Below are 72,089 nucleotides of genomic sequence, written 5' to 3' on the forward strand. Positions count from 1 at the left end.
ATTTTGAAAGGCATCTTCTTCTCTGAATGGCAGGTCTCAATAGTGTGCTTAAAGCATTCAGTAAACCATATTGTAAAAAGGTGTATTGTCATCCGGGCTGTGTTTTTCCATTTATAGAGTACAGGCAGAGCAAATTTAGTGTAATGCTTAAGGGCCCCAGCATTTTCAGAATGGTAAATGAGCATTGGCTTCAACTTCAGGTCACCAGCTGCATTAGCTCCTAACAAGAGAGTCAAAGCCTGTCCTTTGTAGCTTTGAAGCCAGATATTGACTTCTCCTCTCCAACTATGAAAGTCCTAGATGGCATCTTCTTCCAATAGAAGGCTACTTCCTTCATCTATATTGAAAATCTAAAATCTGTTCTTTAGTGTAGCCACCTTTATTAATGATCTTTGCTAGATCTTCTGGATAACCTGCTGCAGCTTCTACATCAGCATTTACTGCTTCCCCTGATTCTTTTATGTTATGGAGACAGCTTCTTTCCTAAAACTTTATGAACCAACCTCTCCTAGCTTCAAACTTTTTTTCTGCAACTTCCTCACATCTCTCAGTATTCATAGAATTGAAGAGAATTAGGGCCTTGCTCTGGATTAGTCTTTGGCTTAAGAGAATGTTGTGGCTGGTTTGATCTTCTATCCAGATTGCTGAAAATTTCTCCGTATCAGCAATAAAGCTGTTTCACTTTCTTATCATTCGTGTGTTCACTGAAGTAGCACTTTTAATTTCCTTCAAGAACTTTTTCTTTGCATCCACAACTTGGCTAACTGTTTGGCACGAGAGGCCTGGCTTTCGGCCTATCTTGGCTTTCAACATGCCTTCCTCAACTAAGCTTAATCATTCCTAACTTTTGATTTAAAGTGAGAGATGTGTGGCTCTTTCTTTCACTTAAACACTTAGAGGCCATTGTAAGGTTATTAATTGGCCTAATTTCAATACTGTTGTGTCTCAGGGAATAGAAAGGCCTGAGGGGAGGGAGAGAGATGGGGGAATGACCCGTCGGTGGAGCAGTCAGAACACACACATTTAGTAAGTTCACTCCCTTATATGAGTGCAGTTCATGGCACCCCAAAACAATTACAATAGTAACATCAAAGATCACTGATTTCAGACCACCATAACAAATCTACGAATAATGAAAAGTTTGAAGTATTGCAAGAATTACAAGAGCACCAATAGGCTTGCTCGACACAGGGTTGCCACAAACCTTCAATTTGTAAAAAACACAATATCTGTGACTTGCAAGAAAGCAAAGTGCAATAAAATGAGTTACGCCCGTATATTAAGAAAGATTCTGAGACTGTGTGTGTCTATATTCATTGGTATGTGTTTATCATTCTGAGTTTAGACCTAAGTGCCCTTGGTTTCTGAATCTGTTTAAACCTCAGAACACAAGAAAGGCTGTAAAGGATTACAAGGCAGTTGACTTTGTTGGGAAATATAGATGTTAATTTCATATTAGGCACCTAGAGCTCTCTGGAGAGAAGTCCTCTGCCAATCTAATGAATAAATAAAATACGAATAAAGCTTCACACTCAAGTCTGTATGCCCCAGGGAGATAGTCTCTTGGAATTCAGTAATCAAGATGCCTGGAATTCTGTGCTGGACCAGTCAGGGAGACCGGGCTGCATCAGTGCCCAGATTCTCAGGGCCTAACAGTAGCAAAGCTGGCCCCAAAGAAAGCAAATAATTAAGCAGGTCATTAGGAAGCCTATAAAAGTACGGATGTGCAGCTACGCCCTGCCGTTAACTTCAAAAGGTGACCAAAAGGCAGAGATTCTTTGCAGCAGAGGAAAAAGCAATGGAAAAAGTGAAGTCTCATGACACCTAAGGGCTTACTCGGGTAGGAGTTCATTCCATAAAAATCCAGTTGAGCCCAAGCAGACCAGTGGCTTCTTCATTTGCTTGGTCTGTGCTCTCAGAATCCACCCAGGGTTAGGCTGTGCTTGAGGTCTGCTCTGCTCCATAACTATAGTGGGGCTAGAGGTGGACAGGGCTCCCCCAACGAGGCCAGCAGACCTGGGAGTCCCAGAGCTTGCCCTTCGGCCTTGGCTGGGACAAAGCTGTGAAGTGTGCCTCTCTGTTTCCTTCCTTTAGGGCCCTTCCCACTTACATGCTTAGTGACCTCTGATTGCCCAGGGTCTGTCTTGTTTGGGCAGGGGTTGAGATAGGATTAAACTCACTCATACTCAAATGTAAATGACCTAACTATCCTATTTAGGCTCACTCAAAATTTCAACAGTCCTCCAGAAAGAGGACAATATTTAGTGATGGAATTTTAGGCACTGTGACCCTTATGTGGAGGACAATGTTTTAGACTTCTGCTTCTTCTGGTTCCCAAATCATATTTCCCATTCAAGAAAGGTGAGGCCATGCCTCTTTGCCCTAATGGAATGCAGACCCATAGCTCCAGATCAGTGCCACAGTCTCTGGGCTCCTATGTTCTGAGCTTAAAATGGACTCCTGTGGTTGGACCGGAGCATACTGGTCCCAGGACATCCTCTAGTTCCTCCCAATTCTAATCTGACCCCAAATAGTTTGGAGATGCCGAAAAAGAGTGTGAAATGCCAATAATAGCGAATGAATTTGGTTGGGGTAAGGCTACTCTTAAGTGTTCATTTGGGAAAGTAGCCAGAATATTTTCATTAATTCTTCCTTCCCCTCTGTCCGCCCTCCTGCCATCCACTGGAAATAACATTTCACTGGGTAGTTTTTCATTTTTAGAAGACCTGCGTTCCTTTACTAAATTTGTTTATCTAGTGGAGCCCTGATGTGATGTAATTTTGGGAAAGGACAACACTGATTTGGTGTAATTATTTCTTAATATTTAAAAGCTCCCTTGGTTAATGTGTTTTTGGGAACAAGCTGTTAAATCATTAGGGATGGAGTTTTGCAGCCTTTTTCTAAGCAGCAGCTACTGCTGACTTGAGCTGTTGGGCTTAAAGACCACCCCGGCCTGAGCTCCCCATTAGCGTGTTGGTAATGGAAAGATCAGCACCTAACAGGCCTATTTACTAAAACTCTACTTGATGGATGTGATCATAATTGAAAATTTTTATTTGAAAAAGAAAACTAAGGGAAGTTTTCTTGTCAAACTTTATGGTGTTCCCTAGGAACCGAAGGAAAGAGAAGAAACTTCTGGAAGCTGGAATCCACAGGTGACTTAAGAACTCCTTCAGCTGTGCTTATTTATTGCAAAGAAGTAAGTGATGGCGCTGAGAGCAGCTTGAGATAGAACAGGATAAAAATGATCTGTTGTGGTGCCAGAGAAGAGAAACAGGACTAAAGTATGATAGACACAGTGAGGGAAGCTTCAGCTCCATTTGAGGATGAATTTTCCTATGGACACGATTCCCAACTGACAGAGAGGTGCCCTTGCGATAAGGAATTCCACGTCATGGGTGGTGCTCCAGAAGAGTCAGGAAGAATACAGCCCTGGTAGAAGAAATTTACATATGGAACAGGAAGCTGGAGTGGTTTACCTCCAATTTCCTTTCCGAGGCTGATGTTCCCTTAACTATTCTCTGATTCAGTATGGAAATGGGGAAAATGGGAGCCAAGGATTCAGGTTGAGTTACTGGTGGAGGGATCGCTATCATGGATAACACGCATGGTCAAGAATACTAGCTTGGGCAAATCTGTTGATGGAAATAGGAATCATAATCTCACTGTGCTGTCCATATGTGCATCATCTGGTTACTGCAAACAAAGAATAGTTCTCCTGATGGATTAGATGGGTGAAAAAGAGAGGAGCCGCAAGTCCAGAAATAACACCAACCTGATCATGTCATCAGTCTTTCTTAACAGACACTAAAACATTTCATGGTCTTTTTCTTTTCTTCTTTTAATCTGGGAGCAGCAAAACTACTTCAAAAATTCAGTACGTGTGATGGTGTGAGGTGATTTCAACTTTTACTAAAGTTTTACTTGTTCAGCATCTTGTTATGATTAGAAATGAACTAATGTTTTTCCAGACCAGTGATGGTGGACCTCAGCTGATGGGACGGCGTGGCTTTGTGAAACTCACACTGAAAGTCTTCTGAGAGAAGGCTCAGCCTGACCATTATTGCCCAAGACACTTCTTCACAGCTCTGAAGTCCGGCAGGCTCAGCCTCCATTCCCTTGTCCTGAGGAGCTGACGTGGAGCTCAGAGAGACTTCTGCTGACCTGAATCTCTCTTCATCACCTGGTTTCTCCCTTGAAATTGCTGTCATTTTGTCATCTTAGTGACATCTTAATGCAGTCCCATCTTCATGGACTGGTGACAATGACATGCTTATGATATTCTTTCAAGAGTTCAAATCATATCCAAGGGCGAAAGAAGGCAGCCTTATTCTTAAAGAAATATACACATCCTCACACATATGAAGCAAGTTTTTAAAATTTCACTTTATTTTCCTTTTACTGCATTTCCAAGACATAATTGTGATTGTTTCCTCTTCCATGTAATACTGTAAATAAAACTTTGATTAAATTTGTCGTGTGTATATGTCATACATAGGATGGTATATATGTTACAAATTAAATATACATAAATACACAGGCAGAAAGTAAAAAGAAAGGATGAAACTCACTAGAAATAACTTGCTTTATTAAGGAGAAGGAAACGGCACAGGCAGGTGGATTAATGATGTCCTTAGGGTTTTTGGAGCCCGTCATTACGTAGGACAGTCTTCTTTGAGCTATGCTTTGGGAAGAGAATGGATAACACAGAGAAAGGAAGTGACTTGTTAAAGGTTAACTGGCTAAGACACTGTGTTAGAAAACATGTATGGAAGACAACTGCCCACTAGATTAGATTACGTATCCCCAATTCGGTTTTCAAACAAGGGCAAGATATGTGAATGTATGAATACGCTACTTGTGTTCAACCTCTTTTGTGATATTGGCAGCCCCGGTTATTTTATCAGTTGGCACCATGCCACAAACTGGGAATTTGAATTCAGAATAAGTAAAGGCACTGTTTCCACCTATGATGATTCTTAAACTATAAAGAAGGAGTTATGCCTCTCTAACACATTCTAAGAAATATATAAAAACAAATGATTGGGAAAGATGAGCTGTGTACCAACTGTAGTGGGGATGGCTCTAATGGAATTGAGTACACCAGCCACGGGGCAAAGAACCACCAAATGAATTTAACGGCTGCCACTGTAAGTATTTTTAAGTCATCTCCTACTGGAAAAAGCAAATCCAATGAACTCAGAAAAGGGGTGCTCAGAAATCCAATCTGCTATTGCTCCTTTGTAAAGCTAAACATAAATGATTTTTAGACTGGTTACTGCTTAAGATTTTCTGTACCAGTAAGACCTCCAATAGATGGATCATAGAAAATGAACTTGACCTCCTTTGTAGAGATACAACTTTCGCTATCAGGGAGAATGTGGACACGCACCTTCCTGGCTGGCAGATCTGTATCTCATTTTTATGGCATAGATTTTTGTGTTTAGGGAGTACCATTAGACATCTGTTAGGTGCAACTCTTTATACTAGTGTTAAAGGCAGCAACTGGGATTTTTCCAGGACATTAAGTTGGATTCTCTTTGCCCTTCTTCATCTAGACTCTTCTCATTTCCAAAGGCATTGGGAAATCGTAACAAATGCTTTGTTTTTTTAAATTGGGTAGAGTTGATTTACAATGTTGTGTTATTTTCAGGTGTATAGCAAAGTGATTCAGCTATATATATATATATTCTTCCTCAGATTCTTTTTCATTATAGTTTATTATAAGATACTGAATATAGTTCCCTGTGCTATACAGTAAATCCTAGTTGTTTATCTATTTTATATATAGTAGTGTATACCTGTTAATCCCAAACTCTTAATTTATCCCTCCCCCCCTTCTCCTTTTGTAACCATAGGTTTGTTTTCTAAGTCTGTGAGCCTGTTGCTATTTTGTAAATAAGTTTATTTGTATCATTTTTTAGATTCCATATATAAGTGATATCATATGATATTTGTCTTTCTTTGTCTGTCTTACCTCACTTAGTATGATAATCTCTGGGTCCACCCATGTTCCTGCAAATGGCAGTATTTCATTCTTTTTTATGGCTGAGTAATATTCCATTATATATCTATATATATCACATTATATATCTATATATATCACATCTTCTTTATCCGTTCATCTGTCTATGGGCATTTAGGTTCCTTGGCTACTGTAAATGGTGTTGCTATGAGCACTGGGGTACATGTATCTTTTAAAATTAGAGTTTTATCTGGATATATGCCCAGGAACCATTTTAAGGAACCTTCATACTGTTTTCCATAGTGGCTGCACCAATTTACATTCCCACAAACAGTGTAGGAGGGTTCCCTTTTCTCCACACCCTTTTATTATTGTAACAAACCCTTTCTTAAAGACTTCTCTCATGGAATATAGACTTGGCCGGACTCTACTTTGGATGTTCAGACTATAGACAGAATCAGTAGACAAAGAGCGCAATAAAGTTAATTCTGTGAATAAGTTTCTTGGCCTTCCTTTTAAGAGGGCCTTATGTTTCTTATGTTTGCATGGAAAACTCTTATGTTTCTTATGTTTGCATGGAAAACTCTTATGTTTCTTATGTTTGCATGGAAAACTCTTATGTTTCTTATGTTTGCATGGAAAACTCCTAGTGCAGTGTCTGACATAATAGGCACTAATAAAGTAGGTATAACTTAGCTGGGATGAGCCTGGGGTTCATTCATTAACTTTTTTTTTCCTTGTTGATGCCCACCTACATTCTTTATTATAAGTAGGTCCTCCTTGCCATTGATATCTAGATCTACATAAAAACAGAACTTCCCTGGAATCTTGACTGCTGAGTTCTCACTTTTTTTTTTAAGTCTTTATTGAACTTGTTACAATATTGCTTCTGTTTTTTATGTTTTGGTTTTTTGGCCGCGAGGCATGTGGGTTCTTAGCTCTCCCAACAGGGATTGAATCCACACACCCCTGCATTGGAAGGCGAAGTCTTAACCACTGCACCACCAGTGAAGTACCGAGTTCTTATTTTATCAGGAACTCTGGGAGAGTAATTCTTATGGAATGTGGTATTTTATGTCATATTGTCTCCCCCCAACCCCAGCAACCTTTTTCCTCTTTCTGTGCATTGCTGTGAATTCTGTGGACTAATTTCTGGTTGAATTTGACACCTAATAGTCATCAATTGATTGCATTCAATTAACAGCCATTATATTCTTCAGTTACTCTCTGTTTAGACATGAGTTTATTGATCTGGTAAGATTTTATTCTTCAGAAACATAAACAACATGCCATTTAATTTGGCCTCACTACTGTCTCTAAGCACCACGAGAGAGGCATTTAAAGAGGCAGTGTATGGGAGGGGGGAAAGGCTATCTTTCTTTCTAAGAAGAGGGGGAAGAAATCAGGTTAAATTTTGATCACTATAATCTCACCTTTGGACTTTTATTAAAACTGTTTGACACAGCTGTGCTGGCAGATAGAGTAGGAAGATAAATGGACCTGTGTGAATAGGTTTAATATCAAACGTGGATATGAGACGTGGCAGGTTATCTCATCCAGGAAATGTTCACGTCCTACAAGATTTACAGGTTACTGTTAGTGATCCTTTCGGGCTCAGGGGGCCAAAAGGTGAACATGACTGGGGTACCTTTTGGCATGAATATTTCACAGCCTGAGTATCCCTTTCTCATTTGGGGCTGTGCTGACTGAGGCCTTCTTCAGGATGAGTCCTCAGTTGACTGATGAATACAAAACGCCTCTCTGAACAAAAGGCATTCAAGATTCGCTGAAGACAAGACAACCTACTTTGGTTTCTGTGTCTGGTACCGGGGTATCAACGGAGATAAAACACTGAGCGACAGGGAAGCGAAATACAGAATAACACAATCTATTGTTCTTCCATTGACTGTAAGTATAATGGGAAAGTTAGCGAGTCACCGTAATGTCATGGACCGCTGTGAACTTGGGAGAACTCAAGGATCAGAAAGTAACATGAAACAAGGAGGGAAATGAAGATAATATTGGGTTACTGAACATTCTCAAATTGTACTGAAACGCATCCCATCCCTTTGGCGGGGGCATGTTTTTGACAAGGAAGACAATGGGAAGAAACTGGTGGCTGTAACAATATCACCATTTTCTTTTACTACGGGCCGTAATGTGAACTTCTTAGAAGACACCTTCTTTCACCACGGCTTTGTTGTTTGGTCTATTGAGGAGTCCAGAGACCAAAGTCGTTGCCTTGTTCTGAGGCTGTCTAAAACCAAGGAGCCTGGTTCTCCCAGCCAACGACAGCTGCTCTGTTGTGAGTTACAGAGCCGGTTTGCAGCCAAGGGCAGAGGAAAGGAACTGAGAGGGAACGAGAGAAGCAAAGACAGGGAACAGGCAGGGTGAAAAATTTGGAGCATACAAGAGAAAGAGTAGGAAGGAAAAAATTAAGGCAGTGAAGGAAAGAAATGAGAAAACGAGCTTTCATGGCAGGGGGTGGGGGAAGGGAGTATGGCTGCTTTACCATTCCAGGGTCTGAACGAGGTTCCCCTTAAACGAAATAAAACAAAACAAAAACAGCAAGAACAGAATCGCTTTTGGAGTGATTTTGTTGGAACCAGAAATCTACCCTTGGATTAACTATTTTCTGAGAGAAATTTAGCGAAGGCATGGTAACTTTTTGTTTTTTTAATCTGTGACATTCTTGCACTAAAGCATCCTTTGCCAAGCACATACCATGGAGAAAATACCTATTTATCCCATGTCTTGACGTAAAGTCTACTTACAACTAACAACGGTGCTGATGAAAGATATGGGGTCTCTTTTCTTGTGGGAAAATGAACATAAATATACAGATACAAAATTTTGCACACAAACTTTTGTGTGTGTGAGTTCACACACTCCTGAAGTCCATTCATAAACCTCTCAGAATTCTACAGAAATAAGTTAAGAATGGCTACTCCAGAATGTCTAACAAAGAGCTTGCATAGAGTAGATTATCAATAAACTCTTACAGCCTCAAAGTATGCAAGTGTTCTGGTTAACTGAATATTCTAGTTGGCCAAAGTTTACCATATATGCTTTCACAAATAACTGGTTTTCAAGGAATTAGAGATAAGTACAATAATTTCAATGTCAAAAGTATACTCATTGCACTCTAACCTCTTGTGTTTTTTATTTTTTGATGGTTAATGCTATACGTAGAAAGGATGAATAAGATGGGTCTGGATCCATGGTCATCCTAATACATTCTCTAGAAGTAATTTTTCATTAACCCATTCTGATTATCAGAATGGTAATTGCGTTTTCATCTCCCTTAGTAAAAGTGGAGTTGAGAGCAGTTTTGAATATTAGCTGCTAGCTTATGTGGAATATAGTTGCATTACGAGGATTGGTGTGAGAGGGGTGTAAATATACCACAGCCAGCCTCTCTCCTCTCTGCCATGAATACCAACCCTTCCATCCTCTACCCTCACCATTTGGTTTCTTATCATTGAAGCTGAGAGACCTTGGGGGGCCTGGCTGCTTAATGTTCAAGATAACTTGGAAGATGGCAGGTTGCTTCCTGGAGCAGTTAACTGAGGCACAGAATGAGTATGAAGCATGCCTGAGAAGGAGGAAGTCTGAACTAGCAAAACAATAGTGGAAGCTGATCTCAAGGAATCAGTAAGAAGATGTGGTCAGTAATCCAGGGAGGAGAACTAGTTCCTGGGGACACCAGGAGCATGTAGAAAAAGATACATTCGATAGAATGGGGAGAGAAGTGTCAAAATTACTCATATCATAAGAGCATAGCCCCTGTTCCTCACTGCATGCTTCACCCTGCAGAGGGTCACCGGGTTTGAAGACACAGAACTGGCTTGAATAGGAAAAAGGAGACCCAGAAAAACACGATGAAATGAAATTCTTCCTGACTTACCAAAATGCTACAAGGGGTTGGGTGATAAGTATGGAATCAGGAAGCCCAGAAGCTAAAAGGGAAGACACCTCCCAAATTATGAAGGAACCAAATTAACAGAAGGCGTCTTCGGGACACAAGCACCATTAGCAGAAAGTTCATTCTAACTTGCAGGTGGGTTTGAATCATAACATTTATTCCCACCTCCATCACCTCCGCTACCAGCACTTCCCAGGGGACAGGGGTTGGACTCATTTTCTTTTTGTCTATTAACCCAGTTCATGTATGAATGTAATCTTCATTATGATCCGTGAAATAAATAGTACCATCCTCATTTTACAGATGAGGAGAATGAAGCCTAGAGGTCATTAAGTGTCTCATCTCAAGGGATCCATCCAGTAAGGGGCTGTTGTAGAATCCAAATCCAGGTTCTACTGAGGCCAGAAAGTGGCCCCTCATAAGAAATGGTGTTTATTTCCATGGGCAAAAATGGACTTCTTGGGACCAAGAGAAGCTCTGGATTTTAGAGAAACAAACAAACAGACAAAAACCAGTCCCCATGCCCGATCCTCCCAGCTGGACTCTTCCCAGTTTGTTTTGTGGTTACTTCCAGCACTCTTATAACTCTGGAGTCGCTGGTGATCTTGGCCACGTTATTTAAACTGTTCAAGCCTTAATTTCCTCTTATGCTAGATGAGGCAATGACATTTAACACTCCGATCTTTTTCACCTCCAACATTCTTTGATTTTATTAGCATCTATAATATAGCCAGCGTGCACAGAAATTGTAGACACCGTTGGAGATATAGCATCGTGCACGGTGGGGCTTGCCACCTCAAGACTCCCCGTCAGATCCTGAGCTCTTCCAGATCAAACACCATGTCACTCATCTCTGTACCTCTGCCCAGCCCCTCCCCATGCCTTGCTCTCTGTTCACGTATTAGAGATGCTTAATGAATGTTTATCAAAATTATATGAAAAAAGGGAGCTAGTCATGATCAGTAGTTAATACAAAACAGAATGTGGCAAATTCCTTAGAAGCAATACAGCATAATGAGATAGGCCATAGGAAAGGAAATAAAGGAAATAAATACCAGCTGGAGTGATCAGGAGACCTCCATGGAAGAGTTGGCTTCCGACTTCGAAGGATAGGCAAGGCCTTGATAGGTGGACATGGGGCATCATGACGAATCTGAGAGACAGGAAAGTTTCCTGTCGTCTACTTTTGTCTGTTAAATGGTGTGTATAAGAGGTGGTAGTAGCAGATAACACTAGAAAGGAAAATGGGGTTGAATTATTAATCACCTTAAAGTTTTAGCCTTAGATTTTAAATTGTTCTGTAGGAAATTAGGAGCCAGTGAAGGTTTTTAAATAAAAAAGTGGCATCAGTGGTTACGTCATATTTATAATCCAATCAACATTTGAACATTGTATGGGGACTTTCACATGCTTTTGGATTTTTTTTTTAATCTTTTAAAAAATTTAATTTAATTTAATTTTTTAACATCTTTATTGAAGTATAATTGCTTTATAATAGTGTGTTAGTTTCTGCTTTATAGCAAAATGAATCAGCTATACATATACATATATCCCATATCCCCTCCCTCTTGCGTCTCCCTCCTACCCTCCCTATCCCACCCCTCTAGGTGGTCACAAAGCACCGAGCTGATCTCCTTGTGCCATGCGGCTGCTTCCCACTAGCTATCTATTTTACATTTGGTAGTGTATATATGTCCATGCCTCTCTCTCACTTTGTCCCAGCTTCCCCTTCCCCTTCCCCGAGTCCTCAAGTCCATTCTCTATGTCAGTGTCCTGATTCCTGTCCTGCCTGTAGGTTCTTCAGAACCATTTCTTTTTCTTTTGTTTTAGATTCCATGTATATGTGTTAGCATATGGTATTTGCTTTTCTCTTTCTGACTTACTTCACTCTGTATGACAGTCTCTAGGTCCACCCACCTCACTACAAATAACTCAATTTTGTTTCTTTTTATGGCTAAGTAACATTCCATTGTATATATGTGCCACATCTTCTTTATCCATTCATCTGTTGACAGACATTTAGGTTGCATCCAAGTCTGGCTATTGTAAATAGAACTGCAACGAACATTGTTGTACATGACTCTTAGAATTATGGGGTTTTCAGGGTATATGCCCAGTAGTGGGATTGCTGTGTTGTATGGAGTTCTATTTTTAGTTTTTTAAGGGACCTCCATACTGTTCTCCATAGTGGCTGTATCAATTTACATTCCCACCAACAGTGCAAGAGGGTTCCTTTTTCTCCACACTCTCTCCAGCATTTCTTGTTTGTAGATTTTTGGATGATGGCCATTCTGACCAGTGTGAGGAGATACCCCATTGTAGTTTTGATTTGCATTTCTCTAATGATTAGTGATGTTGAGCATCCTTTCTTCTGTTTGTTGGCAATCTGTATATCTTCATTGGACAAATGTCTATTTAGGATTTCTATCCATTTTTGGATTGGGTTGTTTGTTTTTTGATATTGAGCTGCATGAGCTGCTTATAAATTTTGGAGATTAATCCTTTGTCAGTTGCTTCATTTGAAAATATTTGCTCCCATTCTGAGGGTTGCCTTTGCGTCTTGGTTATGGTTTCCTTTGATGTGCAAAAGCTTTTAAGTTTCATTAGTTCTCATTTGTTTATTTTTGTTTTTATTTCCATTTCTCTAGGAGGTGGGTCAAAAAGGCTCTTGCTGTGATTTATGTCATAGAGTGTTCTGCCTATGTTTTCCTCTAAGAGTTTGATAGTGTCTGGCCTTACATTTAGGTCTTTAATCCATTTTGAGTTTATTTTGTGTGTGGTGTTAGGGAGTGTTCTAACTTCATTCTTTTACATGTAGCTGTCCAGTTTTCCTAGCACCACTTACTGAAGAGGCTGTCTTTTCTCCATTGTATATTCTTGCCTCCTTTATCAAAAATAAGGTGACCATATGTGCATGGGTTTATCTCTGGGCTTTCTAACCTGTTCCATTGATTTGTATTTCTGTTTTTGTGCCAGTACCATACTGTATTGATTACTGTAGCTTTGTAGTAGAGTCTGAAGTCAGGGAGCCTGATTCCTCCAGCTCCGTTTTTCTTTCTCAAGATTGCTTTGGCTATTCGGTGTCTTTTGTGTTTCCATACAAATGGTGAAATTTTTTGTTCTAGTTCTGTGAAAAATACCATTGGTAGTTTGATAGGGATTGCATTGAATCTGTAGATTGCTTTGGGTAGTATAGTCATTTTCACAATTTGATTTTTCCAATCCAAGAATATGGTATATGTCTCCATCTGTTTGTATCATCTTTAATCTTCCTCAATGTCTTATAGTTTTCTGCATACAAGTGTTTTGGTTCCTTAGATAGGTTTATTCCTAAGCATTTTATTCTTTTTGTTGCAATGGTAAGTGAAAGTGTTTCCTTAATTTCTCTTTCAGATATTTCATCATTAGTTTATAGGAATGCAAGAGATTTCTGTGCATTAATTTTGTATCCTGCTACTCTACCAAATTCATTGATTAGCTCTAGTAGTTTTCTGGTAGCATCTTTAGGATTCTCTATGTATAGTATCATGTCATCTGCAGACAGTGACAGTTATACTTCTTCTTTTCCATTTTGATTCTTTTTATTTCTTTTTCCTCTCTGATTGCTGTGGCTAAAACTTCCAAAACTATGTTGAATAATAGTGGTGAGAGTGGGCAACCTTGTCTTGTTCCTGATCTTAGTGGAAACGGTTTCAGTTTTTCACCATTGAGAACGATGTTGGTTGTGGGTTTGTCATATATGGCCTTTATTATGTTGAGGCAAGTTCCCTCTATGCCTACTTTCTGGAGGGTTTTTATCATAAATGGGTGTTGAATTTTGTCAAAAGCTTTTTCTGTGTCTATTGACATGATCATATGGATTTTCTCCTTCAATTTGTTAATATGGTTTATCACATTGATTGATTTGCGTATATTGAAGAATCCTTGCATTCCTGGGATAAACCCCACTTGATCATGGTGTATGATCCTTTTAATGTGGTGTTGGATTCTGTTTGCTAGTATTTTTTTTTTTTTTTTTTTTTTTTTTTTTTTTGCGGTACATGGGCCTCTCACTGTTGTGGCCTCTCCCGTTGCGGAGCACAGGCTCTGGACGCTCAGGCTCAGCAGCCATGCCTCACTGGCCTAGCCGCTCTGCAGCATGTGGGATCTTCCCAGACTGGGGCAGGAACCTGTGTCCCCTGCATCGGCAGGCGGACTCTCAACCACTGCACCACCAGGGAAGCCCTGTTTGCTAGTATTTTATTGAGCATTTTTGCATTCATATTCCTCAGGGATATTGGCCTGTAGTTTTCTTTCTTCGTGACATCTTTGTCTGGTTTTGGTATCAGGGTGATGGTGGCCTCGTAGAAGGAGTTTGGGAGTGTTCCTCCCTCTGCTATATTTTGGAAGAGTTTGAGAAAGATAGGTGTTAGCTGTTCTCTAAATATTTGATAGAGTTCGCCTGTGAAGCCATCTGGTCCTGGGCTTTTGTTTGTTGGAAGATTTTTAATTACAATTTCAATTTCAGTGTTTTGATTGGTCTGTTTATATTTTCTATTCCTTTCTGGTTGAGTCTTGGAAGGTTGTGCTTTTCTAAGAATTTGTCCATTTCTTCCAGGTTGTCCATTTTACTGGCATATAGTTGCTTGTAGTAATCTCTCATGATCTTTTGTATTTCTGCAGTGTCAGCTGTTACTTCTCCTTTCTCATTTCTAATTCTGATGATTTGAGTCTTCTCCCTTTTTTTCTTGATGAGTCTGGCTAATGGTTTATCAATTTTGTTTACCTTCTCAAAGATCCAGCTTTTAGTTTTATTGATCTCTGCTACTGTTTTCTTCATTTCTATTTCATTTATTTCTGTTGTGATCTTTGTGATTTCTTTCCTTCTACTGAGTTTACGTTTTCTTTGTTCTTCTTTCTCTAGTTTCTTTAGGTGTAGGGTTAGACTGTTTATTTGAGATTTTCCTTGTTTCTTGAGGTGAGATTGAATTGCTATAAACGTCCCTCTTAGAACTGCTTTTGCTGCATTGTATAGGTTTTGGGTTGTTGTGTTTTAGTTGTCATTTGTTTCTATGTATCTTTTTATTTCTTCTTGGATTTCTTTATGATATCTTGATTATTTAGTAGTACACTGTTTAGCCTTCATGTATTTTGTTTTTTACAGCTTTTTTCCTGTAATTGATATCTAGTCTCATAGCACTGTGGTGGGAAAAGATGCTTGATGTGATTTCAATTTTCTTAAATTTACCAAGGCTTGATTTGTGACCCAAGATATGATCTATCCTGAAGAATGTTCCATGAGCACTTGAGAAGTGTATTTTGTTGTTTTTGGATGTAATTTCTTGTTTCAGTTGTCATTTAAAGCTTGTGTTTCCTTATGTATTTTCTTTTTGGATGATCTGTCCATTGGTGAAAGTGGGTTGTTAAAGTCCCATACTATGATTGTGTTACTGTTGATTTCCCCTTTTATGGCTGTTAGCATTTGCTTTATGTATTGAGGTGCTACTATGTTGGGTGCATGCATATTTACAATTGTTATAACTTCTTCTTGGATTGATCCCTTGATCATTATGTAGTGTCCTTCTTTGTCTCTTGTAATTGTCTTTATATTAAAGTCTATTTTGTCTGATACGAGAATTGCTACTCCAGCTTTCTTTTGATTTCCATTTGCATGGAATATCTTTTTCCATCTCTTCACTTTCAGTCTGTATGTGTCCCTAGGTCTGAAGTGGGTCTCTTGTAGACAGCATGTACATAGGTCTTATTTTTGTATCCATTCAGCCAGTCTATGGCTTTTGGTTGGAGCATTTAATTCATTTACACTTAAGGTAATTATCGATATGTATGTTCCTATTACCATTTTCTTAATTGTTTTGGGTTTGTATTTGTAGGCCTTTTCCTTCTCTTGTGTTTCCCTCCTAGAGAAGTTCCTTCAGCATTTGTTGTAGTGCTGGTTTTGTGGTGCTGAATTCTCTTAACTTTTGTTTGTCTGTAAAGGTTTTAATTTCTCTGTCAAATTTGAATGAGATGTTTGCTGGGTAGAGTAATCTTGGTTGTAGGTTTTCCCTTTCATCACTTTAAATATGTCCTGCCATTCCCTTCTGGCTTTCAGACATTCTGCTGAAAGATCAGCTATTAACCTTATGGGGATTCCCTTGTATGTTATTTGTTGTTTTTCCCTTGCTGCTTTTAATATTTTTTCTTTGTATTTAATTTTTGATAGTTTGATTAATATGTGTCTTGGTGTGTTCTCCTTGGATTTATCCTGTATGGGACTCTCTGTGCTTCTTGGACTTGATTATTTCCTTTCCCATATTAGGGAAGTTTTCAACTCTAATCTCTTCAAATATTTTCTCCAACCCTTTCTTTTTCTCTTTGTCTTCTGGGACCCCTATAATTCGAATGTTGGTATGTTTAATGTTGTCCCAGAGGTCTCTGAGACTGTCCTCAATTCTTTTCATTCTTTTTTCTTTATTCTGCTCTGTGGTAGTTATTTCCACTATTTTATCTTCCAGGTCACTTATCCATTCTTCTACCTCAGTTATTCTGCGATTGATTCCTTCTAGAGAATTTTTAATTTCATTTATTGTGTTGTTCATCATTGTTTGTTTGCTCTTTAGTTCTTCTAGGTCCTTGTTAAACGTTTCTTGTATTTTATCTATTCTATTTCCAAGATTTTGGATCATCTTTATTATCATTACCCTGAATTATTTTTCAGGTAGACTGCCTATTTCCTCTTCATTTGTTAGGTCTGGTAGGTTTTTACCTTGCTCCTTCATCTGATGTGTATTTCTCTGTCTTCTCCTTTTGCTTAACTTACTGTGTTTGGGGTCTTCTTTTCACAGGCTGCACGTTCGTAGTTCCCGTTATTTTTAGTGTCTTCCCCCAGTGGGTAAGGTTGCTTCAGTGGGTTGCGTAGTCTTCCTGATGGAGGGGACCAGTGCCTGTGCTCTGGTGGATGAGGCTGCATCTTGCCTTTATGGTGGACAGGACTGCATCCGATGGTGTGTTTTGGGGTGTCTGTGAACTTATTATGATTTTAGGCAGCCTCTCTGCTAGTGGGTGGAGTTGTGATCCTGTCTTGCTAGTTGTTTGGCATAAGGTGTCCAGCTGTGTAGCTTGCTGGTTATTGAGTGGAGCTGGGTCTTAGCATTGAGTTGAAGATCTCTGGGAGAAGTTTTGCTGGTTGATATTATGTGGAGCTGGGAGGTCTCTGGTGGACCAATGTCCTGAACTCAGCTCTCCCACATCAGAGGCTCAGGCCTGACACAAGGCCAGAGCACTAAGACCCTGTCAGCCACATGGCTCAGAAGCAAAGGGAGAAAAAAAGAGAAAGAAAGAAAAAAGTGACAAATAAAATAAAATAAAGCTATTAAAAATATTATTAAAAACAAAAAAATAAAATAATAATTTTTAAAAAAAGAAAGAAAGAAGAGAGCAACTAAACCAAAAAAAAAAATAAAAAAACAAACCCAAAAACCCCAAATCCACCAGGGATAAAAAGTGCTAAAAACTATACTAAAAACAAAACCAAAACAAAACAAAACAAAAGACAGTCAGAACCCTAGGACAAATGGCAAAAGCAAGGCTGTACAGACAAAATCACACAAAGAAGCATATACATACCCACTCACAGAAAGAGAAAAAAGAAAAAATTATATATATGAAGGAAAAAAAAGGAAGAGAGCAGCCAAATCAATAAATCTAACAATGATAATAAGCTCTAAATATACTAAATTAAGATAAACATAAAACCAGAAACAAATTAGATGCAGAAAGTCTACATTTGCTCCCATAGTCCACTGCCTCAATTTTGGGATGATTTATTGTCTATTCAGGTATGCCACAGATTCAGGGTACATCAAGCTGATTGTGGAGATTTAATCTGCTGCTCCTGAGGCTGCTGGGAAAATTTTCCCTTTCTCTTCTTTGTTTGCACAGCTCCTGGGGTTCAACTTTGGATATGGCCCCGCTTCTGTGTGTAGGTCACCTGAGAGCGTCTGTTCCCTGTCCAGACAGGACGGGGTTAAAGGAGCAGCTGAGGAGCAGCTGATTTGGGGGCTCTGGCTCACTCAGGCCGGGGGGAGGGAGGGTTACAGCATGTGGGGAGAGTCGCGGTGGCAGAGGCTGGTGTGACGTTGCAACAGCCTGAGGTGCACCATGTGTTCTCCCACGGAAGTTGTCCCTGGATCACGGGGCACTGGCAGTGGCGGGCTGCACAGGCTCCCGGGAGGGGAGGTGTGGAGAGTGACCTGTGCTCGCACACAGGCTTCTTCTTGGTGGCTGCAGCAGCAGCCTTAGCATCTCATGCCTGTCTCAGGTGTCCGCGTTGATAGCCGCGGCTCGCCCCTGTCTCTGGAGCTCATTTAGGCGATGCTCTGAATCGCCTCTCCTCGTGCACCCCAAAACAATTGTCTCTTGCCTCTTAGGCAGTTCCAGACTTTTTCCCAGACTCCCTCCCAGCTAGCTCTGGTGCACTAGCCCCTTTCAGCCTGTGTTCACGCAGCCAACCCCAGTTCTCTCTCTGGGATCTGACCTCCAAACCCGGAGCCTCAGCTCCCATCCCCCGCCCACCCTGGCAGGTGAGCAGACAAGCCTCTCAGGCTGGTGAGCGCTGGTCAGCACTGATCCTCTGTGCAGGAATCTCTCCTCTTTGTCCTCTGCATCCTGTTGCTGCGCTCTCCTTCATGGATCCAAAGCTTCCCCTCCTCCACCCCTGTCTCCGCCAGTGAAGGGGCTTCCTAGTGTGTGGAAACTTTTCCCCCTTCACAGCTCCCTCCCTGAGGTGCAGATCCCATCCCTATTCTTTTGTCTCTGTTTTTTCTTTTTTCTTTTGCCCTACCCAGGTACGTGGGGAGTTTCTTGCCTTTTGGGAAGTCTGAGGTCTTCTGCCAGCATTCAATAGGTGTTCTGTAGGAGTTGTTCCACATGTAGATAGATGTATTTCTGATGTATTTGTGGGGAGGAAGGTGATCTCCATGTCTTACTCTTCCGCCATCTTGAAGGTCCCCCTTGCATGGTTTTTTTTGATTTAATCTTATTTAACTTATGACTCGAAACAACTTTGTAAATTAGATAGCTTTATTGTATGTTAGTTATATCTCAATAAAAATATGTAATAAAAAAAATCTCCATTTTTGAGGTGAGAGTGTACAAGCTCCCTCCCAAGAAACAAACAACCAAAATCAAGAAAGCTGTCATCTCCTAAAACTTCATTTTAACTTTTGTGGGGTATTCTTTTTTACCCTAGAAGAGAAAGAAAGAAAGAAGAAAGAAAGAAAGAAAGAAAGAAAGAAAGAAAGAAAGAAAGAAAGAAAGAAAGAAAGAAAGAAAGAAAGAAAAGAAAGAAAGAAAGAAAGAAAGAAAGAAAGAAAGAAAGAAAGAAAGAAAGAAAGAAAGAAAGAAAGAAAGAAAGAAAGAAAAGAAAAAGGAAGGAAGGAAAGAAGGAAGGAAGGAAGGAAGTGCAAATGGAGGGGGGGAGGGAGGGAGAGAAGAAAATCTCAAGATTGCAGCCCCAGTTTTCTGGCTGGATGGGAGGAAATTGTGATGGACAATAAACCCAACCTGTCCAGATTACCAGATTAGCTCAGGTCAAATGAACCATTACTGAGCTTCAGGCTTGTACAAGAAATCTGTTTCTTCCACTGCCAACTCCATAACCAGATATATGATGATTTTTTTTAAGCATCTGAATTCAATTTGGCAGTTTTTAAACTCTGCATATTCTATGTCTCCAAACAGTCTATCCCTGATATATATATATATATATATATATATATATATATATATATAATTTTTTTCCCTGAAGGTAAAATTTCCAGGACTGACAATGTTGCTGCTAAAACCTTTCTTGAGACAGTTCATTTAAGAAGATTGTTTCCCATGGGACACGCCTCTTGGAGTTAGTTGAGTGTGTTAAAGAGATTTATTTCTAGACAAATTGGTTTATAAATATGAACCAGTCTGTGAGAGGGAGTCCATAGGGCAAGTCTTGAGGGAACTATTCTTTCTACTTTAGGGACGGGTTTTATGAAAGATCTAATAGGTGGCTCCTTTTCCTACTACCAGCCTTGTGTATTTTAGCTCACACAGAATATAACCATTCCTCTCAATGTACTTAAGACAGCCATCCCCAAAGGCCTGTAAACTCGTAATTGGACAGTTGAGATTAGGAGGTTAAGAAACTGACACAGAGAGAAGGCTTATACGTGTGTAAGCAACTTTCTACTGGCTGAGGATTTCTTAAAACACTATTGTAATTGTCTCTTGAGAGAAGCTTCCCTTGTCCCGTCATCCACCAAGAGAAAACTGACCAGATGGAGCCGGCAAGCCTGTCCCACGTTCAGAAAGCGTCGGCTTCAGCCTTCAACTCTTCATTATAGAAGGACTTCTTGGAAGTGAATGGAGAAGATAAAGTTGTACTCAGGTTAACATTTAAGAAAAAATACAAAAAGCCACTGAAGGACTTTAATTTAGATCGTAATGCAAGCCTCTTATTTCAAGTGCCTCATTTAAAGTGTCCTGAAACATTGCAAGTTTCTCTTTATTTCTGGACATTTTACTTACTGTTAGCTTCTGACTGCTGTTTATACTAAAAACCCTTAGAAAATCCCCAAAGGCTATGTCCTTCTGAGGCAGGCAGGCAGGGAATCTGTTCTGTGGTGTTAATGGGGAGATAGAGCCATAGATGGTTCTGGAAGCAGGGAAGCAGGAGGCCAGTGTCTAGGGCAGTGCCTGAGTTGGCTCACGACCAGCAAGTTTGCTTCTAGGAGTCTATAGCGAAGAATGCTCCAGCCCACCACTGTTTCCTACTCCCTCTACCTCGAAGCTTTGGATCTGAAACTCTTTACAGATGGGATGAACCTCAGACTCACCCAGCAGCTGCTGTCAGGGAAAAGGCTGGGGTTAGAGCAATCTGAGGTGCCTATTAAGTTGATATAACCTTCCAAAAGGGTTCAAGGTCTCTAGAGCAATGATACATTGCTCCTAGATTTTGTACAGGATTTGAACACGTGGGTGTCATTCTCAAGGGCTGTCAGGACCCCCAGAGGGAAGAGGCACGGCTGTGAGGTCCAGCCCAGGTCCTTCTGCCCAGACATCTTTCCCAGTGTGCCCAGTGGAAGCGCACCCTTTGCTGCTGGAGTCCTTTGCAGCATCTTCCTTTCTGAAATACTCCTGCTTGTCTGATTTGCATTCCAGAAGGTTCTAGAATCGGTCCTTGGAGCAAAGACACCATGAGGAATTTGGGGGAGTTCTGGAGGGCCATAGGGAGTTGGAGTAGCACACCCGTAGGGGTTGATGGCAGTGAGTCCCAACTTGCGGGACTACTTCCAACTAGAGGGAAATGCACTGTTGTCCTTCCTCTGTGCTGGCCGGGGACATGGCAAGGGCAGGTGCAGAGAGGAGGATGACAATCACAGAATCTTAGAAGCAGAAGCAGATATATCTTCTGATCTGTTTGTTGGTAAGGACTTAGAATATTTTCCATTGTGGGTCCCAATACAAGTGCTTTGGAATCCGCCAGGCCTGAGCTGGAATGCCAGCTCCTCCACTCACCTCCATGAATCCTCATTTCCTTCTCTTTCCTTATCCCACCTTGCTGACTTAACGTATATGAATAGCTATTCTAGGTCAAGCACTGTTAGAAGCTCTTTACATGCATTAACTCATCTAATCTTTATAGCTACCCTATGATGTAGACTAGAGTCTGTGAGCTCCCATCCAACAGATAAAGACCCTGAGGCACAGAAAGGCTGAGTAACTTACCCCAAGTCACACAGCCAACAGACAATTGAGCAGGGATTTGAATCCAAGTAGTCCAGCTCCAGCGTTCATGCTCTGGACACCACTTTACCTTGCTTCTGCAGGGTTAAATGAGGGAGCAAAGCCATAGATATTCCATGAGTAATAATTATTACCACTCCAAGCCATCAGCAAAGTAAATGAGCAATTACCCCTTGAGCATTGTTTTTTTAAAGCTAGAAATCCAAGTAAGCATGTTAGCATCTAGCCCAGTAGACTTTAAACTTTTTGATCATACATCCCAAGTTGTAAAATATTATTGAACTTGGAAGCATGCATCCTGTAAATATACATATACTTATTTGTGTATAAATTAGATAAATGTCATATTATACATATATCCATTATAAAACACATGGAAATCAGAAATTAAAAAGAAGAATTGAGGGGCTTCCTTGGCGGCGCAGTGGTTGAGAGTCCGCCTGCCAATGCAGGGGACACGGGTTCCTACCCCGGTCCGGGAAGATCCCACATGCCGCGGAGCGGCTGGGCCCGTGAGCCATGGCCGCTGAGCCTGTGCGTCCGGAGCCTGTGCTCCGCAATGGGAGAGGCCACAACAGTGAGAGGCCTGCGTACTGCAAAAAAAAAAAAAAAAAGAAGAAGAAGAATTGATAAAATATAGAAGTTTGAATAATTATCCACGTTCTTCAGGAGATTATCTTGCTCACTCTACTCTGAAGACCACTGAGAAGCTCACACTTTCCATCTTGCCCACAAAGACTGAAGAGGGAGCCCAGACCATCAGATTACCCTACCTCACCACACTGGCTCACTCCTGATCCTTTCAGTCTGGGTTCTAAACCCAATCGTCTCCTTGTGGGGCACCAGGGCCAGTCATGGGCAAATCTGTGAGCTCAGCAAAGCAGTGTCTTCAGCCTCTCTTGTTTCTGTGTCCTCTTCCCCTCATCAGCACCCTGCTCCTGGGCCCTCTCAGTGCCTGGTGGTGACGTACTCGTCCTACGTGAACAAAAATATCTAATTTCCATCAACCTACCTGAACTTGTCTCACACAGGGTTATTTGCATTTCAAGCCTTATCTCTGATTAAATTCAAAAGCTCATTTTCCTCAACAGCCAAATGGGGATGTTAATTCCTCATGTATACAGTGCTGTGAAGTTTAAATGAGGAATCACTTATGACCATGCCAGCACAGAACCTAGAGAGAGCTGGGCACTCCATAGGGCCCCATGCATGGCCATGGAGTCTGAATCTAGAAGGGAAGACTCTCTTCTTCCTTACAGAGAAGTAAATGAGAAGAGCTTTCACCCTAAAATGACACTATACCCTGCTAAACCCTATCCAAGCCAAATGGCACTACGCTGGCTGCTCACTTCTGGGGTCTTCTACCCACCGAGAGACTCTAGGTGAGTGGTACCAAGATGGGGATGCTGCCTTTGGCCTCCTCACTTGGGATGGGGTCGTGACAGCGACTCCCTGTAGCTTAGTCTCCCCAACCCCACAGCATACGCAGACTTTAGTTCCCCTCCTCCCCAAAGCCCCTTTCTGCTCCTAGACCTCCCTGACCACTCATGAGAGAGGCACTGGGCTGAGGCCAGAGAAGGAAGGGGGTGGTGAAGCTTGCCCCACAGGGCTGAAGGGCAGCTGTTTATATTATAATTAAGGTTTTACAGCATAAGCTGAAATGTAGCTTGACTATTCCAACAAGGCCCTGGAAGTAATTACCACTGCTAGAGGCGTTCTCCACTGCCAATTATTTCCCTCCTTAATTGAATAACTCAGGCCGCATTGTAGAGGGACAGGGAAAGACAGAGGTTGCTTTCAAATATGGCTGTTCCTTCCGAGGCCTCAGAACAGCTCAAAGCTTAACACACCTTTCTCCTAACATCCTTTCCTGGGAGTGTGGTATACAACATGGGTCCTGGAGTCCTACTACCTACTGGCTTGGGCAGATTACTTAAACTCCCTAAGTCTGTTCCCTCATCCATAAAATGGGTCGCATTGAAGTGGGAACTTCATAGCACTTTTGTGAGGATTAAATAAGTGATAATTATCCTGGTACACAGAGAACATTGAATAATTCTGGCTACTGGAAATGGTGCCAACAGAGGGTGTGGCCGTGGAGGGGGAGGTATTTTGTCTTCTCTGACCAGAAGGGGGAAATTGAGGCAGAAAGCACACCTCAGTCCCATGTGAAAGAGCTTGGTAGGTGAGGCCCAGTACCAACAGAAAGTGTGCCTCCTTGACTTACAGGGAGTGAATTCCTGTGAGTTGTAGAGGAAATAGCCTCTCCTAAGGAGGTTAGATAGATCCCAAGATATGCAGTCCTTGGGAGGGTCCACCGCTGCCTCCGTCTTCTCCGTAGCCACACAAAGTGCCCAGCACTATGCGTAGTACCCTGGTCACCTCCCCAGACTCTGGGCAAATCTGTGATTAATGTCACATACATTTATAGAGCACTTTCTTCTATTTAAATGTTATTTTACTTTCACATACGTTATCTCCTTCGATCCTCACAACCACCTTGAAAAGAAAAGTATCATTCTTGGTTTACAACTAAGGAAATGGAGGCCAAGAGAGATTAAACAAATAGCATAAGCTCAAACAAGGACTAAAACACAGGTCTTCTGCCTCCAACTTCTCCACTGCTCCATGGGGTGGGGAGGGCCAATTCTGCTCCTAGGGTTAACCACACCCTTCCCAATGTCCAGTTCCTTGGCCATTGAGATCATAGAGTGTGTTTCAAATATCTCAAAAGTCAGAGATGATAGTGAGTCTCAAAATTTGGTGTGTGTAGGAGTCTCTTGGGGAATGCGTTTACAAATACATGGTCCAAGGCCACCCTCCAAGGGATTCTGATTACCTGGGTGTAAGAGGGGCCCAGGAATCTGAAGTTTAACTAAGTCCCCGAATCTTTCTGGTTTCAGTGGTTTAAGAGCCACACGCTGAGAAACACTGGACTGAGGGAACTTAGTGGGGGCCTAAGAGGGGGTCTCTGCAGTACCACCTATTTGACCTCAGTTAGTTGACTTAAACTTTCTGAACATTAGTTTCCTTAAATGCAAATGAAGATAATAATATTTACCTTTGGGGATTTTGTGAGAATTATATGAGGTAACACAGGTAAGGTGCTGAGCGTGATGCCCAGCACATATAAAGTACTCAGCTATGTTAGTAATTATTAACATTACTGCTGCTGTTGTTATTAACGCTGAAATATAGCCAAGTCTGGTGCTGCTACTCAAGGGATAAGTTACTATAGCTTAAAACCTTATCATTTGGAGTCACTAATTCTATAGCAAATTGGGATATAGAAGAGATAAATAGGATTTGATAAACTTAAATCATTTTAAAATGAGTGACTCATTTATACTCATTTAGCTGCTTTGGGGTGGGACGCAGGTAGATTAGCAACTATTTGGACAAACAAGAGTTTGTTCTCTAATTTGCAGATGCTGATGAACAGTAGGAATGGGAGGCAATTTGTGGATAAGCCAAGAAGGGCTTCTTTTTTTTTGTGGTATGTGGGCCTCTCACTGTTGTGGCCTCTCCCGTTGCGGAGCACAGGCTCCGGACGCGCAGGCTCAGCGGCCATGGCTCACAGGCCCAGCCGCTCCGCGGCATGTGGGATCTTCCTGGATCAGGGCACGATCCCGCGTCCCCTGCATCGGCAGGCGGACTCTCAACCACTGCGCCACCAGGGAAGCCCAAGAAGGGCTACTTGAGAACTGGATTTAAATCGATGTGCTTGGCACATTCAGTCAACAGCAGACAGCACTGGTGTGGGCAAGAACGTTGGCACCCAGCCCTCGTCATGCCAGATTCCTCCTAATTATCCCTCATTCTCCTGGGACCTTAGCAAGTGCATCTGGGGACCTCAGGTGTCTTCAAACGGGTCTGATGTTGGAGCAGAGGAGGACTCTGCCTTCCTCCCGGAAAAAGCTTCATCTAAGACTGCCCTAGGACTGCTCTCCACTGGAGGAAAGAAGAAGAAATAGCAGAAGAAAGTAAAATAAATGGAACTAAGAGATGGCCTACAGACAGTCTGCAGTGCAACCTCTGTCTGTCTCTTCCCATCTGTCTTGCTCCCCTTAGGTGTGAAGTGGCTTTGTCAGCAAGGAGTACAAGGCTCCCTCACCAGGGTCTGGGGGCCTGAACTTTGTCAGAGAGCCTCCTAGAAATCTATCATTTTTTCTGGGCCCCCTCCCTCCCACACTTTATTGTGGCCAACACATGAAACCAAATTTCTGATTAGAGAAGGTCCAGAGACCTACGCCAGTGGATTTTGGCATCTTGGGGAATATGTCCCAAGAGAGGAACCTTAGCATTTGCACGACCCAGTAGGATGGGGGCAGGTGTCCATCACCGCTGAGCGAGAGGCATCAGCCTCTGCCCTCCCTTTGTGAACCTGAATCTCACAGGACATTTTTGGGTGAGAGCGAATTACTGTAGAGAGTTGCCTTATATTTAAGCTAGGCAGGCAGCTAACTGCAGAGTGGGAATTGAGAGTCCCTGGAAATCCTGCCCCCAAGAAACCCTTCCCACAAGGGCAAGTATTTCTGTCTCCAAATGGTCTTTTTCTGGCCCAACATAGTCAGTCTCTAACCTTCGTCTTAGATCCAAGCCCCTGAGATGACCCAGGAGCAGAAGGGGTCCTGCAGAGGGTAAACCCTACAGAAATAGGAGACTCAAGTCAGTCTCATTCTAAGTTTTTCTCTAGATTGCTACCCCCTTTTTATCTTCCCTTCTTAGTCTGCTATCCTTTAAGACCTTCACTTGTCTGCCACCTGATCCCTGTGGCATTTTTCATCTCTGAATCCTGTGTGATGCCAGCTCAGTGCTGGGCACACAGTGGGCTCACGGATGAATGAACAATGCAGAGGAGCTCGGGGGAACCATTCAGGGGGAGGGGAGCAGCACACCTATTCCTGGCATCCTTTTCCCCCCTGGAAGCCCAGAAGGAAACAGACGCTGCAAACAAAAGACTGTTAATGTTTTACCGAAAGTCCAGCTCCACAGTAACATTCTTTGCTTGTGCTAACTGGTGGCAGTAAATGTGGTATAAACACATATTTGCCTGGAAATCCGCTGCCTTTTATATGAAAAGAGTCAAGACTGCCTCTATGTTTCAGTCCTTATTTTCTCTCCCTCTTCTGGTATCCATTTCTATAATCCACTTCTCTCACAGGTCCAAACAACTTAACCAACAACTGTCAACTTGATACCCTGCAATACACCTTGTCCCTTGCCTGTTTCCTTCCCCATCACTCCTTCCCAAGCTAGCCCCTGCAGGGCAGCAGGTTAGTGAGGCCACGGTGCCTGAGCCACTCAGATATCATTTTTGGTTTTTTATGATTCATGCCTTGGGAGGTGAAATTATCAAGAACAGGAAATGCACATGTGATACTGCTGGGGAAATATGGCTTCAGACATGACAGGGGTGGGCAGGGATGGAGGTTACCTGCTTCATGCAAAGCATGGAGCTGGGGAGAGGCTGCCCTCGGTGGGGAATTTTATTTGCTTTAATATTATCATTCCAGGAATGTAAGATAATACTTCTCTTAATCGCCCTCAAGAAGGAGCCTCTTCACGATAGGTTTGTCATGCTCTTGACGAGTTGCCATCCTCCAAAATGAAAACATCAAGGTTGCATTCGGGCACTAAAAAACTGCTGGGTGCAGCAGGAAGTGCCCCTGTTGGTCTGACAGTTCCTCATGGTTAGGAACTTTCACTGGGTGACCCTGGGGCCAATGTCTCACAATCCCCCGTGTGCCTTCCTCTGACTACTCAGCAACATTTTACACTATACACTCCATCTTTCCCTCTCGAAGTGCTTTCTTTATTTGGTTCCCAGGGACTCCTGGTTTTCTCCCTACATCCCAGGACACTCCTTTGCTGGGTCTTTCTCCTCTTCCTAATTCCTAGTATTTGGAGTAACTTGGGCTCAGTCCTTGGACTTTTTCTCTTTTATTCTACTTTCCCTTGTCATCTCTCTCACTCATGGAGTTAAATACCAGGTTGCATCATAAGAAACATCTGATATTCAATCTTCTTCACCTACGAAAATGGAAATGTCACTGGTCCCACCTAATGCTAAGTCTATGATAACTGCCAAGTCCATATCTGTCCCCTTGAGCTCCAGATTCACTTATCCAACTGCTTACTTGACGCCTCCTCTTAAATGTCTAATAGGCATCTCCACACTCACCAAAGCAGTTCAGAGCAGGAATCTAGGCTTCCCTGCCGTATTTGGTTCTCTCCCAGTTTTTCCCATCTCAGCTAAGAACAAGTCACTCTTCCAATTGCTCAGATCAAAAACCTAGCAGGCATCCTCACTTCCTCTCTTTCTCTCACATGCTCCAGAATTAAATTCTACTAGCTCTAACCTCCCTTCTCACATCTCCACTCCTATCATCCTGGAGTTGTTGCCTGGATTTGTGTAACTGCATCCTAACTGGTTTCTGCGTTGACTCTTGGACCCCCTATAATCTACTCTGTGTTCGGCAGTCATCACCATGATCTTCCCAAAGCATAAGTCATATCATGAAATTCTCCCCACCCTCCCCACCCCAAATCCTCCAATATCTTCCCATCACACTCAGAATAAAATCTAAACTCCTTACCATGTCTATTTTCCAGCCCCTGCCTGTCTCTCTAACCTCCATCTCCTTTGGCTTCTTCACTCAGCTGTCAGTCAACGTCTTTGTACCTCCTATTCCCTCTGCCTCTAACACCCTCACTCCACTCATTCAAGCCTCTTTTCAGACATCACTTCCTCTGGAAAGGCTTTCCCAGGTCATCTCATCCTCAGGTAATACTTATCCCTTGACGCTGCTTTATGTCATATATTTACCACCGGATAGTATATTTTATAATTATGTGTTTATGTGTCTATCTCCCAACTAGAATCTGTATTCTCAAGGATTTTTGTTGGCTTGGTCAGTGCACTGTCCTATTTTTTGGCATATTGTAGACACTCAAGTATTTGTTAAATGGATGAATGAATTGGTGAATGAATGTGCAAGGCCCCCAGCTCTCTAGCTTATGAGAGCTCAAGATATGTTTGATAATTGGCAACCTGGGCCAACAGTTGAATAATGATGTGGAATTAACCAAAACACGAAGACTTGGCTTTTCATGCAGGGACTGTGACACCTTTGGTGCTGGCCATCACAACCATACACAAGTCACAACCACATCACACATCGTACCGTACACATCACACCCACACACAAATCACGCACCAATAATGACAGAAACAATCGGAATTTTAACAAGATCATATATGTCCCAAGCACTATTCTAAACTGTTTACATACCTTATCTCGTTTAGATGACTTAACAGCCCTACGAAGCAAGTACACATCTGATCCCCAACTCGGATGAACAAACCCAGGTAAAAAAGAGATGAAGTAACTTTTCAAGTTCACACAGCCAGTAAGAGAAAAGGCCAAATGTCTCTGAGATGTTTAGTTCTGGGAAAGGTCTCTTATGAGTACTACCCATAGAAAATCTCACTCACACCTGTCTAGATGTAAGAATCCCATAAAGTCGAGGGCAACAAACAGTAAGGACAACCCGTGAGAAAGACTCTAGATCCTGTGCTTCCTGAGGGGATGTGATTCCACCAAAAATGTAAGCGAGTCAGTGACATGATGAGAATCTGTTCCCTCAGGTTCCTGTGAGGGCACCCTGCATCCCTCTCTGCTGACCCTCGTCCCCAGCCCAGTTGAAGGACGTGTGTTTACCTCACACCCTCAAGTGAACAACCAGAAGCCATGTAGCAATGAATTCACCCCCAGCCTCATGCGTCAGCTCAACTCCATCTGGTAAACTGGAGTCCTGAGGCCTCAGGTTCTCAACCCCCTCGCCTGACAGGTAGCACCTAAAGAAGAAGGCCTTCTGAAAACATCACAGCGTCTGCACTGCCAAGAAATGGGGCACCCCCAGGCCTGCGTGTGGATGTACACCTCCCGCCTTCCTGCCAGTGGTACGGACGGGCTGCTTGGAGACCCGCTGCTTCTCTCTGAGGAACGACGGACACGAGACACTGGGGCCCGGCCCCCAGCAGGCCCCTGTCCCCTCCCCTGCAGGGCCAGACCAGAGAAAAAGGATAGGGGCTAGGGAAGGCTGCCTCTCCGAGTAAGAGAGCAAGTGAAGAGATAAACGGAACTGATTTCAAAAGGAGTTGTAGGGCATCTGGGGAAGCAAGACTCCTGGGTTACAGTTAAACCTCTGAAGCATCAGTAATAAGTTTCACGTCCATGTCACTCTTCTCTTGGACTCACCAAAGGCTCTCAGGGGCGACGCTGGGGTCTCCTCCTCACAGCTAGATAGGACTCACCTTTCACAGCACTAGAAACAAAGACTACCAGTACTCAATATTATGTGCCAAAGCTGCTGGTCTGGATGTGGACACAGAAAGGTTTGAAGGCAGACTGGCAGTGCAGGTCTCCCAGAGAACATGTGGATAAATAGAAGACATGAGAGAGAGAAAACATTAGCTTAAGAAATCGCAAGCCTCTGCCCCACTGAGCTCCCCAGGCTGGATGGAAGCTGAGCCAGGGCTGAGATGCTCTTGTCTCTGCCTTGTGAGGTAGTCAGTACCAGCCCCAGCCTATTTTCACTGGATTGTCCAGGTTGGAGTAAGTTGTCTGTACCCCAGACTCTGCCCCATCACTCTGTCCAATGACCCAGGACATTGGTGAACCCTTTGCTAAGCACCAAGGGACTGTGTACCTTTCAGAAATCTCCTCAACTGCAAAATGAGGCACGGAGAACATGATTTCTGAGATCCAATGTAGCGCCCATATTCTGGAATTTAATAAGAGCCTATAGTGGAATATTATCAGGAAAAATCCTTTGCTCTTCATGGAATGGTTGCCAGCAATCTCAACAAAAATAAGCAGTAGTGTCCCCTATATAACCTGGCTCTTACATTTTAATCAAAGCTCATGAACTGAAAAACTCATCACAATATGTGATGGGGGAAGGGGTTGATTGTATAGTAACTTCATTGTTACCCAGATATGTTCACCATCTCTCATGAGGTGTGTGATCACCTTACTGGTCATATTTAAAATTACTTATTGACCAATAACTAATGCCCAGGACTATGATGGGCTCTTTGGAGAAGGCAGAAAACTATTAATATATTATATCTCCATCTTTAGGAGAAAGAAAATTAAAAATCTATTTTTAAGATGTAGAAATTAATACAAATTAATTAAACAAGAAATTGAGAATCACACTATAATTTTTAAACCTTAAGATCTGACTACTGTTCAGTTTAAAGTTGACCAGCTATAGAAGTCCAGCTAATGTTAAACCTTTGAAGCACAAATAAAAATTACATCCCTAAAGACAAGTAATCACTGGTTCCATGTAAATGTGCATAAAATATTTACCTTAGCCCAGTTATCAAATTCTCTTTAGGCAAAATCTGACCTTTCTTTTTTTTATTTCTTTAATTTTTATTTTATATTGGAGTATAGTTGATTTACAATGTTGTAGTAGTTTCAGGTGTATAGCAAAGTGATTCAGTTATATGTATACACATATCTATTCTTTTTCGGATTCTTTTCCCATTTAGATCACTACAGAATATTGAGTAGAGTTCCCTGTGCTATACAGTAGGTCCTTGTTGATTATCTATTTTACACGTAGTAGTGTATATGTGTTAATCCCAAGCTCCTAATTTATTCCTCCCCAAAAAAACCTTTCCCCTTTGGTAATCATAAGTTTGTTTTCCAAGTCTGTGAGTCTGTTTCTGTTTGGTAAATAAGTTCATTTGTATCTTTTTTTTTTTTTAGATTCCACATATAAGTGATATCATATGATATTTGTCTTTCTCTTTCTGACTTACTTCACTCAGTATGATAATCTCTAGGAAAATCTAGCCTTTCTTGATAAGGTAATGCTAAGGTTGGTCATTTTAGTATCAACACATAGACTTTATTTTTATTTATTTATTTTTGTGTGTGAGTATATTTTTATTTCTTTTGGGAAGAATTTGGGGGTCTGAAAATAACATATTGTTATTTTTATTTGTTTCTCAGACTGTGAGGTTAAATAACTCTTCATATGTTTTTTTGGTCATTTGTATGTGACTCTGAGGTTGTTACCTTTCCAGGACTTGCAGTGACTGAGGGCCTTTTGCATGTGTGTCACTGGATGTATGTGGGCAAAGCAGTGTAAGTGTCAGGGCAAGGGGCTGGGGACCATTTTTCTTGGACCCTCACATGCTGTTGAAAGCCTACAACTGAAGCCTGCTGAAGCTTGACAACTAAGGCTCTGGGTAAAAGTGATTCAGATCAAGAAAGGCCACCAGGCTCTGATTACGGAAGAGAGTCTTATGCTGAAAGGATGGGGTCTCTGGGCAGAACAGGGCTTTTCCGTAACAACCTTGACCTCCAGCTTATGGTTGTGACCTCGCCCCCGGGAACAACCTCGCTGCTGGGGACTCTATCTTCTCTATGAGGCTATAAGTCCGTCACAACGAGTGTGAAACAAAGAGCACTATTCCTAGAGGGAAGAACTAAACAGCCTGGCCTTCCGCCTTCTAGAACTGTGATTCTCCAACTTCAGCTATGATAAGAATTACCTGAGCAGCTTTTTGTTTTTTTTAATGGAGTTTCCCATGGTCTATCCCTTTGGGGTTCTGGGTACATGGGTCTGGGGTAGAGCCCAGGAATCTGACGTTTTAACAAACCCTTCAAGAATTCTGATGTAGGTGGTTCATTCTTTGGGAAACATCATCTACAAAATGATGGGAATGTTCCCAGAGAAGGGTTAGCGATCAGTCCCAACCACGCTTCCTTCATCTTAACAGCAGAGTGAGCGGCAGTGCCACTCCTAGGAGAGTTTAAGCAAGTCAGATAACACACCGAAAGAAGGAGGAAATGCCGCCCTGAGGCTCGCAAGCGGATGATAAATGCCAAGGCTCATTTTTTTTTTTTTTGTCTTTTTTACTTTGGCTAATAATATTAACCAATATTTTTCTTTTTCCTGGAGAATGTCATGCCCCACAGCATGACTTGCCATCCACAAAATGATGAGGCTTTCTCAGGTAAACTTTTCTCATGTAAATGGCTTTCAGGACCCGTCTTTCTCCCTCTACCTGCTGGTTCCTCTAAATACCATTTAGCTTCTAAGGCTCTAATTTCAAGGAAATTCCTTTTTCTCAGAATGAATGAGTCATCAAATGCTGAAACAGAACTTTGGGAAAAGTCCATCCAGCACTATCACTCTATAGGCAGGGAAACGATGCCCAAGGAGGCCAGTTGGCTGACTAGTGACACAGACTGAGGCCACTCTTATAGGCATGGGTGTGGCCACGTGAGCAGACCGCACAGATGCACAGTTCACAGAGCCCCCAGGAAGTCCCTTCTCCCTGCGGTGCCACATCACACAAGTAAGCTGACCCTGCAAGCATGTCTAGACTCTCTTCACTGGATTTCCCATTAAAGAGATGCTGAAACAATTTTTTTTTAAATCTCCAGAAATAAATGGATATATCATATAGCAAAAATACAGCAAAGAGCCTGGAAAAATCCACTGTGCACATGTTCTAAAAAGTTATAAATAAACAGGATAGTCAGAAACCAGATTAAACTTCCAAGTTGAAAACGGGAAGTGGAAGATGAAAGACCAGACCTACTCCTGACTCGTGCTCTGGTTCAATGGTAGAATCCTCTCCTGGCTACACAGCCCTGTAGACTTTGATAGAATTGTGGACTTTCAGGACTGGAAAAGATTGCAGAGGTCAGAGATTGTCTAGCCCAACTTCTCACTTTGGGGATGAGGAAACTGAGGCTAAGAGAAATGAGGATGCTTGCCCGAGGTCACACAGCTCAGGTGTGTTAATCAACCAGGGCTATCCTTCCAGCCAGTGAAGGAACCACAATGGATGGGTTATTTGGTCTCAGGCAAAGAAAACTTATTATCTAATAGTTTGATGTCTTTTCTGTATGGTATAAAAATCTTAAATGGATCACCTAGTAGGGAAATGTAATCACAGTTTTTAATTAACATAAAGTCTCTGCAACATTTTTTTTTGTTATATTACTTCTATACAGTGCAAATCAATTAGGCGAAATAGACTGGTGGATGCAGAGAGTGGCGGTCAGTCCCTGGACGGATAATTGCTCTGTGGCTGAGATTAACACCTTCTCATGCTATTAGGACCGCTGATGAATCTTGTAGTCCTGATAAAGCCTACAATTTAGGGACTATCCATTCCAGCTGTCTCCATTTCTGCAGCCTCCTACATGCAAACAATTGTGAGCTAAGTGCTGCATTTAATTAAAGGCCCTTCCCATGTCATGGGTATAGTCACAGGAAAGACAAGAGACCTCGTTTATTTAAAACACACACACACACACACACACACACACACACACACACGTCCTACTGGTGATTAGTTAGCTTTAAAACAATCGGGATTAAAGTCAGGGAGACCACCAAAGAAGGATAAGATATTGATGACTTTTGAATTGGAAATTGCAATGCGCACATCATCTCTCCTTCTAGGAGTTAATATCGAGTCACAGATGAGAAATACGACCCTGGGTTTCTTCTCACTTTAAAGGGTCATTTTATCAAAGATTGACTTTCTCTGCCTGTTCCCAAAAGTCTGACCAAGCCTCTCACCCGAATTGTTTTTAACTACTAGATTCTGAGGTGAGAGGCCTGAATCTGGTGATGGATGGGACAGGTTGAGTAAAGCATGGCCATAGGCATTCAGTTTGCTTATAATATCAAAAAGAGAAATTCATCTACAATGTAGCTTTGCTTCCAGTTTAACAAAGGGAAGCTTTTCCTGGGAAAATTCTTACTGGAATAGGAGACAACCAAAAAAAAAAAAAAAAAAAAAAAATCAAACAGGCAACAAATAATTTTACCATTACCAGGTAATATGTGTTAATTGCTCAGTTTATATACTCAGAGTGACATACCATTAGAGACTGTGTATGCATTGTAACCAGAGCATTAATAAATTTAAAATGTGCCTGTTAGGATGACAGCTCTGGAGGTGCAAAGGAATAACAGTTATCACTTGGCAGAAGCTGCTCTCACCCCATCTGCTGAGACTTTGCATACATTTTCAGCTTCCTGAGCAATGATTAGGCCTGTCAGAACCTCTTTAACCTTCTAACTGCTGGTCCCCACTGGCCGTAATTAGAGACTAATGAATTCAGAAGATGCAGGCCGTGAGGAAAACTGCCTTGACAGTTTGTGTACAAATTAAGCCCCAATTACTTCATGCATCTTTTGCATCGCTGATACAAGTCTCTGTTATTATTTTTGAATATGGTCATTTTAGCAGAAATGAAGAACTTGGCTAATGTATTTTGTCATTTTTATGGCTCGTCATAAAGAAAAAACATACTGGGCGGGTCATAAATATGTGAAATAAACTACAGCGGATTATAAAAAGAAATTAATTTTCCTCTTGGGAATACCCTGCCACCTTTTCATCCCCCCTGGTGGATATGCTTATTAATATGGTTATTGTTATTCAGATAATATCTGCCATCGAAGGAGGCTGACTAACTAGCAGGGTGTCTGATTTAGGTTTAGACCCTGAGTAAGGAGCATTTGGAAGTGAGATGTCCCTCATCTTTCCTCCTGGCTATAAAGGTCGCTTGGAGCACACTGGCAGGAAACTCTTTGCTGTCTGCCTTTACCTGCCCGTCCACTATCTGTGGCAATGGCAAAAGTTTGTAACTCCAAAAGTTATGACTTTAAACCAGTACGAAGTTTCAATGTCACATTCCCTTAAAAACTCTTAAAATTATATTTAATCTTGTCTCAGTCCCCACTGGTCAACCCAACCAGATAGTCAATCTCAATCATTTGGGGGACCCTTTCCCCTGCTCTATGAGGTCACATGAGAATCCTGACTTATATGTTTCTAGAATGGCAGAGGAGTAGGTGGGCATTTCTGCATGATGGTCATCACCTTTGCGGCCCTTCCTTCGCTATAAGAGACTGCTGCTGAGATCTGGTCCTGCCATCTGTCTGTGGTCCCTGCTGCTCTGGGCAGCTCGGAGATCACTATGCCGGAGGTCCCTCCCCACTGAGAACAAGTGTCCTGCAGCCATCCCCCCCTGAAGTTCCTGTATGCTGAGGGACTCCTGTCTCTGTTCTCTGTTCCCTCTTCCTGTCCTGCATCAGCCTCAGAGAATGTTTAAACTCTCCGTTCTGTCTGACCACCTTTACCTCACCAGCTCAAAGCACTTCCCTCCATTCCCTCCCGTGGTAGGTAGAATAAGGCTGCCCCATGCCCAAGTCTACCCCTAATCCCTAGAACCTGAGAATATATTATCTACCTTACATGGTAAAAGGGAATTTGCAGATGTGATAAGTTAACGATCTTGAGATGAGGAGATTAGCTGGGTGGGCCCAATTTAATCACAAGAGTCCTTATAAGAGGGAGGCAGGAGGATTAGAATCAGGGGGAGGAGATGTGAAGACGGAGGCAAGGGGTTGGAGTGATGCAAGGAGGGGGCCGCAAGCTAAGGAATGCAGGAGGCCTCTAGAAGCTAAAAAAGGCCAGGCAACTAACCCTCCCCTAAGTCTCCAGAAGGAACCAGCCCTGCTAACACTTTGGTTGTAGACTTTGGACCTCCAAAACTGTAAGAGAGTAAACGTGTGTTGTTTTAAGCCACTAAATTTGTGGTGATTTGTTACAGCAGCAATAGGAAACAAATACACCTCCTTCTGTGGAAACATAAAGATTTGGGTTTGACTGGCTTCCCTGGTGGCGCAGTGGTTGAGAGTCCGCCTGCTGATGCAGGGGACACGGGTTCGTGCCCCGGTCTGGGAGGATCCCACATGCCGCAGAGCGGCTGGGCCCGTGAGCTATGGCCGCTGAGCCCGCGTGTCCAGAGCCTGTGCTCTGCAACGCGAGAGGCCACAACAGTGAGAGGCCTGCGTACTGCAAAAAAAAAAAAAAAAAAAAAAAAGATTTGGGTTTGAGTTCCAACAATTATTATTCCAATAAAAATAATTATCCCAATAATTTATCTTGTCTTATATTCTCTGTCTTCTCTAAGATTGAAATTAAACTATCCTCATGAAGTTGTTATGAGAATTAAAGGAATTAAAGAAACTAATTTGTTATGTGGAACATGGTAGATAACTCAATAAAAAATTGACCAAGTGCATCTCAAAACTGAGACTTTGTGTGAATATGAACCAAGGATGTCAGCCCCTTCCTGGTTTCCTCACAACTGGATCTATTGATGGTTTCCACATGCAGGTTCCAGCCTATTTGTTTCTGAAAGGCTGCAAACAATAGTCTCTTGTCCAGTAGACTTGTACCTGACCTACTCTCTCAGGCTCTGGGTCCTGTGACCCAAACCCATCTATCCGGTCTCAGGTCTCCCCTCCAGGTCTCTTTATCAACCAAAAATTATCTGGGCCCTGAATCTGCTGAGGAAGATTCTGATGCTTGAGTAGCTCTGAAGTTCTAGCTGAACATCCCTACTGTGTTGGCTTCAACTTAGAACGGGTATCTGCCTAAGTAATTCAACTTAAGAGGAAGAAGCCTTAATTCTGTTTGCTTGCTCTGCTGAGGACTCCTGTTCTAGGACCAGAAGCCAAACCCTCAACCCAGCTAAGGCATAAGACCCCACCTTACTCTTATCCATCTCTTTTCTGGACTTATATCCTTCCCCTCTACCTCCAGATTTAACCATATACATCAGCCACCCTTGGAAAGATTCCTGGGTGAAAACAAAAAGCCAGCTCAATTCATAGCATTTGACCCACCTCTGAATGCCTTGCTGTTATACTCCAAGCAACTGATCAGATATCTTGGGGCCAACATTTTTCAGAATTAGGACCGAGGTTCTCTTACCCCATCAATGTTCCTGGACCACTGAATTATCCTCTCCATACCTACCTCAATAGTGGATTTCCCTCAGATCAGCAAGTTCTCATTCTGGATATTCCTCTCCTCATGTTCTATGTTGCCATCAGCATACTGTAACGGTGGCTTTGAGTTCTAATTATTAAAGAGAAAGGTGAAATAAAAACTTGGGCCATGGCCTTAACACTAACTCAGAAATTCACTTCACTAGAGAGATTTATTAAAAAGCAATACTTAGGGCAAGCATAATATTAATTTCTTTAACGCTATTCTATTTTATAATGGAAATGTGGCATGAATTGCTACGGCATAGCTTCTCCTGGCTCAAAGGGGTTCATGCTTGGTGGGACGCTCTCCATTATTCTCATAGGTTAACCATATGAAATTGCTGATATTCAACTGTTTTTGACTTACAGAAACAGCAGTTTCATATGGTTCAACTTAATATAATGTTGTTCACTGAAGAGTAGCACAGGACACCATTAGTTGAATATGTTGAAATTTTACCAGTGAAACTAACCCTGTGGATGCTCCTCTTTTCCTGAAACATGGTAGCAGGTCAGATTCAAAATTCCTATAGAGAAAGTAAAACCTGAAATTGACAAAAGTTACATAATTAGTGTAACACTTTCAGACTTAGAGATCCTCTGTTTCTGGCTTTGCTGCCCATTAATACAAAACTCCTATTGCAGAATTGACTGCTGTTAGCTGTTGAAAGCCAGTAAGAATTATAATCCTTCTCTACGTGGGTGCCATGCGAGAGTGGCCCAGGTGTGTGTGCTGATAAGTACACAGCTGTCCACAGAGGGTGTCTCATTAGCAAAGTTCCCTTTAGGTCTATCTTCACTGATTTTGCACAAAAATTTCTCTAATCACCATTCAGAAGCTTTGCAAAAGACAGTCCATGAACACCTTATACAGTTCAATTTTAAACTCTTCTTAGTGGTTTCGATAGTTTACAGATAAAAATGATAAGATCGGTGTACACAAGTGCAACTAAGCAATGTCCAAAACAGCGTGATCTCGGAAACACTTATAGTACCCTCTCTTAGCAGCTGGAATTCCCATCATTTAATACTCTCCTTAATTAAGGGTTGGCGGGCTTAATAAAATTTCAGGTACGCCATATAGAAGAGGTACCACACAAATTTTTAACCAGATACGTATTTGTACCTTAGTGTGAGTTGTTTAGTATATCAGCTATTTTGATAAATCTGGTATGAGAGTACACAACACAATTAGGGTTAAGTAGACAGTGAGTGGAATGATCTATATCACAAGATAAGTTTAACTGGCATGTCATCATGGAGGGCCTATGGTCATTGGGGTTAAGGGCAGCGGGTCAAAGAAGAATGGAGATTCCAGAATAGTGGATATTCAATCAAGTTTCCCCACATCACAGTTTGCATAAAGTTCTACTCTTTCTCATGGGGTGGGTTGCCTGCCCTATAAGAGCAGTATATTTCAGAGGAAAGGATCTTCTGAGCCATCTTGACACAGTTGGCTGGTATAAAGTCAAGGTTCTATGATAAATACCTATTAAGAATTTATGGGGGACACTGGCACCACCACACAAAGGAAACACTTGAAAACCCCCAGCCTAGATAAGGATCAAGGGTCTCATGTTATTCTAATTTGCATTCAAGTCATTTTTCTAGCGATACTTTTGGAGTTAGGTCTACAGAAGAATAGACTCAGACTAGTGGAAAAGTATGCCCAGGGACGTGGCCTGCAGTGACAAGGTACAGATGGCCACCGACTCAGGGCTTCTCATAGACCTTGCCTTCCTGTGAACTCTGAACTTGGCCACTGCTTGATAGAATGGTAATGAGAAGTGTTAGAGTTGGCGGAGGGGTGGGGAATAGCTCCCCAGCCTTCTCCAGACAAGCTCTAGGGAGGGCTGAGAAGAAGAGGGAAGACTAAATGACACAGTCCACAGCTGTGTGCCAGATTCACAGAACACAGAATGGAAAACCACCCTTTTTCCCTCTGTGATGGAGACACGGCAGGCTACCACTGCCCCACTACATACTTGGTACTTAACTGGCAACTTGAGACACTCATTATGTAATCCCATCTTCATGGTGATGGTCTTGAACTTCAAGAAGTGATAGTGTGAGCTGGGGTCAGAAGGCTGCACCCCACTGACACCCAGAGCACCAGGTTCTTATACAGTCTCCAGGAATCCAGGTGTTATACCTTCATTCTCCCTCTAGGAAAAAGAAAATCATTTCAGAAGATTTCTATTCAAATCTGGGATCATTAATTCATACGTTAGACTGACATTTAAGACTTCTGATAGACCTCAGCTGCTGATGAGGTCCTGCAGTAATGGCTCCGCCATGCTGTCTGGAATCTGGAAGGGCTTCTCTTTGTGTCTATTCTATTGCCCATCCTCCAGCTCTTGGCTCTGAGATTTCCACACTCATCCAACACAGGATCTCTTTCAGAGGAGATTCTGTGGCCAGTAGAAATGTAAAAATTCACATGGAAGCTTGCTAAACAAGCTAAGATCCAAAGAGAGATACGCCTGGCCCCTGCACACCCTGGCACTACTCTGCACAGAAGCATCATCCAATTCTAAGCTAACAGACTCCTCAAGCACTGGAGATAAGTGGGAGGAGGCAACACGCGTGCAGGTGCTGAGCCACAGATTCCAATTCTATCCCAGCCACAGGAGGGACGAGCCAGGCGGCCCGCTACTGACTGGGTTGAAAGCTTTTAATCTCATTCATGCAATATTCATTTTTAGAACATACCACAGGATTTTCCTCAGAAAGGTTCATTCATTCTCTGGGTCTGCTTCTGAATTGTAGATCAAATTACCATGACTTCTTTTAGGGGGAGAATGTTAAGTTCACCCAGATGGGTTTAAATTCAACTGTGATTGGTTGGTAATGGTTTACTATGAAAAAGGAAAGAATGTTCATCACAATACTGGACCAACCTGAGCCCCAGTGTCCCATAACTGCCCTCACAAGGGCATCCTTTCCACTGCTGTTCAAGTCCATTGCCTTACTGTGTTGTTACAAGTTCCTTTATCTCACTAAAAGCATCCTCCTTCAAGGATGGAAACTGTTTATTCATCTGAGTATCTCTCCAGAAGTTCTGTGTTTAGCTATAGCAAAGTCTTCAAAACACATTGTAAAATCAAATTAATATCTATTCTTAACAATGAACATATTCTTAATAGTTAAAATGTATCTTTAACATTTAAAATATATTCTCAGTAGTTAATTTCTAACGGGCTCCCTTTCACATAGCCCTGCTTGTACACACACAAACACTAAAATGATTTCCTAAAACAGAGCAGGTGATTTTCACAGCATCACTGCCCTCACAGTATAGAGTGTCTGAAGATAAGGACTGAGTGTTTTCTGTACTCTGTATTTGGTATAGTTCCTAGTTTATGGGACTACATATTAATTCATCAAACATTTATCTAGTGCCTTTGTAGGGCTGGGGAGATATCAGTCACTGACAAAGTTTCTATTCTCATGGGGATTGCATTTTAGTGTGTGGTGGGGAGGTGGGGGAGTGGGAAATAGATAATAAAGAAGCAAATAAGAAAATAGCAGATATTATAAAGCCTTAAAAAAAGATAATGGATAGTGACTAGATGTATGGAGAGTACCACTTTATATTAGGGTTCAGAACAGGCCTCTCAAAATCAAAATTAAATAAAACATTTGTTTGGTGTCCACACGACAAGAAGGAGCTAGCCACGTGATCAACGTCTAGAGCAGGTGCATCCCAGGATCACAGGAAGAGGCAACAGCCAATGTGTCAGAGGATGGACAGGCTTTGAGTTGAGGGCTTGAAGGAAGGCCAGTGTGGCTGAAGCATCATGAACGATGAGGAAAAGTTCAGGAGACAAGTTTGGAGAAATGGGCAGGAACCAAATCACGGGGAGCACTGTGGGTCTTGAAACATGTCTGGATTTTTACAAAGGCAGTAGAAGCCATTAGAAGTCTTAGGGAGGGAAGTGACTTCTGTTGTTGTGATCTGATTTTTGTTTTTCAAGATCATCCCAATGGCTATGTGGAGAATGGTGGATGGGTAAGAGAAGAAACAGAGTGACTAGTTAGGGGGCTACTGCTGCAGGACCCCTGGGAGACAGCTCCACCCGGGGGGCAGCCGAGCCGTGGTAACCACTGCTCTAACATCCTCAAGAAATGCAGGAAAAGGCTTTCTGCACAGAGGAACCGCTTGAACAGAGGAAGGAACACATGGAAGACATCTGCAAGTTCTATGAGCCTGAGAGTTCAGTACGTCTGGAGAAAAAGCTGTCAAACAAACAACTAGAACCAAAACGTGCCAAACACATAGGTGTCAACAAGTAAAACAAAGAAAAGCTTTTTAAAAAGATAGCATAAACAAACCTAAGGGATCTAGAAAATGACTAGAATACGTGTAGACACACCCCATACACTTGGATTGGCAGATTCAACTAAGATGGCGATTCTCCCCCAAATTATTTTATAAATGTAATGCAATCCCAATTAATCCAAAGGGTGTTTCTGGATGAGTAACTCGGCAAAAATCTCCTCCAAGTCGTGTGGAAGAATATCTATGTGCAAATATTGAAGATGTACACACCCACAGTTACACGTGCTAGCAGCCACGGCGTGTGCTAACAGGGACAAAGGAGCCCAGGGACTCTACATCCCCCCCTTTCTCCACCTCTCCTTCTCCTTCCAATCGAGGTTGTAAGAAAAGAGCGACTGTCCTTTCACACTTAGCCCTGCAGCAATATTTTGAAACTTTTTTGACCATGACCCATGTAAAGGAATATGATTTACATAAGGACACACATATATTATTGAAACAAAAATTTTATAAATAATACTCTGACTACATGTGACTTATTTTATTTTATTTTATTCTATTCTGTGGAACTCTATAAGAAATAATACACGGTCAGAGCCCTCTTAATTGAGTTCATGGTTCCCTAATGTGTCAGGATGTACAGTTTTTAAAAGCACTGCCCTTGGGACATCTGTCCTGCTTCCTGGTCCTCTAAGGTGATCTCATCACCAAACCCATCTTACTGGCCGAGCAGCAACCCCTTTGGCTGAAGTCTCACTCACTTTGCTTAAATATGAAATTCAGAAAGTGCTTCCTTTAGATTTCCTTCTGGCCTGAGAATGGAGAGAACAAGTCTGTCTCAATTGATTGGGAAACAAAGGAAGGGAAGTGGAATTTGTGGTTTGTTTTTTTGTATAGTGATGATGGTGATTAAATAAAGCTCCCAGTCGTTGCTTGCCGGGAGCCGAGGCTCCCGTCTCTGCGTGATAGCTTTTCCTGTCCATTTGGTAGACCCATTCAGCTCTTCTATTCCATCAGTTTTTAAAAAACAGAAGGAGGATTTAAGAACATATTCAACATTATTTCATGGAAGACAGTAACCTTCTACTGCAAAATATTTGTTTTTAACTGCACAGATCTAAAGTGCCTTCTAAAAACAAGGTCCAAGCGACAACTCTGTTCTCGTGCCATAAAAATTTTAAATCACACTGATTACCCATCTGCAATATCTTCAAATTATTCATCTCTTAGTAGACTAATACTCCCTTCAGAAGCAAAACAAGTAAATATACAAAGAGAAACATGATTAATAATTTATTTGTGTTCTGTTTTTCAGGACAAGTCCCTGCTCATTCATGCTCTCCACTGAAAATGTTTCATAACTATACCCCAAAACAGGTAGGATAAACTGTCCCCTGACTATCAGTTTAAAGGAAAGGGAGAGACATGGGAGCATGTGTGTGTGTGTGTGTGTGTGTGTGTGTGTGTGTGTGTGTGTGTGTATTTTTAAACACGCTTTACCAACTCTTACCTCTATTCTGTCGTATATCTAAGAAGTTCAGTTTTGCCTCAACAAATCAGTTTTATGGATAATCAGACAAATGTATTTGATTGAACAAGCCACACTGCTTACACTTAAGACAACATACTATTTCTTAAGAAGCTGTATCATATTAGGCTCATTGTTCCAGAATACCTGATATCCTACTAGACAAATTGCTAGACAAATTATGTACACTCAATCAAAATTGCACAGAGTCCCCTATGAATTGCCAGTAATTCATCTTTAATGCTTTTCTATCATTTTCTTTTCACCTCTGTCCCCTTTCAGCATCCTTTCCCCATCAACATCCTACAGGAACCTCTACTCCCTTGCTGCCATCCAAAGAGAAATCACCAGTTTCCTAGTAAAATTTTATATGCGGTTTCTATCATGAAAACTTCAAAATGTAATGTTTTCCTTCCTTGAAGTACATAAAGAGAAAATCAGGCTATATCTTATATTGTTAGTTATCTATTCAGTATACATACCAATATTCTTTCTTGAGAATAGAACCCCAATATTCTTTGAAGTGGCAATATGGCTAATTAAATATTTATTTTCCCAGAATTCTTTGCATCTTAGAGTGACAATGTGACATATTTCAGGCCAACAAGCCCTAAACGGAAGTCTACTGGAAGTCTTCAGGGAAGCCTTTATTTTCTTGATTTTTAGGGAACAGAAATGGCTGGCACTGCCTTTCCATCTTCTTTTTGCCCTGAGCAAAAATGTGATGTCTGGAGCTGAAGCAACCTTCTTCAGATCATGAGGCAAAAAGCAAGAAAATCACAGACATTAGCTCTGAGATCTCTGAGCCACTGAACCAACACTGGCAGCCCACTCCCTTCAGACTTCTATTTTTATGAGAAAAATGAAAAAACCTTATTTGTTTAAGCCATTGATTAGTCAGATATTCTGTTACTTGCATCCTAACTGAGGTACATGAAAGATCTCATAGTAAGTTCCACAGCCCAGCGACTCTGTTGGGGGTGCCTCAGGGGCTAAGGTGGAGAATACAGCAAAGGCTAAGCCAGCAGAGAAACTCTCCTTTTACCGGTATCCAATTTCCCCAGACTAGCTCACCTTTTATCTTATATACTGAGGTTATAATTAAGAATTCATTTGAGAAAAATAAATTATTCTGTTTAAGACTCTATGTTTAAAACCACTGGATTAGATACACTTGGATCAGAAGATTTGTTGGCTTTATCATGGAAAAAAGCCTAAAGAAATGAATCATTACTAATGGGATTTTAGCAATATGGTGTCTATAAGAGGAAGGGATTTTGATAACGAAAAACTAGCCTGGATCCTCTCTGATTACCTCTCTCTCTCTCTTCCCTGCATATGGCCTGTTCTGAGTACCAGGCTGACGTCATGTATTTTTTCCAATTAGGTTGATTGGTTGTTCTACCAAGACATGCAAAGAGGGCCCACATAATCCTATATTGTCACAGAATTCAGGGATCCAAGCCTGAGTAAGAGGTAAATACAGAGACCTCAGGAATGTTTCTAAATTCATAACAGGTGCTTCGTAAGAGCAGAAGCTGCACAGAGGTGGGGAGGCATTTCTCTGCTTTTGTATCTCTCTAGAGTCCCCAGTGACCCTGGTCCAGGGAGGAAGGCTGCTTTGTTGCGAAGTCTTGAGACCAACATTCTCATGAGTTTCCTTCTGTACCAAAAGGGCTCGATGCCTATTTTATGTAATGTTGGTGTCCTGAAATGGGCTTCATACCCTGAATTTTGGTGTTCGGACTGGAAGTTTAAATTCATTATGGCCTTTCACAAGTTAAAACCAAGAATTGTTTAAGAATGAGAATAGTGCCCACCCACCTCTCCTCACCTCTCACAAACACACCCTCCTGCACATTGAAACCTCCTCAGACATTCAGTGTCATAGAGTGTGGGCTTTAGAACTAGAGAGGCTTGGGTCTCATCCCAGATCAGCCATTTCCTGCCTGTGTGACCTTGGCTAATCGCTGAACGGCTCTGTGTTTCAATCTCCTCATGCCTAAATGGGGTATGTATAAGAAGAGTACCTACCTGTGAGGGTGGTTATGAGGCTTAAATTTAAAATATGCAAAGTGCCTAAAACACTTCCTGGAACTTGTTAAGTGCTAAATGAGTGTTAGCGATTATTGCTGTTGTTGTTACTTACCTGCTCGCAAGTTTCATCTCCCCATTGGTAAATGGGGGTAACAATGCCACATACAATTAGCTCTTAGCAAGTGGAAGGACAATCAGTTGACTTACTAACCTTTGTTGGTGGCTCACAGTTTCCCCCATTGGAAATGCTTCTCCCCTAGGCTCTGCCTGCTCAGAGCTTCTCAGCACCTTAGATCCTGCATGATTCAAACTTCCTGTGTGAAGCCTTCTCCAGGTTCAGAAGTCCACCTTGTCTTCTCCTATTACAAATATCCACAGCTATTCATATTGGTACCTTGCAATTTAGTACCAAATCATAGGTTGTCTTTTTTGCTCTTTATCACTTCAATTTCCTATTAAAACTTTAAGCTTCCTATGTGCAAGGATTCATTCCTCCATGTTTCTTAATACACTTTGGTATATCACCCAATGCTGGCAACATGGGACACACTTAATAAAAATTTGTTGATTGCTCTACTTATCTTTAAGTCCATATTTTTATATGTATGCATGGAGTTCCTTTCAAAGCAGGCTATACCTGTAGGACAGCAAAGTACCACAAAAAACATTCAGTTGATCTCACCTAAACTAGAATTGGGCATAAACCCAGTAACAGAGGAAACTTGGAAAGAGTTTCCTCCCTCTGTGATGCCGGGGGAGACGTAGATGTTGAATGAGGCAACATCTTCTTGATCTTATTTCATCAATTGAAATTCCCCCTTCCCCTAGACCTTACCATGGCCAAATTCAAGAAACAGACGTTCGCATAAAAAAAATCTCCCTGGAGTTAGTGTGGCTGTTTATCCAATTTTCACCCTGCCATCCAGACTTAGGTTATGTCCAACAGAGCCCAAACAACAAGCTGGAGTGTACGAACTTCAGCCTGTGGAAGAGGTCAAGGAGAGGTGAGATGGCCATACATGAGGAGTGCTGGAGAGAAGATCTCCCCTTCATGAGAAGCGGGACAAGAGAAAGTCATTTCCCACAAAGAGAAAACTTCTTTTCTCAGCTCTGGATCCATAATCCTTTTTTCTTTTTTATTGATGTATGCAGTTGATTTACAATATTGTGCCAGTTTTGGGTATACAGCAAAGTGATTCAGTCATATTTTTTTTTCAGATTCTTTTCCTTTATAGGTTATTACAAAATTTCTAATATAATTCCATAATCCTTTGATTCCTACTATTTTCTATGTGAAGACACTGTCTTTGGACCACTTTTCTCTGCCTCCATTACCCCTCTCTGGTCCCCCAACACAAAAAGTAATGTTTAAAAATTTTCTAAAACTGATAGGTCCACAGAGCTGTTCCGTATTGATGAACTAAGGGTGTGTATCTCTTTCGTTTTGATTTTCCTGTTGAATCTGTACATTTTGATTGTAACATGAGCTGTGAGTAATTGCTTCAATGCAGATAATAGCTCTGTCTCAGTGATCTACGAAGCTGTTAAGTTCATCTATTTCAACTTTTTTCCTCCAACATTACCTTAGTAAGTTGTATGTGAAACATGAAGAGCGTAGGAGAGATGCTTTTTAATGCAATTTACAACATCTCAGAGGTGAGAATTGAAAGCCCAGCTCTGATTGCAACATCTGCTCTGAACAAGGGCATCAAGGGACCTGCTATCAGATTTTTTTGTCTTAAGGATGATCACCATGTATGTTCACAAATAAAAACGTGAAGCGTTCTGACAGCCAAGCAAACCGTGAAGAATTAAACTTCCGAAACAGGAAAACACACTGCAGCATCCTTGCTGCTATTCATTTGAAGAAACTACTCCATTCAGAGCCTCTTCACTTCCTTCCCCGACTGCCTTCCCAATCCCTGTCAGGTTCATCCCTCACAGACACGTTTCTGCACAAGGGCAAAATTCCATTTGGAGAGGGATTGGTCCAATGTTGAAGGAATCAGTTTCTTAATGATAAAATCGGACTTCTCTAGTAAAGATGTTTGAGTCAGTGTATTCAGTAGCAGTGAAAAGTGGTTTGTAAAATAACCAGCACTGCCCAAGACATAAGTTTTCAGTGACTCACCAATGCCTTCCCAGCAAGTCCCTTGAAATTTCAGCCCCTCTGTTCTCTGGCCTCATTCTCTGGCCTCTGGTCTATCATTTTTACTATAATCCCTGCTATACTTCAGTGAGCTCCAGAAAACGTGGACCAGCCTGTCTTCCCTGACCGTTTTCATTCTCATGGTCTTCCCTGACTGCTTTTCTTATGCCAATATTTACAATGCAAATCCTCTCTCCACCTTGTCACTGACCGAAACCCTACCTCCCTTCAGTGTCTAATGCAAGGGCTCCTTCTTCAGGACCCTCTCTTGATCATTCAGCTGGATGTGACCACTCCATCCCTTACAGTGCTGTAGACCCTTGCTTTTAGCATATATCACATTCTGACTCATGTTGTAGACATTTGTTCACTTGCTCATTCCCCCCTACACCATTGCAGTCTCCAGGAGAGTATCCAATAAAGAAATATTTTGAGTACAAAACAGAGTGCCTCGTTGCTGTGGACTGATTGTATCCCCTGCACCAAATTCATGTGTTGAAGTCTTAACCCCCAATATGACTGTATTTGGAGACAAGGCCTTTAGGAGGTAATTAAGTTTGAATGAGATCATAAGGGTGGGGTCTTTCTTTCCACATGCACTGAAGAAAGACCATGTGAGAACATAGCAAAAAGTGGCTGTGTGCAAGCCAGCAAGAGAGCTCTCTCAAAGGAAACCAAACCCCACTGGATCTTGCTCTTGAACTTCTCAGTCTCTGAGCTGTGAGAAAATACATTTCTGTTGTTGAGCTGAGTAAGACATTCATTCGTACATGATGAACCATCAATAAGCATAATGAGTTTGAACACTGACTCCATGAACGGGGATATCAGGAAGATGGTAAAGGTGATATCTGAGGGGTTTCATCCCATCTATTGACCACATTTGTACCCCTTTCACTGGCTAACTGGTAGTGTGAGATATTTGGGGGAATGGGGTGAAGGCTAAAGGTTTTTTTCCATGTTTTTATTTAATTTCGACTTTTAAAACACATGGTTCAAAATGTAAAGTAATATAAAAAGGAATGCATTACAAACACAGTGTAAGAACTGCTTCTTGGTCATTTTCAAAAGCCAATCTTCACTGGGATGATTCAGTCCATTCCAATAAAAGCCGTGCAATGCTTCCACGGTCTTCAGACATCAAAAACTGCACACAATGGACAAATTCTTAGGGACTTATTCAAACCAGATTGATGAGTAAAAAGAATGTATGTATTTATCAAATAGGATATTTGGTATCATGTAGACAAAATCACAATGTGATTGGCTCTTTAATCGGTTTGTTATATCATGAAAACCTGACCTAAAATCCAGTTCTATTTTACAGGCCAAGCAGTTAAGAGAACATGTTTTGTACTGTAAACTTACCACTCATTTTACTTAAATGGTGTAGTGGATTAGTTAGCGTTCTCCAAAGAAAGAGGACCAATAATACGGAGATAGTTAGGTAAATTTAAGGAATTGGCTCACATGATTGAGGGGGTTGGCAAGTCTGTAGAACAGGCCATCAGGTGGGAAATTCAGGGAGGAACTGGTATTGTAGTCTTGAGCCCAGAATTTGCAAGCTTGAAAATCAGGCAGAGTTTCCATGTTGCAGTCTTGAGGCAGAATTTCTTTCTTGGGGAAGCCTCAGTCTTTGTTCTGATTGGATGAGGCTCATCTTCATTTTTAAGGATAATCTGCTTTACTCAAAGTCTACTGATTTAAATATCAGTCACATCTAAAAAAAACATCTTCATGGCTACATTTAGACTGGAGTTTGACCAAACAACTGGGTACCATAACCTAGCCAAGTTGACAAATAAAATTAACCATCAGAAATGGAGACAAAGCTCCAACTAAAGGTACTGAGCTTAGAGATATTTTTGGCTCTGGGTAATATTGTTTCCCAACAATCCTTGGGAATCCCTTCAACTTGGCTAACTTTCTTGAAACATCTAAGCTAAAAAATCTACTGGACCCAAAACTGAAATAGTGAAATGTTCTGAAAGTTCCTCCAGTGCAGTAGAACAAAGCCCCAAAATGCTTTTGCTTATTTGGAAAACATTTTAGGGACCATCCCAATGAATCCTAGAAAAGTACTGGCAACCCAGTTTTCAAAGAACAACTTACTGATTTAATCTGAAATAAAGTCTAACAGTTTAGCTAAATAATTCTTCAATACTAAAACAAGAAGTTGATGAGAGAATAAAGTTGATGACAATAGAACAATGAGTGGAGTACTGCTCAATAAGAGAAAGATAGTTTTTTCTTCTCTACTTCTCTTAAATATTGTTTTTTATGGCTTCTTGGTAGGAGAAAAAGACTCTTTAAAACTATGACCCAATATCAGGGAGAAAACAGACTAGTCTCTTAAACTAATGGCTGTTGTTAAGGATTCCTTTAGCTATATTCAGCCTGGAAAAAAAAAAAAAAGAACTTTGCAATAAACGACCTTCATGGAAGAAGAGTATTCATGTTAATTAGTAGCTCTTTTCAAATATGATTCATATATGCATTAGGCCATGCCATGCTGAACAATGCACGCATTGTAGTAAACATCAAGATAAGTCTCAAGTATGGTTATCAAAATTTTAGAAAAATCTAGCAGGGATTTTATTTCATAAGATTGTGACTTGCTGCTCCTAGTACATTGCACAATGGTATCTCTCCTAATGGCTTTTAGCTTTTGCCACTGCCAACTTTTATATTTAAAATCCATACAATTATGAACAATTTATGAACATTATGAGGCTTTTCTTTTTTGCACTGATTCTTACTAATTCAAGCCAGCTTTTATCCTTTGCAACTAACTCAAATGCATTTTGCTTACAACACGAGATTCATTCTCACATATTCCACTTTATTCTTATTATTAGCATTCCTTATTATGCATATTTAATTTAAGAATGCATTTTCTCCATTAAAAAATTAGAATATGTGGAAAGAAGTACCAGAAGGTGATTATTTGCTTTAGTTTGCTTTTGTTAACTATGGAAGGCCTCATATGTTCTTTCCAAAGTTCCAAGCAAGAGACAGAAATGTTAAAAAGCAAAAGAATTTTTTTTAATTAAAATAAAAATCTTCTATCGTGGAACTTCTTTGTGGTGTATAAGATATCAAATTCAATGAGGAGAATACTGAAAATCTCTTAATATTATGTGAATGGAGAAAGGATATACATTTGCTAGCATTCCTTAAGCAAATACACCACTAAGTATGGTTCTTTGGAGATTAACCCAGCAAGATTCACCTTGAAAAAAGCAAAAAGTATGAAGTCAAGTGTGCACTTACCCACCTCCACACCCCACACCTCCTCCACACCCCACTCTTCTGCTAAAACAGAACAATTAATGGGTCAAATGTTAGCATCTGTCCTTACGTTAAACTCCTTCAATAAAATAGCTGGGAATTTAGGGTCTGCAAGAAATAAGTAACCAGTTGGAGTTCCTTTCTTAATTTTGCAAGCACTGATTGGGGGCTATCAGCCAACTGATCTGATTATTTTTTCCATGTGTTGCCTAACAAGTTTGAATCTTCCCACTTCCACTCCAAAGTTATTGATTTAACTGGTCGTTTTAACAGTGAGGGCAAATCAAAGAACTCTACGTGATTGATGGGAGCAGTCTCCTCTTCCTCAGCCCCCTCACCAACCTGGCTTCTCCACCACACACACTGTGTACTTTGGTTTGCAGAGTAGGGTCCTATATCGACCACACTGACTGCATATAACAGGAAGAACAGAGTATGTGTGTTATTTCCCCCTTACACTGTGTTTAAGGATTACAATTTGTTATTGGGTTGAGACTTTAAGATCTATAGACACCAGCTGATTTTGTCTTACTATGAAATCCAAATCAATTAATGCCGTTTGATATTTTTGGCACCTCAAGCATCTATTATGTGAAGGACACCATGCTAGCTACTTTTGATAAAACATATTACCTACTAATCATAATACATCTACAAGAATTTCGGCCCAGATTGTAGAGATGAAAATCTTTGTTCCTCCACTTACTAGCTTTGTGAATATGCACAAATTATCTCTCTGTGCCTCAGATTTCTTACCTGAAAAATAGAGACAATAATACTACTATCTCATAGAGTTGTGAGGATTAAATGTAATGCATGTAAAACCCTCAGAACAGAGGGCCCTATTCCTCCCTGTGTATCTAGATCTTGTGCCTCTAGGGGCCCCTGGGATACTTCTCTCCACCTATTAATCCCTAGTATTTTGGAATTTTCAATCTCATTCTTAGCTTTCAAAACAAACAAAAAAAAAGGATACAGTACAGTCAGCTCTGCAGGACCCCATACTCCCTGTTCTCCCAGATAACACATTGTGCCGGTACTTGATTACCTCACTACCTTTAGTGGGCCCTAATATCTTGAATGAAAATAGAATCTTTTAGTTAAGACCAATAAATGCCTTGAAAATACAACTATAAACAAATCTTAATTAATTAGCCTCCTAATTATTCTCTCCTAAAACCACTTATTTTAGTTCTTCTACAACTATGATCAGAAACAAAACATCAGAAAATAGTAAGAGTACCCTTTTCTCTGCTATCTTGGCAATTAAGGTTAATCAAGTACACAATTTATCACATAGAGATCAGTTACTAATATTTGAAAAGTATGTTTCAGCAATATCATACATAAATTTTCTACCAAGTTTTGAAAAATAGAAGCAAGGTGGGAGGGGAATCTTTCTGTATTCTCAATAACGATGCAATGATGAGTATCAGCAATCTAAGTTTAAATTCTAAAAACCCAAATTAAAATATCAGAAGTATACCTTTTTTATAATGTTAATTGTCCTCTTTATTGGGGTCTAACCAGCCAAGTATTTATTTTCACCAAGTGTTATTTTTAACAATATATTTTATGATTGATGCTTCACCCCCAAATGCCGTGTTGATGTATCATTTTACAGTAGTTATAGGAGCCTGTGAATTTGTACCTCTTGACCCTCCCATGAGGGCTAGCTCAGATTAATCATGGCACTATTATGTCATGCATTCTAACAGTCTGCCTCTGGAAGAAAGTCATGTCTGCTGCTGTACAATTATCTAAGACTGATGATACAGACTAAAGTCATTATAATACATTTATCTGGCACAGATCCTCTCAGCCATAGTTCCAACCTCACAACCCAGTTAGTAGGCACGTAGGACCCTCCTAAGCAGGACTACATTTTCACCATGCTGGTAGAAAGCAAAGGATCTTCAATGGACATACTGCATGCAAAATAATATATTCCTTTTAGCAAGGGAAGACCGGGAATGTTGCTTACTGGAGATGGATCTACGTCATGAGTATTATTCCTCCATCAGCTGGAGAGAGATCAGATCTGGTGATTCTTAAGAAAATCAAACAAAGACCTATCAATAACCAGGGTAGAAGAACCTCCATTTCCTAATTTCTCCACATTGAACCTCTAGACAGTTGCAAAATATTTGTGAAGTTCAGATATGAGAAAGTAAGGTGGGATGATAATCAATGGTCAGCAATGTGCTATTCCCCCATGGACATCATAGGAGGAGAAGGGCCTGAAAAACCACTGAGAGCACGAAGAGGGTTCACCTTGTTCTGGAGTTTCCTGCTCATCCCTTGACCCTCACCTGTTTCAATTTAACCCTTTATTCATTTCTTGTTGACTTCTATAGTGCATTGTAGTCTCCTCAACTACCAGCCCATCCGGGACCATCTCTCAGAAGACGGTATTTTTCGTTTGTGGAACATTTGAGGTTATCAGACATGGCTACTTCAGATTCTCATGAGTCCACCTCAAATTTCCCAATATCCTGTCATCACTCTCCAAGTCCCATACATCCACCTGTACTCTGGATTCCAAGCCTCTGGAACTTTCTCTTCACCAAAAATCCCCTAGCATTTTGGAATCTTCAATCTCTTCTTTCTCAGTTCTCTCTCTCTCTCTCTCTCTCTCTTACACACACACACACACACACACACACACACACACACAAGCAATTATAATTGTATCCCTAAATCTACTATAGCAAAACAATAATAAGTAGGAGAACAGGCAATAAGCAAAGGAGTAATCAAGATTGAGTAGATTTCAGCCAGCAAGGAACACAGGAAGAAAATAATCCTTAGATAACTTTATTGATGTATAATTTGTATATTATTAACTATCAATACATCCATTTAAAGTATACAATTCAATGAGTTTTGACAAATATATGTATCCATGAAACTGTCACCACTATCAAGATACAGAAAATTTTCATAATTCTCTAAAATTACCTTGTGTCCTTTGACCAACCATCCCTCCCTCTACTCCTGGCCATAGGCAACTATTGATCTGGTTTTGATTAGATTAGTTTTCTGGATAGATTACATTTATATAAAATGCTATAGAGAATGAAAACTAATCATACAGCATGAAATCTTTTGTACCTGCCTTCTTTTACTTAGCAAAATCACATTGAAATTCATTCATATTGGTGTATATATCAGGAATTCATTCTTTCTTATCGCTGAAAAATATTCGATTGTATAGATATACCACTATTTGATTATTTATTCACCAATTGATGGACATTGGATTATTTCCAGTTTGGGGCTATTTCAAATAAACTGCCAGGAACATTACACACAATATTTTGTGTGGGCATATATTTTTCTTCCTTTTGGGTAAATACCTAGGGGTAGAAAGGCTGGTGGTATGGTAGGTATATGTTTAACTTTTTAAGAAACAGACAGTTTTTCAAAGTGGTGGCACCATTTTACATTCACACAACAACATATGTGAGTTCTGCTTGTTCCACATCCTTGCCAACATTTAGTATTATCAGCCTTTAATTTCAACCATTCTAGTGGGTACGTAATGGTATCTCTTTGTAGTTTAATTTGCATTTCCATGATAACTAATGATTTTGACCATATTTTCATGTGGTGAGGCCATTGTATATCTTTGTTTGTGAACTGTGTATTCAAATATTTTGCCTATTTTCAGAATTGGGTTGTATTCTCATTGAATTATAAGGATTCTTCATCTATTCTAGATAAGAGCAGTTAAAAACATGCATTGAAAATATTTTCTTTCATTTTGTGGCTTGCCTTCTAATTTCTTTAAATTATCTTTTGAGGAGCAAAATTTTTAAATTTTAATAAAGACCAATTGTCACTTCTTTTTTCTAAAATCATAAAATAGTTTGAGCTTTGAAATCTGCAACTGCCTCAAGGTCCTAAAGATTTTATCCTATATTTTGTTCTAGAATTTTTATAGTTTCATCTTTCACATTTAGGTCTATGGCTCAAAATCATTTAAAAATAATATTTTATGATTAAGAAATTAGCAAAAGTTATTCTAGAAAAAACACACTAGTGACTCATCATTAATTTTTTATTAATGTTCGTGCTTCCAAACATTCCAAAGTTCATGTTGAGTTTAGTTTAGTTTTGTCTTGGAGAAGATGTTAAAGGAGAGAAGAGAGTTGCATATATTATGTAAATCCTTTGGGTTTTTCTATTTAAATTTTTATTTTACATAATTTTTTAAGCAGTTTTTATATTCCAGCATATGTTAAGGACATTTTCCCACAACTTTTCATATATGAAAATATGAAATAGGTGCAGAAAATCCCATCTTATTAATATACAAAAGTCTATTTAGCCAGTCCCTTTCTTTGGTATTTGTCTTGTTTCCAGCTGTTTACAACAACAATAAGAGACCATATTGCTTTAAATATCTTTCAACATAAGTCTTAAATCTCTGATCATTTCCTTAGGATAAATTTTTATATGTGGATTTATTAGTCTAAAGGATAAGAAAAAAATTAAAGCTTTTGGTATATATTTCCAGAAAGAATATACCAAATTACAGAACTCCCAGTAGTTTGTGAAAGCACATTTGCACCCTCCCCGATTTGGGGCATTGCCTTTTGTTTTAACCTTAAAAAATCTTTTAGAAGAAAATAATAAATTATTGTTGCTTTCATTTGTGTTTCCTTGATTTTAGTAAGCCTGAATTTTTTTTTCATGTTTTTCAATCCTTTGTGTTTCTTTTTTGTGGATTACTTGTTCAAATTCTTAGTCTATTTTTTTCTATTAAGACTTTTTAAATGTATTTATTAAGTGCTTCTTATATATTAACTTATACCAATCTATTAACGTATGTTAACCTATTTCTGTGTAAGGCATTTCAAATATTTTCTTTGATATTTGTTATTTAATTTTGCTTATGATACTTCTGCAAATGTTTAAGATTGTATAAAGTCAAATCTATCAAATTTTGGATTAAAAAGATTTTCTGCGCCTCTGTATCATACATCTTTATAGATAGATACACTAATATTTTCTTTTTCATCTTTTATGCACTGTTTTTACATTGTAATGCTCTAATCCATCTATGATGTATTTTAGTATGAAGTGTGAAGAAGGAATGTGAATGAGCACCAGTTCCTTGTAAAGCAGAGCCTGAGGAAAAGCTTACATATTAGAGGTTTGGGCGGAAAGGAATCCCAGGGCATCAAGAGTGAGAAAAGGAAAATGAGGAAGTAAGGAAGGGAAGGAGGAAAGAAAATCAAACGTGGTGCATTGTTACGAGGCTAGCTACAGTTTCACAGGAAAACACAGCCATTGCCCAGATGCAGGATTTCAACAGAGAGAGAGGCTGACACAGCCAATGCATGAGTCCAGTGGAGCAGAGGGGGATGAGGAGAGAGGAACTGATCTGTCCACTCTGTCTCCTTTCTTTTGATGGCCAAGGTTTGTGCTTCTGAGTTTCATTACCTAAACATTCCGGGCAGCTGCTGGGAAGTCTGGGCTCCATCGACTCAGTTGAACCTTACGTGGCTGCTGGAACTGCTATGTCTTCTGTGTGACAGAAAGAGCAATGGAGGCAGTGCCTGGAGCCTGGGGAAGCAGGGCTGTTAGGAGATGAGGGATGGCAGCTCAGGAGGAGGCAGAGGCCAGCAAATCCAGGCAGGCACTTACACTGGTCTACTAGAGGCTATAACTTATAATCAACCATTTATTCTGCTTCATCTAGTAGGTACTCCACCATTTTCTCACAAATTTAAATTTCAACTTTACCTTATTCTAAGTTCTTAATTGTACTAGGGTTTCTTTCTGGTTCTAAACAATCTATGGATATACAAATGTACATTTATAATAACATATAGCTTTCTGATGGTACAAATTCCCTCTCATTTTTTTCAGTGTTTTTTCTTGGCTTTTCATACATGAATAAGCTCATGTATGTAGGTAAAGTTATAATTTTAACTAGTTTTATAAAACAATTGGGGATTTGTGTATAAATACATCTGTTTGGGGACAATCAATATATTTGTACTCTTCTATCTCACCATTCATGAAAACAGCAGCAGCATCAACTTTTTAAAGTTTTTTTAATGTCTCTCAGTAAAATTTTCCAGTTGTTTTTCATGTAGCTCTAACAGAGCTTTTATTAAATTTTTTCCTAGATATTATAACTTTTTGTAATTTTTGTTACTCTGGTGGGCAGAACTGTTTTCATTGTGCTTTTTAATTGATAATTTCTGGAATCTAGTAAATTTTTCTATATTAATTTTGTAACTGATCATCTTTTTAAACCCTCTAACTAGTTCAAATAATTTTCAAATTTATTCTCATGAGTTTTCTAGATAGACATATAGTCTGTAAACAATAATTTTTCTTTCTTCTCCAATAATTATTTTTCTTATTTCTCTTTTCTGCCCTTTTCCATTGGCTATAACTTCAGAATAGCATAAAATGAATAATTATGATGTCATCCTTATCTTAGTCTTACCTTTAATAAGAATGTTTCTGCTATTTTACTTTTAAGTATTGTAAGTATTGGCTGTTGGTTTCAGAGAGAAATTTTATTTTATTTATTTATTTATTTATTTTAACATCTTTATTGGAGCATAATTGCTTTACCATGGTGTTAGTTTCTGCTTTATAACAAAGTGAATCAGCTATACATATACATATGTTCCCATATCTCTTCCCTCTTGCATCTCCCTCCCTCCCACCCTCCCTATCCCACCCCTCTAAGCGGTCACAAAGCACCGAGCTGATCTCCCTGCACTATGCGGCTGCTTCCCACTAGCTATCTGTTTTACATTTGGTAGTGTATATATGTCCATGCCACTCTCTCACTTTGTCACAGCTTACCCTTCCCCCTCCCCATATCCTCAAGTCCATTCTCTAGTAGGTCTGTGTCTTTATTCCTGTCTTACTCCTAGGTTCTTCATGACCTTTTTTTTCTTCTTAAATTCCATATATATATGTTAGCATATGGTATTTGTTTTTCTCTTTCTGACTTACTTCACTCTGTATGACAGACTCTAGGTCCATCCACCTCACTACAAATAACTCAATTTTGTTTCTTTTTATGGCTGAGTAATATTCCATTGTATATATGTGCCACATCTTCTTTATCCATTCATCTGTTGATGGACACTTAGGTTGCGAGAGATTTTAAATCATATCAAGTTAGTACATTTTTATAACGAGGTTACTAAAAGCTTTTTAAATTGATGATTGATGTTTAATTTCTATCTTTTCTCTTGATTAGGCTGGCCAGAACATTGTCTGTTTTACTGGGAAAAGGAGGTTGGAGCTTTTGATCCAATGTTCTTCTTAATTGGACACTGGCCTTCCATTTAGGACTCAGATGTTTCTCCAGGGAAGGACCCTCTGCTCTGTCCTTCTGATACACAGGACACAAAAACCCTCCGTTTTGGGTCAGAATGGCCATCTACCATCTGACACTGCTCTAATGGCTGAGCTGCTAAGCATTCTCACAGCTGTTTAAATTTATGTCACCTCAAATTTATGGTCTGAAAACCTATCTTGCTACAAGCATAGCAGTACAATCTACACTTGGGCTTGGAGTATTTTATTATTTGTTTGTTAATTAGGGGGGCACAATACATTGATTTTTATCCATGGACAATGCTATTCTTTCCCTCGTCTTTGACATTTGGACACTAGTGATTCCAGTCCCAATATATCCTAATGCTTAGTTGCTTGGCTTTTATTTTGATATAAAAACTGTGGGTTTTCATACTTCATTAAAATAGAATATGATCTCTGTTTCACAATTTATTTAGCTGATTGCATGTCCTTAGGAAATTTTTATTCTTTTTCTGACAGTCAGAAACAAATTCCCCTCAAGAAATTAGGAGGGACGTGGGATTCCATGAAATCCTTCCATTTCTCTATTATGCTTATACCTGGTCAAGCCTTCTCCCAATTCCCAGATTTGCTATTCCACCCCTTTATCCATTTTCTTACTCCTTTGCCACCATAAACCCTCCTCTTTCAGCAAATGAATTTGCCTCTTACTTTACTGAGAAAACCAAGGTTAACAGGTGGGAATTCCCATCATTGAATCTATAACTAATTCTGGAGTCTTCCTTGCCTGGTCGACAATTTGCCCCCTTTCCTCCAGTTTCATGGGATGCACCATCTGCTGTTCAGTATGAGCTCAACCCCTTCAACTATTCTTCATCCAATTCCATCACTTCTCTTCAGATACAGTATTTACCTCTGCTGGACTTTCCACCTCTCCCTCTTTGTTGATTTGTAAATTTTAAATTTAATTCTTCACTTTGTCTTTGAATCTCTCTAGTTCCTTACTTCTTTATCTTTTTCCTGCCCAGTCAAAACTGTAGAATCCCAGCAGTTCCTTCTCTGGTTCTTCTTCCCCTGCCTGTTACTTAATGTTGACACGCTCCCTCTATCCCAAGATTTTATTTTTCGTACTGTTTTTATTTCACAATACATTGAATGAGATTTCTTCCAGGTAATCTCTTTTACTCCCTGAACTTCTACTGGTCTCTATGTTGCTGAGGCCAGTGTTGTCATTTCTATATCAAACCTCATTCTTAAGCTGCATTCTGCTTACTGAACCATCTCAACCTGGTGTTCCACACACATTTCCAAACAATATGCACAAAACTTAACCAATCATATTCGCCTCCCCAAATCTGCTCCTTCTACCACCTCTTTTACTGTCATGAGTGGCATAACTGTCCACCCAGTCACCCAGGCTGAACTGGGAGTCACCTGACCCCCGCACTCGCCCACATATCCAGTTAATGCCTACACTCTGTCTTTTCTTTTTAAGTTCTCCAGTGTCACTTCTCCCTTCTGTGCCCCCTGCTGCAGCTTGACTCTAATCGTTTCTCTTTGGAACTCCGGGTATTGTCGCTCTGCTCTGAACATTTTTTTCATGAGCCATGCTTTTTCTGATCTCTAGCTTTCCAACATTCTTCCAGCTGTTCCCTCTCCTTAAAACACAGTCTACTCTGATCTTGACCTCGTGAAAAATTCCTGAATACAATCATTAACTGAGATCTTCCTTAACAACAACGCAAAAAGTAGTTTTATTTAAATCTCTTTTGTGCTTAAAACCCTCTAACAGACTTCCACTGCCCTTGAGATAAAGTTCAAACCCCTTAATTGGCATATATATTCTCTTCTCTAGAAACTTTCTCTCAACAAACTTCTGCTCACAGCTTATGTTCTCATCACAGGAAACATCTCACACCTCCCATCTCTATCATTCACAATGCTATTCTACATCACCATGATCCATACCTTTGCTCAACTTTTTTTTTTCTACTTGCAATGCTTCTAATATCCTCTCCCCTATCCCTGTCTAGCAAACCAACATTTATTTATCTTTTTAAAATTATCTCAAAAATCACCTACTTTTTAAATCTTCTTTGTGTCACCACCTACTTCTTAGAACTAATTACCTTTCTTTCTCACACTCCTTTGTGGACTTTAATCACAGCACCTTTAATGGGCATATTTGTTTTCAAGTCTATTTGTCTCCCTGTAATAATATATAAACTTGTTATAGTCTTTCCCTTATTACTTTATCCAAAAAATGTATTTATTTATCCAGAAACTATTTTTAAGCACTGTGGTAAGCATTGGGAACACAAAGTTAGATAACATTGACTCTCTGCTCCAAAGGAGCACACATAGAGTGAACGCAGAGACAAGCACACAAATATAATGTAGCAGGTACCATGATAGTGATAACCATCATCTATTTATCTCAGCTGCACAGAGAAAGACCATCTAATTCACTTAGTATTGCTAGCACCTCATACTGTGCCTGATATGATACCTCAGTAAATGTGTACAGCTTATTGGGTGCATCCTGATTTGTTGGGAAGGAGAAGAGGAGTGGGCAGTCAGACCATGGAATGACCCAAAGGAAGCTTCCCATTGACTCAGTTCATTTTCCCTATAACTGTTACCTTCATAGTCATTCAATTTTGCATCTGGACCATCCCTTCTGGGGGGCTGAGGGGTTCAAGGCAATTGCCAAAGTGTATAACAGCTTATCTGTGGTCTGCAGGTAAGTTTACAGAAGTTCCTGTCATCCTCCACTTCAACCCGGAACTCAAATTTCTTGCTTGATATTGCAGCCAGGAGATGTGTGGTAAGAAATAGCTAATCAAGCCACGGCCTTTGGTTTCATGTTGGAGTCCAATAGGTTAACTACATCCCCCTTCCATCCCACTCAGAATCTGACAAACTATCCAATCCCAATGGAGCCAAGATGATCTTTTCTAATCTGTGTGCATCTGAGTAACTTATAATCAAAGAGATCTATATCTGAATCTCAGCTTCACCACTTACAAGGTAGGACACTGACACAACCCTCAACCTCTCTGAGTTCCAAATGCTACATCTATAAAATAAGAATAATAACTTTCTTAAAGCTACTATCCAGAATAAAGTGATCTAAAATGCAACACTTGGTATTTACCACACAATAATCATAACCTTCCTTTAACTGAGAGCTTATTCTGTGCTAAAAGAGAAAATGGTTCCCTTTTATGGGTTTGTGGGGCTTTTTTGTTTTGTTTTCTTTTGTTTTGTTTTGATTTCGCTCTGTTTCATTTTCCCTTAATGTTGACTATGACCTCTTCTACCTCTTTTGGCTTAGCATGTATCTTCTCTTCAAGACACATTTAATAAATATTGAATTCAATGTGGCCATAAATACCCACCATTACTTAGAGTCCTTTGTGATCTTACTATCCAGTCTAGAAGGGGATTTAGATTGGATTGACCACTCTAGCTTGTCTGGAGCTGGCATAGGGCCAGATTCATTCCTGATGATCTAAGTTCCAATCCCAACACCACATATTGCCTTACCTAGGTGAATCCACATGCTTTACTTGTGATTATACTCAGCCTTTCACTATATTTCTTTTTTACTCACCACAAATGACCCTGGCTAGTTCAAATATATCACTAGCACTGAGAAAAAGGGGACTGAAATGCTCTCTTCCTGTGGCCCTTTATTAAAAATGATTCACCGCTCATTTTGTAAGAGGAGGCAATGAGCAAAGAAAGACAGTAAAGTAGAAGAAGGGAGAAAATGAAAACAAAATATCCAGAGGTAATGTCATCAAGATGATGACATACGTCATTCCAAACTTCAGTTCCCCTCACAAGACCAAATAAAAACCATGCATAGATAATACACCATTGTGAAAATCCCAGAACCTGGGGGTAAGGCTGAAGTTCCCTACTGAAATTTGTTACAGGATACATAGTATTAAAAAGATGTAAAGTAACCTATAACCTAATAACCATCAATAACCTATAACCTATAACCATCAATAACCTAAAATGTAAGTGGGGGAGAACTAAAATTATAGTTTCTGTAAGTTATCAAAAGTAAGTTATTACCAGCTTACACAGGGTGTAATAACTATAAGATTCTTTATGTAAGCATCATGGTAACCACAAAGGAAAAACTTGTAGTAGATACACATGATTATGATAAAAGAGTCAAAGCATACCACCACAAAAATTCATCAAGCCACAAAGGAAGACAGCAAAAGAGAAAGCAAGGAACGAAGGATCTATAAGAGTCAGAAAATAATTAGCAAAATGGCAATAGTGAGTCCTTACCTATCAGTAATTACTTTAAATGTAAATGGATTAAATCTTTCAATCAAAAGATACAGAATAGCTGAATGGATTAAAAAATAAGATCCAATGATATGCTGCATACAAGAAATTTAGTTTTAAAGCTATACATAGACAAAAAATGAAGGGATGGAAAAAGATATTTCAAGCAATGTTAACCAAAAGAAAGCAGGGATAGCTACACTTATGTGACACAAAATAGACTTTAATCTAAAAATGGTCAAAAGAGACAGACATTCATTTTATAATGATAAAGGGATCAACTAATCCAGATGATAAAACAATTATAAATATTTATGCTCCCAACACTGGAACACCTAAATATATAAAGAAAGTACTAACAGAACTAAAAGAAATAAACAGCAATATAATAATAGTTGAGGACTTTAATACCCCAATCTCAATGGGGGTAGATCATTCAGACATAGAATCACTAAGGAAATAGCAGATTTGAACACTCTAGACCAAATTGAACTAACAGATATATACAGAACATTCCATCCTACAGCAGCGGAATACAACATTCTTCTCAAGTGTATGTGGAACATTTTCTAGGATAGATTACAGTCAGTCCCCTACATATGAATGAGTTCCATTCTGAGAGCAAATTCGTAAGTCCAACTGGTTTGAGTCCAACAAAGTTAGCCTAGGTACCGAACTAACACAATCAGCTATATATAGTACTGAACTGTAATAGGTTTATAATACTTTTCACACAAATAATACATAAAAAACAAACACAAAAAATAAACATTTTTAATCTTACAGTATAATACCTTGAAAAGTACAGTAGTACCAGCTACATTATCACTGCTTTTATGTTTGCTTCCAGACATCCTGGGCTTGAAATAAAGATACTGTACTGCTGTATTCTATACAGTACTGTACATTAAAATACACAAAAGCACAACTATTTGTAGAGGATGCAAGCATGTAACACTGTACACCAGACATGTGAAATAACTTATATGATTGGACATGTAAACACACGTTCACATCTTTGAAAGTTCACAACTTGAAGGTTCGTATGTAGGGGACTTACTGTATATGTTAAGCCACAAAACAAGTTTCAACAAATTCAAGAAGGTAGAAATTATCAAGCATCTTTTCTGATCACAATGGTATGAAAGTAGCAATCAAAACAAGAGGAAAGCTAGAAAATTCACAACTGTGTGGAAATTGAAAACACATTTTTGAACAATGAATGGGTCAAAAAAAATCCAAAGGGAATAAAAAAGATCTTGAAACAAATGAAGATGGAAACACAACACACAAAAACTTATGGGATGCAGCAAAAGCAGTTCTAAGAGGAGAGTTTATAACTATAAATACATATATTAAGAAAAAAAGAAAGCTCTCAAATAAACAACCTAACATACCTCAAGGAACTAGGAAAAAAGAAAAAGATCAGTTAGCAGAAAGAATGAAATAATAAAGATTAGAGGAGAAATAAATAAAATAAAAAATAGGAAAGCAAGAGAAAAATTAACAAAACGAGAAGTTGGTTCTTTGAAAAGACATAATTGACAAATTTTCAGTTAGACTAACCAAGAAAAAAGAGAGGGGACTCAAAAAAATTATAAACAGAAGAGGAGACATTACAACTGATATCACAGAAATATGAAGGATCATAAGAGACTACAAAGAACAATTATACACCAACAAATTAGACAACCTGGAAGAAATAGGTAAATTGCCAGACACTCACAACCTACTGAGACAAAATGATAAAGAAACAGAAAATTTGAACAGACCAATAATGAGTGAGGAGATTGAATAAAGAACCTCCCAACAAAGAAAAGTCCAGGACCAGATCATTTCACTAGTGAATCCTACCAAACATTTGAAGAATTAATGAATTTTGAATTAATTTAAAGAATTAATGCATTTTTTCAAACTCTCCCCCAAAAAATGAAAAGGAGGGAACACTTCCAAACTCATGATACAATGTTAGCATTACCGTAATACCAAAGTCAGATAAGGACACTATATGAAAAAAACTACAGGCCAATATCCCTGACAAATGTAGACATAAAAATTCTTAACAAAATACTAGCAAACCGAATTGAACAGCACAATAAAAAGATCACATTACATGATCAAGTGGAATTCAAGCAATGGCTCAATATTTGAAAATTATTAAATGCAATACATCACATTAATAGAATGAAAGATAAAAATCATATGATCATCTCAATAGATGTGGATAAAGCATTTGACAAAATTCAACAACCTTTCATAATAAAAACTCTCAATTTGAGTATAGAAGGAACATACCTCAACATAATAAAGGCCATATATGACAAGCCCACAGCTAACAAACATCATACTCAATGATGAAAGGTTGAAAGGGTTTTCTCTAAGGTCAGGAACAAGACATAGACACCCTCCCTTAGTATTTCTATCCAATATAGTACTGGAAGTCCTACCCAGACTAGTTAGGCAAGAAAAAGAAATAAAAAGCAACCAAATCAGAAAGGAGGAAGTAAAATTTTCTCTGTTTGCAGATGACATGATCTTATACATAGAAAACTTTAAAATTTTTTCTAAGGGTTAAAGCAGAAATTTATTAAAATCTATTTATATAGTGTTTTACACACAAAAAAAATATAGAGTCCTCAACATTCAGGCAATCAACTCTATTCTCAAAAGTGCTTTGTAAGAAGACAGATTTCTTTGCTTCCCCCCTAAAAAGATACTTCTGTTTATACTCCTAAAAATGGTGCATTTATTACACCACTTCTCATAAGAACAGTCTGGCTGAGATCACAAAACTTCTACACAGTGTAGAGATATTCAGAGAGAATCTTCTCCAGAATGCAATGCCTCATCACAGAGGTGTAGTGCAAGAGATACATAAAATAGTAGCTGCATCAGAGGAGTGTATGTACACGCAGTAAGTGAGACATGAGAAAAGCCTGAGGCCCAGCAGTGTGGCCCCTAGCCACAAAGCATGGCCAGCTGGGATGCATGGCCTCCAGGGCCTCTTCCTCCCTTTCATCTTCTGAGGTGGCCGTCACTCCTGGAGATTCAGGTTCCATAACAGCATTGGTCACTTTACTAGGTGCTTTGTCCAAGGCCCCTGCTGTAATTTCAAACAGAATTTTGTCAATTTCCATTTCTGCTGCTTTTTCCATTTCTTCTTGATCATCTATGCTTTCAAAAGTGTTCTCTAACATCTCTCCATGTTCCCATCCTTCTTCATCTCTTTGGACAATGCCTGCATTTATTAATCTATTTATTTTATCTGCATTCTATAATATATTTATTTGAACTGGATTTATATAATCTTCACAAGACTCTGAATAGCCTTCATCACTTCTGTGCTCTTCTACAGGAACCAGCCTCTCACAAGACCACAAGCTCATTCTTCATCTCTGTGAGCACAGAATTCATGTGAGCTTTGGATGCATAAAGCTTGCTCACAGACTTCCTTGACCTGATCTCCTCTTTGGCCAGAACTACACAGATATCCTTCTGGTCCTTCTTAGCAGCATCTTTCAGAGATAGTTTTAGTTTTTCTGCTTCTCTTTGAATGTCCATATTTGCCTGTCAGCAACTCTCATTTCTTCTCTTAATCAATATGCAAAAATTGGTTGCATTTCTATATACTAACAACAAACTATCTGAAAAAGAAATAAAGAAAACAATCCCATTTAATAACATCAAAAAGAATAAAAATACTTAGGAATAAACTTAACCAAAGAGGTGAAAGATCTGTATACTGAAAAGTATAAAACATTGATGTAAGATATTGAAGACACAAACAAATAAAAAGATATTCTATGTTCATGGACTGGAAGAATTAATATTGTTAAAATGTCCATACTACTGAAAGCAATCTACAGATTTAATGCAATCCCTACCAAGATTTTAATGACATTTTAAAAACAGAAATAGAAAAAGAAATCCTGAAATTTGTGTGGAACCACATGAGAGACCCTGAATAACCAAAGCGATCTTGAGAAAGAAGAACAAAAGCAGGATGCACACTTACAGGTTTCAAACTATATTACAAGGCTATAGTAATCAAAACAGTATGGTACTGGCATTAAAAGCAGACACACAGACCAGTGGAACAGAATTGAGAACCCAAAAATAAACTCATGCATTTATGTCAACCAGTATTTGTCAAGGGAGCTAAGAATACTCAGAGGATAAGATAGTCTCTTCAATAATGAAACTACACCCCTACCTTACACTACTCACACAAATTAACTTGAAATGGATTAAGACTTAAATGTAATATCTGAAACTACAGAAGTCCTAGAAGAAAACATGGAGCTAAGCACTTTGACATTCGTCTTGACAATAATTTTCTTGGGTTTGACACCTAAAGCACAAGCAACAAAAGCAAAAATAAACAAGTGGGACTATATCAAACTAAAAAGCCTCTGCACAGCAAAAGAAATAATTAATAATATGAAAAGGCAACCTACAGAATGGGAGAAATATCTGCAAACCTGATAAGGGGTTTGCAATATAAGGGGTTTGCAAATCTGATAAGGGGTTAATATGCAAAATATAGTAGAAATTCATACAACTGATTAGCAAAATAAACCCCAAACCAAAACTAAAACCCCAAATAACCCAATTAAATATAGTCAAAGGACCTGAATAGGCATTTTCCCAAAGAAGATATACAAATGGCCAACAGGTACATGGAAAGGTGCTCAACATCATTAATCATCAGGGAAATGCAAATCAAATCCACAGTGAGATATCACCTCACACCTGTTAGAATGCCTATCATCAAAAAGACAAGAGATAACAAGTATTGGCAAGGATGTGGATGAAAGGGATCCCCTGTGCACTATTGGTGGGAGTGTAAACTGGTGCAGTATGGGAGAGTACAAAGCTTCCTCAAAAAATTAAAAATAAGACTATCATACGATCCAGAAATTCCACTTTCGGGTACATGTCCAAAGGAAATGAAATCACTTTCTCAAAGAGATATCTATACTCCATGTTCAAATCAGTGTTATTCACAATAGCCAAGGTATGGAAGCAACATAAGTGTCTGTCAATGGATGAATGGGAAAAAAAATGTTATATAGATAGACAGATAGATAGATACAGATATATATAATGGAATATTATTCAGCCATAAAAAAGAAGGAAATCATGCCATTTGCAACAACATGGATGAAAATTGAGGGTATTATGCTCAGTGAAATAAGTCAGAAAAAGATAAATACTATATGAATTCACTTATATGTAGAGTCTTAAAAAAAACAAACTCATAAAAACAGAGATTGGTGGTTGGCAGGGATTGAGGGAGGTGGGATGGGTTGGATGAAGGTGGTCAAAGGATACAAATTTGCAGTTTTGAAATGAATGATTTCTGGGGATCTAATGTACAGCAGGATGACAAAACAGTACTGTATTGTATACCTGAAAGTTTCTAAGAGTCAATCTTTAAAGTTCTACACACACACACACACAAGGTAACTGTGTGAGGTGATGGATGTGTTAACCAACCTTATTGGTATAATCATTTTGAAATATACACATATATCAAATCAAATCATCACAAATGTACACCTTAAACTTACACATTATATGTCAGTTATATCACAATAAAAATGGTAAAATATTCAAGCAAATATGAACAAGGAAAGAAAGAAAACAATAATAATAAGGCAAGAAAGCAGGAGATATGTTCCATGTAAGTCTGTAAGTCTTCCAGGACAAAGGGACAGAAGCCAGAGAACTTCCCCTTCCTTTCCCCTGCTGTGACACAAATAAAATATTATAATTTATCTCCTCTAGGAGACCAGAGAATTGCTGTCTCCAGCAGGAACTGGATTCCTCACTAATCTCTGAGACTGTACATTTTTGTAACTATTCTGAACAAATCACTGAATTAATTTCCTTACAAGAAAACTAAATTACTAATATTACCAAAATGTTCTCCCTCACTGGAAAATTCCCCTGATTCTAGCGTTTGGATTGATATGACTCCATTTGGAATTGGTTTTAGGAGACATGATTTTTTTTTAAAAGGAAATATTCAGTACTAAAGTTGGTCTAAGTGTTCTACTCCCTGTAGGCCAATATAAGCATTATTTTTTTGTTCTTGAGTTCTCCCTCTCGTATTTTTTTCACACTCTGCTTTTATAGTGCTACTTTCCATATAACATTTTTCATCTTTAAAAAAGTTTACAGACTTTTCAAGATAAATGCTGTGCCCCCTCCCCACAAATACAAACCCTGGGACTCAGATGGATCATTTGGGGTTAACTCCTCAGCACCATACAGAAAGCCAAAGTTTTACAAACAGCCTCTGGCTTTACAGTCTTATCTGAGCACATTACAGGAAATTGAGCTTGCAGATACTTAAAGCATCTCATGCCCCCACACCCCCATCCCTGTCTTCGCCTACTGGGGCTGCTGTAACAAAATACCACAGACTGTGTGACTTAAACAACAGGAGTTTATTTTCTCAGAGTTTTGGAGACAGGGTAGTCGAAAATCAAGGTTCCAGTTCCTGCTGAGAGCTCTCTTCTGGCTTGTAGATGGCTGCCTTCGTGCTGTGTTCTCACGTGGAGAAGAGAGAATGAGCTCTCTGGTATTGCTTCTTATTAGGACACTAATCCTCTTGGATGGATCAGGGCTCCATCCACCTTTATGACCTGACTTAACCTTAATTACTTCCTTATTCCAATTATAGGCACACTGGGGATCACGCCTTCAACATATGACTTTGGGGGGACACGATTCTGTCTATAGCATCCCCCCAAAACATTATAAAGTTAAAATGGACAAAATCTCACAACAGATGTCCATTTCTTTAAGTCAATTACCCAGTGGCATAAATTCACTATGAAAAAGAATTAGCAAGTTATATCATCCACCACTACTCCTTCTGCCACTCAGTAGGTTGAAAACAATTTCTCTTGTGTTTCAAAGCACTTTAGGAGAATTATTTTGCTGTGTCGAGTCTAACTCTACAACCTTGGCACCTGACACTGCCTGGGAACTTCAGAATAGGCTAGATATGCTCCTTCTACCCACAAGGCACACTTCCCTCTCCATTGGAACAGCTAAAAACCTCTTCATGAGACAAGATCTGTCCTTGGGTGCCTGCCATTTTCTCTCTCTTCTCTGGGGGCCAGAGTGTGCCATGTTTCTTTCTCCCGGGCTGAAGTTTCCCCTTTCATCTTTCCTGCAACGGTTCTCGATGTTGGAGGCCATCTGGTCCCTCTGCAAAGTGCTAACCAAGAACTGGCTACCTGGTCCACTACAACCACTGCTCCTTGGCCTCTCAGCTCTGTGTAACATATTGGCCACCAGCCTCTTCTGGCAGGCATGGTGGCAGCTTTGCCACCCTCTGTGTGGGCTGCCTCGCAGGTAGAGCTGTAATAGGCTTGGGTTTAGGAGGAGTTCTCCATCTTGGTGTGATCACTGCAGAGTGGCAGTGCCTGGTGTGGTTACAGGCAGTGCCACTGGATGCCTGCAAACTCCCCATCTTCTATAATCCTCCTGTCTGCAAGGGCAGAAGCCTCCAGGGAGCTGAGAAAATCTGAACCCCTGAGATGTGATTGGATGATGAGAGAGTCTGGCTGTCTTTCACTCCTTCTTCCAGGCTAAAGGGAACTGCCTGTTGGGGCTTTTCCTTTGATGTCTTGAATGGGGTTGCTCACAGAACCAACACTGTCATCAGTCCTCTTTCACTGTAATTCTGTGGACCTTCTTCTCCCCCACATTGGGGGATATAAATCTATACCCATATAGGTTTATGAGTAGTTAGAATGTGTTGGGTCACTACTAGACCTTTCTCTGAAAAGTGCACACTATAAAGGAGCAGGAAGCATGAAGAAATATGAGAACTTATAATGGAAAGATGCTTTCATTCTTCTTCTTACTGCTTCTATACAAACACAAACATACACACTCAACAGTTTCTATCTCCACCATCAAATTAGTCTCATATCTTTCCTTCTTTCTTCCTTTCCTCCCTCTTCTCTTCTCTCCCTCCTTCTTGCCCTCCTTCCTTCCTTTCTTATTTCCTTCTTTCCTCCCTCCTTTCCTTCCTCCTTTCCTCCTTTCCTTCCTTCCATGGCCTCAGACCAATCACCAAGTTCTTGCTCTACATGATATAATCTACTTGCTTTGCATAATTTTTACTAAAATTACACCCATACAAAAATGGTTGATGCCAAGTGTTGAGCCAAGATTTAAAAGGCAGTCAGTCAAAGAAGCACCTTAAGTGGACATTCCCCGAATTCAATGTTTTCTTTCTTTTCAAAACCACCCATTACTTTTATTTTTTTATGTCTTTATTGGAGTATAATTGCTTTACAATGATGTGTTAGTTTCTGCTGTACAACAAAATGAATCAGCTATATATATACATATATCCCCATATCCCCTCCCTCTGGAGCCTCCCTCCTACCCTCCCTATCCCACCCCTTCTAGGTCGTCACAAACCATCAAGCTGATCTCCCTGTGCTATGCAGCAGCTTCCCACTAGCCATCCATTTTACATTTGGTAGTGTATATATGTCAGTGCTATTCTCACACTTCGTCCCAGCTTCCCCTTCCCCCCGCATGACCTCAAGTCCATTTTCTACATCTGCGTCTTTATTCCTGCCCTGTCACTAGGTCCATCAGTACCGTTTTTTTAGATTCCATATGTGTGCATTAGCATCTGGTATTTGTTTTTCTCTTTCTGACTTACTTCACTCTGTATGACAGACTCTAGGTCCATCCACCTCATTACAAATAACAATTTCGTTGCCTTTTATGGCTGAGTAATATTCCATTGTATATATATGCCACATCTTCTTTATCCATTTGTCTGTTGATGGACATTTAGGTTGCTTCCATGTCCTGGCTATTTTAAATAGCGCTACAATGAACATTGTGGTACATGTATATTTTTGAGTTATGGTTTTCTCAGGGTATATGTCTAATAGTGGGATTTCTGGGTCATACGGTAATTCTATTTTTAGTTTTTAAAGGAACCTCCATACTGTTCTCCATAGTGGCTGTATCAATTTACATAGTGGCTGTATCAATTTACATTCCCTCCAACAGTGCAGGAGGGTTCCCTTTTTTCCACACCGTCTCCAGCATTTATTGTTTGTAGAGTTTTTCATGATGGCCATTCTGACTGGTGTGAGGTGATACCTCATTGTGGTTTTGATTTGTATTTCTCTAATGATTAGTGATGTTGAGCATCTTTTCATGTGTTTGTTGGCCATCTGTATGTCTACTTTGGAGAAGTGTCTACTTAGGTCTTCTGCCCATTTTTGGGTTGGGTTGTTTGTTTTTGTGATATTGAGCTGCATGAGTTGCTTGTATATTTTGGAGACTAATCCTTTTCAGGATTATTTTCTCTCATTCTGAGGGTTGTCTTTTCATCTTGTTTGGATTGGAAGAATCAACATTGTGAAAATGACTATAGTACCCAAAGCAATCTACAGATTCAATGCAATCCCTATCAAATTACTAATTGCATTTTTCACAGAACTAGAGCAAAAAATTTTATAATTTGTATGGAAACACAGAAGACCCTGAATAGCCAAAGCAATCTTGAGAAAGAAAAACAGAGCTGTAGGAATCAGGCTCCCGGACTTCAGACTATACTACAAAGCTACAGTAATCAAG

The 72,089-nt window shown here is 40.0% G+C and overlaps 1 long non-coding RNA gene and 1 pseudogene across 1 annotated transcript; both read right to left on the minus strand.

Moving 5' to 3' along the window:
* Nucleotides 1-10,990: 10,990 nt before the first annotated feature.
* Nucleotides 10,991-38,148, minus strand: LOC141279163 (uncharacterized). The gene is made up of 5 exons (XR_012333048.1): nt 38,027-38,148; nt 37,540-37,641; nt 21,636-21,730; nt 20,183-20,259; nt 10,991-11,122 (listed from the first exon to the last, which is right to left on the minus strand). It is a non-coding gene; the product is annotated as an uncharacterized lncRNA (long non-coding RNA).
* A 27,199-nt stretch (nt 38,149-65,347) lies between these two features.
* LOC101320202 (charged multivesicular body protein 3 pseudogene) lies at nt 65,348-67,442 on the minus strand (annotated as a pseudogene).
* Between the last annotated feature and the right edge of the window lie 4,647 nt (nt 67,443-72,089).

This window comes from Tursiops truncatus, chromosome 1 (genome assembly GCF_011762595.2).
Source record: "Tursiops truncatus isolate mTurTru1 chromosome 1, mTurTru1.mat.Y, whole genome shotgun sequence".
NCBI lineage: Eukaryota > Metazoa > Chordata > Mammalia > Artiodactyla > Delphinidae > Tursiops > Tursiops truncatus.